The sequence below is a fragment of the Diceros bicornis genome, chromosome 14, assembly GCF_020826845.1.
Source record: "Diceros bicornis minor isolate mBicDic1 chromosome 14, mDicBic1.mat.cur, whole genome shotgun sequence".
In the NCBI taxonomy this organism is placed as follows: Eukaryota; Metazoa; Chordata; class Mammalia; order Perissodactyla; family Rhinocerotidae; genus Diceros; species Diceros bicornis.
The window spans coordinates 40,344,022-40,414,117 of NC_080753.1; the positions used below are offsets into that span (position 1 = coordinate 40,344,022).

Below are 70,096 nucleotides of genomic sequence, written 5' to 3' on the forward strand. Positions count from 1 at the left end.
AGTCGCAGCAATTTAAACTACAAAGCTGATTTAAACTACAAATTATCTCAACTTGAATTTAATCCTGTGTTTTCAAATTCATTTTATGATATTCTCATCAGCCAATTCCAAAAACTGGGGGCTCGTCATCAGACCCTCTTACTCCCCACATGCCACATCAGACACTTCAAAAACTCTATTGCTTCATCTTCTATCTCACAAATTTAATCTTGTTTCATTTTTATTGTAGTGCTCCTTATGTTCAACATCCATTATATATCTCATTTTGATTAGTGTAACAATTTCCTGGTTTGTCTCCTGATTCCAATTTTTATATCTCTGATACACGCACCTTGATATTTCTAGAGTTGTCTTTGAAAATCACAAACTTTTTCTGAGAGTTCACTGCTTATCATTTTTAGTGGATTTTCCTGGTTCCCAACATCAAAGTAAACTGCATGACCCTAACTTTTTAAGCCTAATCAGCCAGAGCCCTCCAGAAACAAGCCTGTGGGCTGAACCAAATCAGATCTACTGACTGGATGCAGCCTGGGCAGGGGTCTGGGGCAACCTTGGAATGCTGCTCTACAACGGTCTTCATGAGATATCTGAGTCCCACTGAGGAATCTGAGGAGACTCTAAGGGAAGCCTGGATCAGTTCAGGATGTGTTGATGTTTCCCAAGAAGGATTAGGAAAAGCTGATTAACTAGGAATTGGGTGCTGTCATGAGACAAGCGCAGTTTATAAACTAGGGATCCCCAGTAATCACTGAGCATAGCAAAGTTGGGGGGGCATCATTGATAAGAAAAGAGTAATCACTCAAACAGAGGGTCATATGGCATTTTACAGCTGCTGGATAACCTTGGGAGAAACAATGTTTGCAGGCAATTTAACAGCCAGCTTTACCTGTGTCTGTTCTCTCGACCTAGTTAACAACAGGACTGACTTGATCTTTATCACTCCAAGCTGATTTTCACTCTTTCTGGCCTGGATAAGAATTTACTCTTTCACCGCTAACTTCTCAAATCTCATTTCTCACCTAGAAATTTATATCAAACTACTGATAATTTTCCCAAAACAAAAGAAACCAGAATGTTTGATTTATATGTTCTATATACTTAGAAAGCCTTTTCTACAAGCCTTCACCCCCCTCTGTATCCTATCATCATTAAGGGCTTGTCTTAGATTTATCTTTGTCTTGAAGGTCTCTGGCAGCATGAACTGCATGAACCCAGGCTTGTATCCAGGTTTGGTACCAGGTAGCCTTAGGACTTGGGGAAAAGTGGTTATTGCCTTGAGCCTCCCTTTCCTCCCTGACAAATGGGGAGACAAATGCCTGCACCAAAGTGTTACAGAAAGCATTACATGATCCTAAATGCCTAGCACTTAGTGAAATAAACTACTAGCCTAATAGAAAGAAAGTCAGTATTAACCAGTATCCTTGAATAAGAATTGATTAAACATTTAGTCAAAGCCCCGGAATCTGTTAAAAATGACTGCACTCAATACACCTCAATGCTCTGATATGCCCTTATCAAAATGTCCTTATCAAATATATTCCCATTTGTTTTTGTTTATTCCTGTCTCGGGTTTCCTATTTTTCCAGCCTTCTCTTCACCTTCCCAAAATTTCAAAGCTCTGCTCAGAATTGGGACCAGTTTCTGTGTCACCTAATAAATCACTTCTCATTCTTTTGGACTGAACATTGTCAGAGGAGGGAGGGATGATGATCCTCCCAGATTATTTTTTGGACATGTTAAAGTAAACTATTTTAAAATACATGCTTTACATTCAGAGGCATGTGTAATGCCCAATGTGGATCTAACACTTACTAGCTTAGGCAAATGAGTGTATCCATCTCAGCTCATTTTCTCAACTAAAAAATGAGATTAGTGCTTTCTACTACATAAGACTACATAATGGCAAAATTAAAGTGGATTGTCTCAGGTTATACTACCTCACAACCCAGCAATTAACAAGTAGGAATTTTCTAAAGAACAACTAGAATTTTAATCTTATTTTGCTGTTAATAGGTGCCCCATCAAGCTGGCATATAGCGAATGAAGTTGACTTGCACATATGGTATAATATAGTGTATTAACATGGGGAGAATTTAAGGATGGATACAGGAAGAAAACCCTCAAATTAAACACATACACTTGGGGAATTTGCAACATAATGGAAAAGACAAAGTTGGATCATAAGCAAAACATAGAAATGCACCAAAATGAGGAGTACAAATTTTATAAAAGCTAATAATGCTGACAGAGTCATAATGCAGGTAAAAATGTAGGCTGAACAAAACAGAGCTGTTCTTAGAAACTTGAAAAACTCACATCTTCTTGATTTCTGGGTAAAAGAAAATGGCAACCTTATATGAGAACCCATCCCAGAGGTCTCTTGTGGTACCAGATCCTGAAGTCAGGGACAAAATACTCAAGCATTCCTACAGTCACATATGCTGAAACTGATCCCTATCATCTTTCTGGCCTCAGAGACATGACTTTGAAAGATTAGAAGAGTCAAGGTCCTCCAGATGGCAGACCCCTCTCATGAACTCTCTCTTAGTTAGATAGAAGCAAGATTTATGCTTCTGAGGGAAATTTTATGTTGCACAAAGAGTAATAAAAGAATTGGTCAGGTGTACTTACTCTGGTACATGCTGTGCAGTCAAGCTCTTTGCTGGTCCTTCTGGCAGATGAGGCCCCCTAAGCTATATTTATACCTTCTGGATTTTTAGACCTCTTATCTAATGTAAACTGTAATCAAGACTTCAATTTTCAAAGTTATCACTCTGTCAGGGAGAAGGAAATTCTATGTAGAATCTCAGTCCCTGAAGTACAACTCTTTTTCTCTCTCCACAGTTACAACAATTGTTTGGCTTAGAAATTATCTCAGTCTTAATTAAGGTTTAATTATATTAATAGGAAGAATGTCAGTGAGAAAATGAACAGCTAGTCAAGTTTCCATATCTAGCATCTCACATTTTTCCAGCGCTCTCTTCACCTTCCCAAAGTTACAAAGCTCCGAGTCAAAATTAGGGCCAACTTTTGAGAGACATAAGTCACTTACCTTTCTTTCGCAAAGCCTTCTTTATGCACAGGAATCTAATAAATAATGACTGGAACTGGAGGTTCTGTTTTCTGAGCACATGTCAACCATAGACCTGAAGAGGTCAAGAGTCACCTTGTTCTACCCACGCACATAGAGATTCAGGGGAAGAAAAATGATTTTCTCTCTACTTTTCTGTGTCCTAAGCTGAGACTCCTGTGATAAAAGACAGATTAAAAAGAGAAAAACAACCAGAAGTTTATCATACCTCATGTATACATGGAAGATACCCATAGAAAAATGAGTAACTCCCGAGGTTGTTCAGAATTCGGGCTATACACCATTTTAATAGGGAAAGGGAATGGCGTGTGTAGGCCTCTTAGGGGAGAGTTAATGATTTTCAGGAAAGATTAGTTAGGAGGTATTATAATGTTTGAGAAAGTTTGTCCTGGTGTGATGTCTATTTCTAGCCTCCTCTCCTATGATAAGAGTCAATTATCACTGGTTGATAAGGGAGGGGATTTATGACAATTGAGTTCCTTTTGGAGGTTCTGTCTTTAGTCAGATTAGGGGAGTTCAGAGAAAGCCTCTCCTTGCATTTGCTGTATTTGAAGTGACTATACCTTAAAACAACCAATATTTCAAAGTGGCATATTTTGGGATGGCATGTCCTCAACCCCGATAGTCATATTTGGGCGGCATGCTCTGCTACCTTCAGGGGGTTAGAGATCTTTTCTGTAAGTGATTGTTTTATTCTTTGTCTATTAAAAAACAATTGGCCTTGAAAACTAGAAGGACCCCCCTCATTTTATTTTATTTTATTTTTTACAGATCACTCCTGTCCTACAAAGCTTCATTAAAACTAAGTTATATCATCTGAAGCAATTTTCTACCCCCAAGAATAAACTTTTCAGTCCCGGATGCAGAGGAACATAAATAAATGGGAGCTTAGGGCTGAGATTTGAGGTAATTACTGACAAAGATTCTTTGATTGACCTAAGTTTTATCAGGCTTCTGAACTTTCTCCTAGGCCCATCTGTGCACTTCCTTGTAAGATTTAGTTTTAGCAAGAACCCTCCTAAGTCAATTTAACCACAATGCCCTACCCTTACTATTTGATCACCCTTCATGTCTGATGAGGTTTCTCATCCTCCATCATCCCCCAAGTGATGTCCAATCACCCTGGCCTGTCTTCATAAGAATCCTGTTAAGTCAGTTAAGCCAGAACTCCTTACCCATAAGGTTTCCTCTTAGCAATTTTTAATCCACTGATCCCCCTACTCTGAAACTTGGCTATAAATTCTCACTTTCCCGCTTCTCCCGCTCCCCACTGTAAAATCCCATTGCAGTGGGCCCTATACCTTTCACAGTGGTTCTGAATAAAGTCTACCTTACCATCTTGAGCTAGTGCTGTTGAATATTTTTTTCTTTAACATTACCTACAGGTGTATCTGGAAACTGGTAAAGATACTTGTGTAATAAATGAAAATAGCCCTTTGAGATAAAGTACTATTTTCAAGCCCCATTATGTTTTTGTTTTTGTTTTAAATAGTTTTATTTATTTATTTTTCTTTGTGAGGAAGATCAGCCCCGAGCTAACATCTATGCTAATCCTCCTCTTTTGGTTGAGGAAGACTGGCTCTGAGCTAACATCTATTGCCAATCCTCCTCCTTTTTTTGTGCCGCAAAGCCCCAGTAGATAGTTGTATGTCATAGTTGCACATCCTTCTAGTTGTTGTATGTGGGACGCGGCCTCAGCATGGCCGGAGAAGTGGTGCGTCTGTGCGTGCCCGGGACCCAAACCTGGGTCACCAGTAGCGGAGCCGGCGCACTTAACCACTAAGCCACCGGGCCAGCCTTCAACCCCCATTCTGAATGAGCTAATCCAGGCACAGATAGATTGCATAAGTTGCCCAATGACACTCCTAAAAGAAAAAGAAAAAAATTAATTTTCTCCGGTGCAAAAATAGAGATTTCCTTCCTTCCCTTTTCTTAGAGCATTTTTTAAAAAAACTTGTCATTGTAAATTTTTTCTCTGCCTGTTTGGAATGTATGTAAATCTTTCAAAAAGCTAAATAAGGCTCTTACCAGTTTTACAACCCGGCGACTTTTCTCTCAAGGACCTGTGAGCCATCTTTCAATATGCAATCCTTAAAGAAGACAGTGCCCCTATCTCCCAGTTTCTCTGGGAGAGTAGGAGCCCAACTTCCATGGAAACTTTACTCCAAGTTACAAAGCTATAGCCTCTCATCAAGATATAAGAAATTTATTTTTTCTTTGGATAAAACCAAATAATTTACAGAGAAAGTCACCCAAATCACCAAGTGAATTTAGGATGAACTGTGTGTGACAAGTGGTGCAGGCAAGTCTTCTTTGAGGGCTAGTTGCTAGTTATTTGTTTTGAGAACATGTATGTAATGGGTTGTATTTGCTTGGCTATATAAAAGGTAAGATTTTTCTTGTTGTTCTTTCAATCTCTTTAGTGGGTTGGCTGTGATGCACATCACATTATGGTTTAATGCTTTTTCAGCAATAAAATTGTTTACTTTCCCTTTGGGTCTTGTAATTTGGCAGGAGATATTGTTTCTAACTATCTTTCCTCAACACAGGCAAATAACAGATAGGTGAATCAAGAATTGAACCCATAAAAATCTAACACTGGGGCATAAGCTCCTGGCTATCAATCTTAGCTCCCTATGCCTATTGTTTCATATGTGTCCCAGGTGAGTCTCTCTTTCATTCTGTCTCTTCTTCTCAACATGACTCCCATCTCTTCCAGCCTCTGCCTCCATCTTTCTCTTTGCATCTCCAGATATGTGTCCCTTAGCCTCTGCTTCTATTGAGAGTAATTGCCATTGGTGGCAGCTTTGGGGTTTAATGTGTTCTCCACTGATTCTTGGCTAAGTCATAATGGATGGGTGACATTTGCTGAATCATTTGGCCTCTTCACTGCTATATTTTCTCTCATGTTATGTAAAATGGCAATGAAAATAAGATCTACCTCAGTGAGTATCTGTGTACATTCAAGACGAGTGTGTACGTCAACATTCAGAAATGATTGCTACTTATGTTTAAGGTAGAAAAAACTTCTTTCCTAGTCTTAAGATGGGGCAGAGTGGCTTGCACAGATGGCCCAAATTTGCATTTCTTGAGGATGGAACTGTACGACTCAGAATTTCTCACTCATCAATAGAGCAGGTCTAGGTAATCACAACTTGGGTGGGTTTCATTGTACAATCGATAAACCTGTGAGAGCATTATACCTCTGTGATATTAACCATTTCTGCAAGTAATTAACAAGTCAAATGTCTCCAATCTATACCTTCTTTTTCTTTGACTAAAACATGTTCAACTAAAACATGTTACTTGAACCGTTTTCTCTATTGCATATTTATTTGTTGCAAATTTAAGACAAACAATATACTACTTAAAAAAGTGAGGTGTGGGGGGCCGGCCCCGTGGCGGCCCAGGTTCTGATCCCGGGCGCACACCGACGCACCACTTGTCAGGCCATGCTGTGGCAGCATCCCACATAAAGCAGAGGAAGATGGGCACGGATGTTAGCTCAGGGCCAGTCTTCCTCAGCGAAAAGAGGAGGATTGGCATGGATATTAGCTCAGGGCTGATCGTACTAACAAAAAAAGTGACATATGTGCTAAGAATTTATCAGTTAATTTTTTTTAAGAGTAAAGATGAGGAAGTTTGTGTTCAAACTCCTTCCTCCCCTCTCCACTCCCGGCCCATGTGGGGATCTCAGGGCAGGGACAGCAGGCTGAAACTTGTATATTTCCTGAAGTGCCAGAGAGAGATTTTGATCAGCACAGAACTCAGAGTTGTACTTCCCAGGATTCTCTGTCCACAGGTTTATCTATGATACATCTTGAGTAGGCATCACTTGTTGGTGATGCCCTGTATAAACCTCCTCTTCATTCTCCCTGACATCTTTTCTCTTTATTGGGACAAATTCTTATTTCTACCCAAGTCCAGTGACTCCTCCCAAATTCTATGTATTAAGGTAAGCAGCTATCAGCTCCAAAATTTGAAGCCTGAGATTTCTTTATAAATATGGGTAGCTGAACACCCAGCAAGCAGCTCCTTGTCCTACCACTCCCGGTGGGCGGTCCAAGCTGGGACCAACATCCTCTTAAAGCAGCTCCCACCAGGAAGAGTTGGCCCTGCACACCAGAGCACCCACAACAGTCACAGTCAGGCCTCGTAGCTAGCTGCACTGGAGGCCCACTCTACCCACCAGTGCGTCTGCAGCTGTCCTGGCCAGGCCTAGCAGCTAGCCATGCCCAGGTGTGCATGCCCTGCACTCCAGTGCTCCTGCAGCGATCACAGCTCAGCTACAACAGGAGGGCACACACAGCCCACACAGGGGGTATCCTTGAAGCATTTGGCTCTCGCAACCAGGGGGGAACCGTGCTACTGGACCCCACAGGACACCTTCTACATAAGGCCACTCCTTCAAGACCAGGAGACACAGCTGATCTACCTAATACATATAAACAAACACAGAGAGTTAGGCAAAATAAGGAGACCAAAGAATATGTTCCAAACAAAAGAACAAGACAAAATCTCAGGAAAAACATGAAGTAAAATGGAGATAAGCAACCAGGTAAATAATTCAAAGTAATGGTCGTAAAGATGCTCACCAAACTCGGAAAGGAATGGAAGAACACAGTGAGAACTTCAACAGAGATAGAAAATATAAAAAAGAATGAATCAGAGTTGAAGAATATAATAACCTAAGTGAAAAATGCACTAGAGGGAAACAACAGCAGATTAGATGATGCAGAAGAATGGATGAGTGATCTGGAAGATAAGGTGGTAAAAATCATCCAATCTGGACAGCAAAAAGAAAAAAGAACTAAAAAAAATGAGGACAGTTTAAGGGACATCTGGGACAACATTAAGTGTACTAACTTACAAATTATCGGGATCCCAGAAGGAGAAGAGAGAGAAAGAAATAGAAAATCTTGAAGATATAGTGGCTGAAAACTTCTCTAACCTTATGAAGGAAACAAATATCTGAGTTCAGGAAGCACAGAAAGTCTCAAACAAGATGAACCCAAAGAGACCCAGAGCAAGATACATTATAATTAAAATGCTATAAGTTAAAGATAAAGAGAGAATCTTAAAAGCAGCAAGAGAAAAACAATTAGTTATGTATGAGGGAAACTCCATAAGATTATCAGTTGACTTTTCAGCAGAAACTTTACAGGACAAAAAGGAGTGGCACGGCATATTCAATGTGCTGCAAGGAAAAAATTTATAATCAAGAATATTCTACCTGGCAAGGTTATCACTCAGAATTGAAGGACGGATAAAGAGTTTCCCAGACAAGTGAAAGCCACTAAACCAACCTTAATAGAAATGTTAAAGGTACTTCTTTAAACGGAAAAGAAAAAGCCATAACCAGAAATACAAAAATTATAAAAGAAAAAATCTCAGTGATAAAGGCAAACATATACTAAAGGTAGTCTATCAACCACTTGTATAATTAGTAGGAAGGTTAAAAGACAAAAATAGTAAAATTATCTATCTCTGCAATAAGTAGTTAAGGGATACACAATATAAAATATGTAAAAAGATGATGTCAAAAACATAAAATGTAGAAGAGGAGTAAAATATAGTGCTTTTAGAATGTACTCAATCTCAAGTGACCATCAACTTAAAATAGACTGCTAAATATATCTTATTATATAAGAACCTCATGGCAACCACAATTGACAGGAAAAAAATAAAAAGAAAGTAGTACAAACATAACACTAAAGAAAGTCATCAAATCACAAGGGAAGAAAACAAGAGAAACAGAAAGAAACAGAGGAACTACAAAAACCACCAGAAAACAATTAACAAAATGGAAGTAAGTACACATGTATCATAATTACTTTAAATGTAAATGGACCAAATGCTACAATCAAAAGACATAGGGTGGCTGAATGGATAAAAAAGACCCATAAGGTAAGACCCATATGTATGCTGCCTACAAGAGACTCACTTCAGATCTAAAGACACAGCTGAAAGTGAAAGGATGAAAAAAGATATTCCATGCAAACTTGGAAAGCTGGATAGCCATATATACATCAGACAAAATAGACTTTAAAATAAGGACTGTAACAAAATACAAAGAAGGGCATTACATAAAGATAAAGGGATCAATCCAACAAGAGGATATAACACTTGCAAATATATATACACCTAACATAAGAGCACCTAGATACATAAAGCAAATATTAACAGATATAATGGGAGAAATTGAGAAGGATACAATAATAGTAGGGGACTTTAACACTTCACTTACATCAATGGATAGATCATCCAGATAGAAAATCAATAAGGAAACAGTGGCCTTAAATGACAAATTAGACTAGATGGACTTAATATATAAATACAGAACACTCCATTCAAAAACAGCAGAATACACATTCTTTTCAAGTGCACATGGAACATTCTCCAGGATAGATCACATGTTAGGCCACAAAACAAGTCTCAGTAAATTTAAGAAGATTGAAATCATATCAAACATCTTTTCCAACCACAAAGGTATGAGACTAGAAATGAACTACAAGAAGGAAACTGGAAAACACACAAACACGTGGAGTCTAAACAACATGCTTCTAAACAAACAGTGAGTCATTGAAGAAATCTCTATTTCATTTATTTCCACTCCGATCTTTATAATTTTTCTTCCTTTTAGTAACTTTGGGTTTGTTTGTTCTTCTTTTTCTAATTCCTTTTGGGGTAAAGTTAGATTGCTTATTTGAGATTTGTCTTGCTTGCTGAGGTAGGCCTGTATCACTATAAACTTCCCTCTTAGAATTGCTTTTGCTGCACCCTATACATTTTGGAATGTTTTCATTTATTTCAAGGCATTTTTTAATATTCTCTTTGATTTCTTCAATGACTCATTGTTTCTCCTTCCCCAGCCTCTGCGGCTGAACTCTGAAAAGCATTGACTTGTCCCTATTTCAGGGACTACATTGAGGAGCCCTACTCTACGTATTAGTGGTCCTAGCATCCCAGGCTGGTGAGAGCTACCCATTGCAGGATAATCAAAATCCATGCTGTGTCCAGGTATTCTTCAAAGCTCTTTTAGAAATGAGTAACCCAGGGCACAGAGAGTATGTACAAGTTGTTTACGGCAACTGATATAGGAGAGGGTAGATTTGGGGCTTCTGCACATGCAACTTAGATTTTGTGCTATTGGTTTCCATTCTATCCTCCTTTTCTCTCTTAGTAGTCAGGACTGCTGTATCTCATGAGCACCATTGCTTATTCATCTGGCTATCTGGCATGGTTTGAACACTTAAAAGCACTTTTCAAGTTAAGTCATGTAAGGACAGCATGTCTGCTTTGATTTTTTATGTCTAAAAAATCAACTCCTAAGTTCTATATTTTTTGTTAAATAATGTAAAGGTGACTCATTTATTGTATTCTTGCTTCCCTTTGCCCCTTTTCCTTGGTTTTTACTGTCTTTATATGCTTCATCAACTTATAGAAAATTTGCAATAATTTCTTCCTTCTTAGTAAGTTATGGTTTTGGACAGCCTGAGGAAAATGTGATGTATGGTTCAAAATATATTTCAAATCATTTTATTTTTCTCGATATCTAATGAAAAAAATAAGAACTATTACTCAGTACTGATCAACATATAACCTTAGCATTCAAAGAATTAGGTGAGAAAAATGAAAGTCAGGTGAAGTTATTGAGACAGGACAGATAGCAAACATTACTAAAGAACTCACAATTTGTCAGGATGCATGACCAAAAACACACGAAGTAATGAAAATGTGCTTTAGAGAAATGATAGTCAATCCCATCTCATTTGTAATGTTTCAAAGAAAAAATGATTTTTTTTCAATAAGTCTTTATGAGAATGTGTATAATACAATCTGAGGACAATGGAATTAGTCTGTTTTCCGAGAATGTGCTTATTATCATGAGCATCATTTCTTTCTATAAAGAGAATCAGCCATTTTCTCTACAGCCTCATGTCTGATTAATACTGTAATCAGAAGTCATTGTTGAAGGCCTTTTGCAAGTGGGGGCTAGTGATGCTATACAAAACATGACTTTACTACAGATCAGAAGGTTTCAGGTCTGATTACAGTGGCTTGAGGCTGCCCATGTCCTTATCTTGCATTTGGATTATATCACTGTCTACACACCAGGCCATAAATAAGAATCACTTGGATTAACTTGTGGAGGAAACATTCTTTGCATGTGCATGGATCTGCTGTCTTAGAATCAGATATATACAGGTAGAAAGGGAGTATGACACTGAAGACCACACACTGGGACGCAGGTCTGGGAGGTCTCTTCTCTGGATGACTGTGGAACGTCTAAAGAGGTGCCCACTGGGACCTTGGAGGCCTAGTCTGCTGTGATGACAGTTAGGTTGCAGATTTCAGCATTGCCTTCTAATGATTAAAGTTAAAAAGGCTTTAATTTATTCTTTTCAAAACACAAATCTCAAATATGAGAAACTACCTCATTGAGTAGAAGGAATTAGATGTTGTTCTAACTTAATGATAAGAGGCCATTTAATTGATAACCCAATGGGTTAAAACTAGATTAAATTAAATTAATCCCGCAAATCACAAAACTTTCACTTTTCTCATAGTCTTCCTCAATAGTACAATGTCTTTCTACACCATCATTTTTCCATACAAAACACTTTTCTTAACTTGTGTTACACAAATACAAGGGGGAAAAATGTGTCCTTTCTTTATAAGACCTCTAGGAGCGACATGTTAATCTATCGACTTTAATCTTTTCACAATGTTGTCTGTACCTTCTTGATGATAGGACAAGTTCTATAGTTAGAACAGAGACCACAGCTTCAGGGAAGTTACATATTTCTTGGGAGACAGATACTAAATAAGCAATTAGAGGATTATTGAATACAATTTTCATACGTGTGAGAAGAACCATATCAGCCTATGAGATCACTAATTTGGGAGATCAGAGTAGGTGGTAAAAAAGTTATGAACTGAACATTCGATTTATATGAATTGGAAAATGGCAGAGAGGTGTATGGATTCAACACATTTTCATCATCATCTGATCCATATGGTTAAATCCCTACTCTTCTGATGTTTTCATTGTGTCTGAGAATACGAAACTGTTCATTAATTCATTTGGCTAAGGAATATATGGACTGCACAAAAGGGAATCATGAGCTTCTATGGCTACATAGTCCTGCAGATTTCTTTTTTGAAGGGATGAATTATAAACAATGAACATGAACTTTCTCAGTTTTGTTAAGAAAATTATTTCTATTTTTATTATTCTTTTTTTGCCCTTCTGTCTTGGTATGAAATAAAACATTTTAAAGGTATACCTATCTATACATTCTTTTTTGACATTGTTGAGCATGATGAGAAAATTAAATTCACAAGAAAGAATTACAGGACATATCTGTCCATATTTATCATCATGAAAAAAATTATGCAAACTACAATGGCATGCCTTAAGTGTTTCCTGTCACCATTAAGTACACTGTTCTCCTTGCATACTTCCTACATAAAGTAGGTGCCAAATAAAATTTTGGATGATGGTTGAGTCTCCATATAACCTGTATATAAACCTTCTAGAAATCCTAGAGACCTATCTAGGCTGATGCATTTGCTGCTCTAATTTGATTGGCATTTTAACGCATATCCCATCAAAGGAGAGAGTAATTGGGATGGGTGTGTCAGAATGTGAGTTAAAAATGTGATCTCGCCTATGCCAATAAAAGGGCAGTATTTGGTCCAGAGCCCTTTACATGTGGCTGGAAGTCTTCAGAGTTGGATCCTGAGAATTGGTCACTGATTTCAGAAGTGAGCTTCAATTTCTAGTTTTTTACCTTGCTAAATAGAAGTCACTTCAAAGAGTAATGTGTGTTGCCTGTGAAGACAGAGATTACGTAGTGCAATAAGTAAATAGTCTAGGTTCAAAGTGATTTTGGAGTTGTCCCACGCAGAACTCTTTTATAGAATGCTTCTGCCTCCTTCACTGGATGCTTTCAGGGGAGAAAAAATGACAGGTTTCAGGGAACTTCTATGGGTATTACAGTCAAGGCAGTTTGTGAGAATACTTTACTATTAATAAGAGGCATTATTAATGAGGACTCCAAAAGATTCTTCCTAAAAAATATATAGATATCTTTGCCATATCACAGAACAATTTAAAGTTTTGTTACATCAAATAATACTTGTTGAAAGCTAATTATGTGTCAGATCTGATGCAAGACATAGGCTACAATAGAAATCAATTTAAATAAAAACACCATTGGTCCTTTTTCCATAAAATTTTCCTTAATGAAAGTGGAATCCTGTGTTCAATTATTAGGAATGAATTACATTTCACTTGAAGACTCCATTTTCTTTTTACCTTTTGGTTCTTTGGTCTAAGCACCAAGCTCCTGTCCTGCCATATATGGGAACCGAATCATCTGAATTGAGTTGTTCATAGTAGTTCCTTATTATTTCTACAATATCTATAGGAACACTAGTGATGTCCTCTCTTTCACTCCTGAATTAGTAAATGATATTTTCTCCTTTTTTTTTTCTTGGTTAGCCTGACTAGAGGCTTATTCATTGTATTGATCTTTTAAAAGAACAAACATTTTAGTTTTATTGATTATTATTTTAGATTTATTGATTAAAGCCCCCACCTTATTAATCATATTAACCATATTAACAGGCTAATGAGAAAAAAATCATCTGATTATATCAATTACTGCAAAAAAAGCATTTGACAAATTTCAAAATCCATTTGTAATTTTAAAAAATCAGAAAAATAGGAATAGAGGGAATTCCTCAGCTTAAAAATTTCATTTACAAAACCTTACAACTAACATCACACTTAATTTTGAAGGACTGAATGTATCCCCCTTAAGATTAGGAACAAGACAAGGATGTGTTGTCTTGGTGAAAAGACTTTCACCACTTTTATTCAACATAGTATTGGAAGAAGTTCTAGCCACTGAAATAAAGCAAGAAAATGAAATAAAAGGCATAGAGATAAAAAAGGAAGAAGTAAAACTGTTCTATTTGCAGATGACATGATCGCCTATGTAAAAAATCCCAATGAATCTACCAAAAAAAAAAAAAAAGACCTCGTGGAACCAACAAGTGAGTTCAGCAAGATCACATCATACAAGAAAAACATACAAAAATCAATTGAACTTGTACTAGCAATGAGCACATGGACACTGAAATAAATAATGAAATGCCATTAAAAAAAAGAAAAAGAAAACAACAAAAAAAGAGAAACACTTAAGTGTAAATCAACAAAATATGTACAGATCTTGTATGCTGAAAACTGCAAAATGCTGATGAAAGAAATCAAAGATCTAAATAAATGGGGAGACGATGTCATGGGTTGGAAGACTCAACATGGTAAAGATGTCAATTTTATAGCAAATGATACATAGATTTAATGTAATTTCTATCAAAACCATAGCAAGATTTTTGTAGATACAGACAAGAGTGTTCTAAAATTAAATGAAAAGTCAAAGGACTCAGAGTAACTAAAACAAGTTTGAAAAAGAAGAATAAAGTGGGAGAAATCACTCTTCCCAGTTTTAAGACTTACTATATAGCTACAGTAATCAAGACTATGTGGTGTTGGTGGAGAGATAAACAAATAGATCAATGCAACAGAATAGACAACCCAGAAATAAACCCACATAAATATATTCAAATGATTTTTGACAACGTAGCAAAAGTAATTCAATAGAAGAAGGATAGCCTTTTAAACAAATGGTGCTGCAGCAATGGATATCTGTGGACAAAAAAAAACTGAACCTGGATCTATGTTTCACGTCTTAGACAAAAATTAACTCAAGATGGATCATAGATTTAAAAATGTGATATTGTGATGTATAATAAGAAATACGTATTTGGTCTTTGTCCCCTTTCCTGACACAGAGCTCCAAAACCATTGGAATTTCCTAAGTGATGAGAGGGGTAAAGGCGTCTTTTGTTATTCATAACAAGCCCCTTTCAACCACACTGGAGTTTATGTCAATCAAGTGATTTGGGGAATGTCCCTAAGGATGGGGCTGGTTGCCAGAGGAACCAACCATATGATTAGAGGTTTAGAACTTTCATTTTCCCCTTCTCCTACCTCCTGACATCTAGGGAAGGGAAAGGGGCTGAAGATTAAATTAATTCACCAATGGCCAAAGATTTAATCAATTATGCCTATGTAATAAAGCCTCCATACAAACCCCAAAAAATGGAGTTTGGAGAGCTTCTGGATTGGTGAACATGTAGAGGTGTGGGAGAGTGGCCCACTCAGAGAGGGCATGGAAGTTCCACACCCCTTCCCGCATACCCCTCATACCTTGCCCTATGCATCTCTGCCATCCGGCTGTTCCTGAGTTTTACCCTTTTATAATAAACTGGTAATCTAGTAAGTAAACTTCTCCTGAGTTCTGTGAGCCACTCTAGCAAATTAATCAAACCCGAGGATGGGGTCATGGGAACCTCTAATTTATAGCTGGTAGGTCAGAAGCCAAGGTAACAATCTGGATTTGCAATTGCCTGCCATCTGAAGTTGGAGGTGGAGGGAAGGGCAGTTTTGTGTGACTCAATCCTTAACCTGTGGAATCTGATGCTATCTCCAAGTAGATAGTGTCAAAATTGAGTTAAATTGCAGGACTCTCAGCTTTGCAGAATTGTTTGGTGTGGGGAAAAACCCACACATTTGGAGTTCAGAAATGTTCTGAATGTGAGTGTATTGTGAGAGTAAGGGATAAACAGTGAGTTTTTCCTTTACAAAAATGTAAAACCTTGAAATATAAAACTTCAAGAAGAAACAAGAGAAAATGTTCAGGACCTAGGGCTTGGTGAGGAGTTCTTAGCCATGACACCAAAACATAATCTGTAAAAGAAAAGAAGTAATAAATTGACTATATCAAAAATAAAAACTTTTGCTCTGTGAAAGACTCTGTGGAGAAGAGGAAAAGACAAGCCTCAGACTGGGAAGAATATCTACAAACCACATATCTAACGAAGGATTGTATCAAGAATATAGAAAGAATACTGAAAACTCAAGAGTGAAAAAACAAACAATCCAATTAGAAAATGTGCAAAAGACATGAAATATTTCACCGAAGAGTATATACAGATGTAATTACATATGAAAAGATATTAAACATCACCAGTTTCCAGAAAATACAAATTAAGATGAAATATCACTATATACATGTAAGAACAGCCAAAATTAAAAATAGTGACAATATAAAATGCTGGTAAGAATGCTGAGAAACTGGATCTTTTGTATATTGCTGGTGGAAATATAAAATGGGACAGCCACTCTGGAAAATAGTTTGGCAATTTGTAAACTAAACATACACTTACCATATGACCCAACAATTGCACTCCTCGGCATTTATCCCAGAGAAATAAAAATTATGTCCACACAAAAACTTCTACACAAATGTTCATAGCAGTCTTATTTGGAATAATGAAAAACTGGAAACAACTATAATGTGCCTCAATAGGTGAATAGTTAAACAAAATGTGGTACATCTATACTATGGAATACTATTCAGCGATAGAAATTAACTATTGATATATGCAACAATTTAGATAGATCTCAAGGGCATTATACTGAGTGAAAAAAATTTCTAAAGGTCATATCCTGTATGATTTTATATATATATATATATATATATATATATATATATAAACTTTGTTTCATAGTTTTGAAGAGCCTGGCATTGCTAGGGTTTAATAATTGCATATATAAAGAAATACAACAAGCAATCCTGCTCCCACTCCAGTCCCAAACTGCCCCATTCCGCCACCAGCTACAAGCAATCACTTTTATCCTGTGTACCCATCTGGAATTTCTTTATGTAAACACAAATATACAAATATAGATTCTCTTCACTCACTTTTAACTCAAGCGGCAAATGGTCGCATGTTCCTTACATAGTTGTCACTATCTTGGATCCCTTCCTATTGATAAGTAGAGTGGCTGAAACTTCTCAGGTTCATCGGCATGCTGTTGACTTGAGAAATTTGAGGCCAAGTCTGCTCCTACACTAGGAGCCCTACAATGGCTGTATCTTCCCTGAAGATGAGTTTGTCTTAACTTTTGTGGGAATGGCACACATGGATCTGAGCCTGGCCAGGGTGGCTGTGGGGCAGCTGAATTCCAGTTCCTTTCCTGGGGTGGGACCTCTAATCTTCCTGATGAGAGACATTATTATGCTAATGTGACATGGTTTTCTCCTAAGTGCCACATCTCTTCATTGACTCCTGCTTTATGTTTTTTCTCTTTTGTTATACAATGTGGTCATGTGACTTCTCTTTCTCAACAACCCATTCCTTGGAGGGCACTGACCATCATGTTCTAACACAATGCCAACACCTGGCATATAAACATCCATAGTGCTTGTTGAATTGAGCTGGGTAGAGTGGGAAGAGCTGGATTATCTTGAATATCAGAGCTTACAACTTTTTTTTTTTATAGCTATGGAGATACGAAAGACTGGGGGAAAGACAAAAAAAGACAGGTTAGAACAGGGACAATTTGTTTGATACTGGTAATTTCCATAAGACACAGTCTCCTCTGTCTAGGCTTGGGCAGTATCTTGTATCAAGTAGCTCTGTCTGGTTTGGATCAGTAAGAGATGTTTCCTTCTCAAGTCAATGTAATTTCTCACAAAAATTTATATAATTAATGCTGTTAAATGTTTTCTATATTATACATTGCAAATAAATTAATATTAAGAACAGTGATTAGATTTGTAGCTTTGTTGTTCAATTTGTTTATCTAAGTGAGAGGTCTTGGGTTCAAGTTCAAGTTCTTGGATTTTCTTTTCTCCCTCCATCCTATGGGGGATCAGAATTGGCCACCCCAAAATATATCTCTTTGCCTTGGCTTGATTATTTTTAACAACAAAGGACCCTGAAAGAAACTTTGGCCTTCTCCCTAACTGCCTAAAAGAATTTAAGATAAAAGACCTGTCCCCAGGATGGGCCATGGCCATAGATAACTCTGGGTAACCGTATACTGGGAGGGTCCTTGCTAAGCCCATTCTTATCAAATTTCTGTTTATCAAACATCTGCTTTTCCATTTCCATGTGAATTTCCTTCCTCCTCTTTGAAGTCCCAAACCACTACCCACAACATCCTCCTTTGTCTTTAGCTAAAGATGGTATTTAAGACGAGGTCCTCCACCATCTTGTTGAATTGCTCAGTTTTCCTGAGTCTCTCCCACGTATACATGTTATTAAGCTTTGTTTGATTTTCTCCTGTTATTCTGTCTCATGTCAATCTAATTTGTAGCCTAGCTAGAAGGACCCAGAGGGTAGAGGATTTGTCTTCCTCCCCTATACTTTGTTCTTTCTTTGTTTTCTTTTGTTTCTTTCCCTTCTCCAGCTCTCCCTGATGCCCACTTTCTTTCCAGAAAAGTTGGACCAGATAGTCAAGTCTTCATTGCCTTCATCAAGTGGTTCCATAATTGAATTATCAGCATTCAGATAATCAATAGCATCTCTAGTGGTCTTTTAAAAGATGAATAAGAATAGCAATAGGTTAGGCCAGTGGGTTTCAAATTGTGTTTGTTTCCTCTATTTGATCCAATCTTATTAAAATATTTTTAAAATTAATACATCTAATGAAAAAACATGTATACTTAATTTAAAAATTAAATAAATTAGAGATTATTAGACCAGTAAATTTATATTATTTGAATTACTTATAGCATAGAGTCATGAAATTAAAAACACTTTGTTTTTTAATTATAAAATTTCTCTGTTGTTTTGTATGAATTCTAAAATTTCTCAAATTTGAATTCTAAAATTTCAAATTTCCAAAGGTTTGTATTATTTTATTTGAATTCTAGAATATCTTCATTGTTTTGTTCTGACCAAAAATATATGCATTGGATAGTCATATACATATAATAATAGAGAAAGATATAATTTATAGATTGAAATGATTTCCAGATTTCTACAAACACATAGGTGCAATATATCCCTGTTAACAATCTGATGAATATAAATTCGAATGTATCAATTGCTATCTACAAATTAAAATTACTTTTATGCATTTTACATTTTGGGCTATCTTGTAAATGGCTTGTATTTATAGCTGGTTCATTAGGTGAGGCCCGATCGGTGTACTGCTGGTGCCAGCCAAGAGTTCAGAGGACTTGTGTGCCCAGAGTTGTAAATGCTCTTTTGGAGAAATATGTTATAACAAATAATGAAAATTAGGTTATAAACAACTTCTTGGGTGAGAACTGAGAAGGTCTATGAGGTGTCGAGGAGACAAAGTTTCTGTTTGGATCTTGTTCTTTTCAATAGTGGAGGAAGAGAAGTAATTATAAGAGGAAAGATGGATGGAGATGTGGAGTTCATATCAAAGCCTCAAAAACAGGGAAAAATGGTTTTTGGTAGCCAGTGAGACGAGCAAATAGGAGAATTTTAGGCACAAAGGGAGAGGAAGAGCCTGAAGAGACAAGCTCTTGTACATTCCCGTAAAATCCAAATCTGGTGGGCCTGGATAATACCTGTGACTGAACATGGTCCAGGAAGGTGTAAGGAGCTGGGCGCATATGCTGGTGTCACTCACTGCTCTCTGAGCATCTTAGGAAATCTGAAGAAGCTTATGGCAAACTTTTGTGTACTGGGAAACTATAAACAATTGTAACAATTCATAATAATGCATTTATGTTATGAAACTATTGCAGCAATTAAAGAAATGCAGGGAATTGATTCATATAACCATTTACATATAGTTGAAAGAGAAAAGCTTGACTCATGATGAACTGTGAATAATGATAACAGCTTGTAAAGCTTTTTATCAGCTCTTTAAGAAAGCTTAGACTGTTGATGGCTTAAAAATTTAATCTCCTTGGTTTTTTTTCCCCCTGATCCAAGACACTCTCTCCTACTTGCCAGCTCCAGGCAAGAAAAATCTCACCAACCCCAACCCCCTTAAATAAAGGATTAACTTGCTGAGTGCTTACAATGTGTAAGTTACTATTTATTTTTAGGATTTTGCAAATAGTCATATTCTAAAGCTATCACTCCTTATTTATTTGTTAGTTGGAGAGCTTCCAAAGAGAAAAACTTCATCATCAAATATTTAGATTCTCTGAAATTTAGAGTGTACACAAAACATTGCTAAAATGAACTCATTTTTGGCCAGTGGCAATCCCTTTTAGATGACTCCTCTGCCGTTTTGACATGACCTCAGTGGTCTTGAACAGTTTCCTTCTTTCAGGTACAGTAAGGTACCCCAGCTCATCTTGTAGGCTTCCTGCCCTATGTCTGGAATTAGCCATTTTTCCAGATAAAATCTAATTGCTTTCATGGAAAACAGTAGTTAAGAACCATAATCTGGGCACTAGGGTGTTCCTTGCTATTGGGATGTCTGTTCTTCTAGTCCTTCATAGTGGACCGAGGTAGAATATATATGGATTATTTTAGGAAGATGAAAATATGTCATGAGTGCATACGAATATATCCAATTGAAATGAAAGTTTATGGAGATTTTCTTTAACATCTTTATTTTATATCTGCATATCTTTTCTCTTATACTGAGAATCTAGGTTCCTAATTACATTAGCATAATTGCTTCTTTGCTTTATCATATATATCAAAATAATAGCACTAACATTATCGGTTTAGGAAACCTTTATCATTCTTTTTATGGTAAGACTATATCCCATTAGGAATGCCTTATCAAAATGTTATGCTTAAGTCACTTGAAATAACTCTCTGTGTTGTTATGCCAGCAATTAATATAAAATTAGGATCATTTGTTTCTTTTTATTTTTTTACTTTTAGATATTGTATTGGTTTTACTTTTTAATTTTTTTATGTAAAATATTTATACAATTTTAAAGCCAAAACTCTAAAACAAAGTATATTTGGAACTTTTAAATCTCTATCTCTTCTCCATGTTCTTACCCTTCCCCCTTCCTCTATAGACATTTTGAAAATAATTTTGATTTGTCTTTTCTTTTATTTGTAACTGTAAGCAAATACATAAGGATATTCAAATTTTCTCATTATTCTTTTGAATAAAAACCAACACATTCTCATTAATTTTCTTTTTATGCTTAACAATATATCCTGGAATTAACTTGATAGCAGTATTTAAATTGATAAATTCATGGTCTTTACTTAAATTTCTTTAATATGAGAAATGCTCCACTGTCACAGTAAGGCTCACTAGTGGAAAACACTTTACAATAAACTACAAGGGGTTATCACTAAAAATTCTCTCTGAAAGTAAGATGTCTCAGGGGCTGGCCTAGTGGTGCAACAGTTAAGTGCACGTGCTCCATTTGGCAGCCTCGGGTTTGCAGGTTTGGATCCTGGGCACGGACCCATGCATTGCTTCTCAAGCCATGCTGTGGCAGCATCCCATATAAAGTAGAGGAAGATGGGCATGGATGTTAGCCCAGGGCCAATCTTCCTTGGCAAAAAAGAGGAGGATTGGCAACAGATGTTAGCTCAGGGCTAATCTTCCTCATAAAAAAAGTAAGATGTCTCAGAGGGAATTTCTACAGGTAAAAAATAGGGTCTAGTTTATGTTCATTCATTTTCTTAAATTTACATAACATATATAGTAAATATATAAATCTTATGTGTAGAGTTTGACATATTTCTATATATGTACACACTGATGTAACTGTTGGGAAGGAAGACAATTCCTCTATCCTCTAGGTCTTTCTGGCTGGTCTAACAATTAAATTGACACGAGAGAGAATAACAGGAGAAAATCAAAAAAAGTTTAATAACGTATACATGAGAGAAACCCAAGAAAACTTCCCCCAGAATGGCTGGAGCTGCCACCTTAAATACCATCTTCAGCTAAAGACAAAGGAGGAAGTTGGGGGTAGTGGTTTGGGACTTCAGAGGGGAGAAAGACAATTTATAAGGAGATGGAAATACAAATGCTTGCTAAACAAGTGTTTGCTAGGCCACCTATAGGCAATGTAACCAGAGAGACAGAACTTTGACAAAATCTGGCTGGCTGTTTGTTTATTTATTTTTTATCACTCTTATTTTACAATATACTATAGTTATCTTATGGTATTATCTCCTTCCTGGAACAGGCCTTCTATCTCAAATTCTTTAGGGAGTTTGGGGGAAGGTCAAAGTTTCTTTCAGAGCCTTTTGTTCTTAAAAATAATTAAGGCAAGTTCTATCATTTGAGGTGGCCAATTCTGATCCCCCACATACCCGTCACCTAGACTGAGGCATAGAATATTTCTGTCACCCTAGAATGTTCCCTCATGCTCCATCACAGTTAATACTACCCCAGAGGTAACCACTCTCTGACTTCTTTCACCTTAGATTAGATTCTTCTGTTTTTTTTTTTTTCAGTTTTATACACTTGAGTTTATTTCCTCTCAATAATCCGTTTTTTTTAAACCTTTTTGTTATTGTGGTAACATTGGTTTATAACATTGTATAAATTTCAGGTGTACATCAATATACTTGTATTAGACTCTGTTCTTGAATTTTATGTACTCTGTTAAATCTGGCCTTTTTGGGGTCAATATAACATCTCGGAGATTCTCCCATGTCACTGCATTTAGCATTGGCTCATTCTTTTTATTGCTGTGTGGTATCCTATTGTATGAATATACCACAATTCACTTACTCTTCTCACTATTGGTGAATATTTCAGATACTTTTAATGTTTGGCTCTTATAATTACAGGTACTAGAAATATTGAACATGTCTTGTGGTGAGTATATATATTAATTTCTTTTGGTCATATAATTAGGTGTGGAATTGCCAGTTTATAAATTAGATATATATTTAGCTTTAGTAGACATTGCCAAACAATTTTCCAAAGTGACCAACATATTTAAATTCTTGTGAGCAATATAAAAGAATTTTAATTGTTTCATGTCTTTGCTAACACTTCGTCTTGCTGATTTTTTTAGTTTTGTGCCTTCTGGTGTGTGTGTAGTAATAATTCATTGTGGTTTTAATTTTCAGTTTCTTGATGAGTAATGATGTTGTGCATCTTTTCATATGCTTACTGCACACTGAATATCATTTAGTGGAAGTGGCTGTTAAAATCTTTCCCCATTTTTATTAGGCTGTTTATTTTTCTTTTTGATGTGTAAGAATTTTTATATATTCTAGATTTGAGTTCTCTGTCAGTTATATGTATTGTGCGTATCTTCTGCCAATCTGTGCTATCTATATTCAGTTTCTTAATGTTGACTACAGATGAATAGAAATTCTTAATTTTAACGTTGTCCAAATTATAATTTTTTCTTTTATGGTTAGCATATTTGGCGTTTTGAGTCCTTTAAAAAATATCTTTGCTCTGTAGTCATAAAGATATTCTCTTATATTTTCTTCTAAAAGCTTCATTATTTTACTTATTACTTAAAATCTTCAATCCATCTCAAACTGATTTTTTGTATTATGTGGGTTAGAAGGTCAGGTGCATTTTTCCATGTGGGTATTTCACAGACCCAACATAATTCACTTAAAGACCATCTTTTACCCACTGCACTGAAGTGTTGCCTTTGTTGTAAATCGGATGATTATACACATGTAGTCTGGACTTAGTATCTTGTTTCGTTGGTCAGTTTACCTATTCATGGAACAAAAGTATACTCCTTTATTACCATAGATTTATAATAGGGGTTGCTATCTGGTAGTATATCTGATATCTGCTTATAGTAGGTCCTTTGTATTTTCAACTAAGGTTAGGATAAGCTCACTAATTTACACACACATGCACACACACACACACACACTTTGGGATATTAATCCAAATTGCACTGCACTTTAAGAATAATTTGGGGAGAATCAATACCTTAAACACATTTAGTTTTTCTTTCCATGAACATGGAATTCTTATCCATTTGTTTAGCTCTAATTTATCTATGCAGTGTTTTCTAGTTTTTAGTGGAGAAATAGCATAAGTAATTTGTTTTCTTATATATTTGATTTTTAAATTTTTAGTAAATTTTTTCAATAATTTATTGCTAATATGTAGAAGGCAATTATTTTTATATTGACTTTTGATCTGCTGAACTTGTTAAATTTTATTTATTTTTTACTCTTTCAAGTTTTCCACACACACAATTACATTAATTGTGACTGAAGAATATTTTACTTCTTTCATTCCATTTTCTTTTTCTTACCTTCTTGCAATGGCTAGAATCTCCAGAACAATGCTGAATAGAAATGGTGATAAACATTTGTCTCATTTCTAACCTCCAAGGTAAGTGTTTAACATTTCAGCACTGAATATGATGTTAACTGTAGTTTTTCCATAGTTACCCTTATCAAATTAAGAAATTTCCCTTCTATTATAATTTTCTTGAGAAAGTTTTAATTATATTTTTAATGACTGGACATGGATTTTTGTCAAGTGTGTTTATTATTCTATTGAAATAAATGCATGTGTTATTTTCTTTGTTGTTTTTATGAGATTAATTATATTGCATGATTTATTGAATATTAAACCCTTCTTGCATTTCTGGAATAAATCACAGTACAACATGATATATTATCCTTTTCACATATCACTGGATTGTATTTGCTAATATTTTGTTTACAATTGTTACATCTATGTTCACGAGTAATGTTAGCCTGTGATTTTCCTGTCTTGCAATGTCCTTTTTCAGATTTTTATAGCAAAGTTATGTTAACTCGCTTAAAATGAGTTTGGAGGTGTACCTAGGACTCCACTGACGGCCAAATGTAGTACCAGAACTCCTTTGCTTAACTGTACTTAGACTGGAAGGTGGTCTAGGACACTTCCACCCCACCTTCTTTCTCTATCCTTCACTCAGGATCACACTTGCATCACAATCTGACGGCTCTCAGCCTCCCTGGCTCCCCCTCCATTTTATCTCACAGGTATTTGCCCTGATAACTTCCCTGCACATTTTATTTTATCTTGGTATTTGCTACTTGGAAGACTAGGACTAGTATACTCTTTTTATAATACACTGATAATTTATGCTGGACAGAATTTTTTCCAGGGAAAAATATCACTAAATGATCTACCTTTAGTTAGTAGAGGAATCAATATAGAAGGTAGTTTTTCCAGTTTCTCAGTGAATGTGCCAGTAGTTAGCCACATGGACATTCCTGGTGATCAGCACAAAGGTGCTGAGACTAGCATAACCAGATGCTAGAAATATTTTAATATTGAATATTATGTAATTATTTATCAAGAAGGAACCTATATAGAAGGAGAAAATGAAATCTGTCCAATAGAAGAAAAAGAAACAGGTCATGAGAATGACAACACTTTGAGCAGCTCTGATTTCAGGGCTGGATTTCTTTCTTTGGAAACCTGGAGTTCTGAAGGTAGAGAACACAATTATGATGCTTATACAGATGAGAAGCCGTGTACCCACTGCTCCTGCCCATGAGACTCTGAAAGATGATATCCTGCAGAGCCATGAGACCAAGGAAAAACCACCTAACTATTTGCCTATATGGTAGCATATAACAATATCTAACATATGGACTAGTTTCAGATATGTTCCTGCTATTGACTTGTGATGTAGAAGATCAAGTTAGAGCTTATCAGGAAGTTAAAGATCCAGAAGAGGAGGAGTTAGGGAGGAACTTTCCCTGTAGTTCATGGTTTGAACTTTCTCTATGAGGTGGGTCCTGGGACTGAAGGTGATGGCTTGGACCATGCTGAGGAGACAGGTGGTGCAGATTGAAAGACCGCATGCCACTCTCCCCAGATAAAGCACAGTTTTACAACCAGCACTACCTAGAAAGTTACTGAAATGAAAAGCTGATAATACATCTGAGATTCCTTTGGCACAAAGTGTCATTGCATTAGTAAAAGCCAGGTGATAAGAATAAGATCTATGGGTTTTTTCTGAGCATCCATTACAAATATGTACACATGCCCCACAAACAAAAAGAAGTTCCCTCCAATGCCAGGTCCAGTAACAGAAAGCAAGATCATCCCTTGGATCAAGTTATTCCAAAACATCTTCTAATTTCATGGACAGTACCAGGAAAAATCTTTTGAGAAAGACAAATAAAGATGACATATTTCATACCTGTCGCTCCTCTCTGGTTTGTTTAAGTGAAAAGAACAGCTGGAATATTTCAGTGTAAATGTACATGGTTCTGTTTATGCATTCTTCTCTTCTCAATCCGTGCTTTCTCTGTTTGTCATTTTATTTTTCTGCAACTTCAATTGATTTACAGAAGGGGATGACTCTAAAATCTACATGTCCAGCCTATTATTTCTCTCCTACCTTACACACTATCCACCTGATTCCCCTAACATTACCTTCTGAATGTTCCACATGTCCACATATATGTGACAGTGTTCCCCCTGACAATCTTGCTTTACTTCATATATTTCCTAACACATAGTCAATTCTTACTTTGTAACACTGCATTTCATCTTCCCTCACTTCCAAGAACTAACCAGTTGCACATTGTCATGGAGCTTGTGGGTTCCTCACCCAAATCCCCTTTAGTAGCCTGTGTATCCATCTCTCAACTGCTGTGAGTATTGGTTATAAACAGTTCACAGCTGGCACTTTCTCTGGAGAATGGCTTTTGGCCAAAAGAGAGTAATCTCTTCCAGGAAGATAAGCACTCTCCCTGCTTATTCAGAAAACCTAGGCCAATCACTGACAGACATGGAAGAACAAGCTGTGCCAAGTCTCAACATGTAGGTCACTCTGTTATGCAGATTTATCCTATGGTCTCATATGCTAGAGGTGGCTAACAAAATATGTTAACTAAGACCACATTGTGAGCCTAACTTTTTTTTACCTGTTTATACCTGATTTAACTTCTCCTCTTCTTCAAACTCCCCCAACAAATCATGTAAGCAGAATCCAACTTTCAGGATCTGCTTCTAGGGAATCCAATAAAGACCAACGTCCTATTGATTTTGTCTCCTAACATTCTAATCTCAGAATTTTCTCAATCAAAAATGCTACCCTAATAACTCATATGATGATTAGTATAACATTTTTCTAACTCATCACTTTTCCTCTAGGTTTCTCCCAATTCATCTTGTACCAGAATGAGATTTAAAAAGAGAAATCTGTTTATTTGAATCCACATTTTACAATCCTTCGATGGCTTTACATTTAGTCCGAGCTCATTTGCCCTCTTTTGATCAGTCCAAGCTCATTTGCCTCTTTTGATACGTGTAAAGCTTACCTCTTTGGCCTCCTTGCTTTTGTAAGGACTTATAGTAAATTGTTAAAGTAAATTCAACTTCCCCAACAAATTAAATCATAGTATTTATCTTACCCACAGGAATATGCACCAAGTCCCTATGCCAATCTCTCACCTGCTTCCACCACCCTTCTCATAGCTAACTCTTGTCCACTCATCAGAAACCGGCTACTATGGACTGAATATTTGTGTCCCCCAAAATTCATATGTTGAAACTCTAACCCCCAATATGATGGTATTAGGAGGTGGGGCCTTTGGGAGGTAATTAGGTTTAGATGAGGTCATGAAGGTGGAGCTCTCATGAAGGCATAAGTGCCCTTATAAGAAGAGGAGACCAGAGTTCCCTCCACTCTCCCATGCCCACGAAGAAGGAATCATATGAGCACACAGCAAGATGACGGTACCTGCAAATCAGGAAGTGGGCCCTCATCATATACTGAATCTGCTGGCACTTTGACTTTGGACTTCCCAGCCTCCAGAACTGTGATAAATAAATTTCTGTTTTTTAAACTACCCAGTCCATGGTATTTCGTTATAGCAGCCCGAGCAGATTAAGACATCAGCTTAGACTTCCCTGGCCTAATAAGCACTCAGTAAACTCATTGAACTGTGTTGCCATTGTCTGTTTCTCTCTTTTCTTTCTCTGCTTAACTGTGGAACCCATGTATCTAAGTTACACAGGTAATTTACTCACTCTACAGCTACTGTCTAAGTTACCTGGCTCTGTGCCTACAAAATAATATTCAACAAATAGTATATAAATAAAATAATCAAATTAATCACGGAGTTGTGGTTGTAAAAATACATATTAATGACAGAGGAAGTTAGGGGCCAATTAGGAGGGGTATTTGAAGAGACTATTTTTCTCTATAAATCTAGAAACTGGATGATCTGGAGAACTCAAGTCAACCCATGTTGGATGACACATTCATTAAGGATTTCAATGTCTCCTCAGATAAATAGGTGAATTTAAACCTCAAGGTTGCCATTGAAGCAGCCTTGCTATCAGCTCCAGCAAGACACCTATGCCATCTTTTAAGAGACACAATAAACTCTGACAAAATTATGTTCACTATTTCCCTGCATTGACCTTCTTCCGATTAAGTAGTTGTTATTTGACAGGCACAATACTCTAAGACACCCATAGAAGTTTTTGGAATGAGAATTTTGTCTTTGCTATCCACAAGAGGATGAAAAATGAATTAGGCAGGTGATACGTTTATACCTACTATGGTTGCTGGGAGGGGGTGAGAGGTCACATGTATTTCTAAGAAACCTTTGCAAAGCTTTTACAGCCGGCATTTGAGGATCAACTAAAGGCAGTCTGGCAACATGATGTACTCCTCTCAGAGTTTTTCTGCAAAGCCTTTCTACATGAGGGCCAGCATAACCCTGAAGTTCAGTGAGATAGCTGGCCGGGAGGCCTAGTGATGTTTAAATCTCTGCAGGTACAGGCTTCCCTAATGAGATTATTTTTTAACTCTATAATTAAGGGACATGGGTTCAGTATCAGGAAGGAGAATTGCCAGAAGATTTAAACACTTAATCATAGAATATATAAACCCCAACTTAACTTTTGATTCTGACCTAAAGTCTTCATTTATCACCCTAGTAAGAAATTTTCTAATTGATTTGAGACTTTAAGAATGAGTTAGACTCACATACATCATGAAGGACCTTATGGACCAGCAAAGAAGATATTGCATATACATAATCTTCTCTGCATTTACCAAACAAACATTTTGGAATATTTCACCATGTGATATTTCACTTGTATTAGCTATTGGAAATTAAACAGAAAAGTACACATGGTCCTGCTGTCAAGGGCTACTCACCGGTAGGGGAAGATGGCGTGTGGAAGAGCCATGAAAGATGCATGCAGTTAGTGTATTGGGGATACATAATGTGTGGGAGAGTGTGGTCATTCAGAGGATTAAAATGAGAAAGGGCCTCAGAAAGTGTGTCATTATGGTAGCCCCAAAAGGAAAGTTATGAATTTAAAAAATTTTGTATATCAAAAGTTATGGAGTATGGAGGGTAGAAATGGATGAACAGGAGGAGAAAATGAAATTTAGTAGACAAAGGCATAGAGTTACCAAAAGGATGTACAGGGAAGGGAAACAGCAGGTGGGTCATTTTGACTCCATTGAATAGTGCGTAAATAGTGGATGGCAACCAATATGCTGGGCTTTCTTGAACAAATCTCTAATTGTTTTTAATTTGTTGTTTACACTGCAGAACTAATACATACGTTTTAAAGGATTCTATTGAATGCATTAGCATTCTATACTCCAGACATAATGAATTATTTGTAGTTTAAAACTGCATTATTCTGGTTGATATATCTGTGCATGGTGTTGCCTCTACTTAAAATCCAGCTTTCCCATATATTTCTTTATCAAGGTAACTTGTAAACATCTTTCAAATATCGCTTATGTCATTTTCTTTGTGATGCCGCCCCTAACATCTGCTAGATCTAGTTATTCATCTTCTCTGCTCCCATAGCACCTTAACGCTTAGCGGACCCTACTACAATTGTTGACTCAGTTATCTCACAGCCTATGTGATTGCCTCATGTAAAAGAATCTCAAAATTGAAGTTTGGGTTGAGGCATCAGGGCACAGCAGATGTTTGTTAAGCATCTGTGAATGCCTCTTGGGAAGATCTATTTTTACAATTCTTGGATCCTGGGAGCCTACAATTGAGTTTTTCAGAGTTCATAAGAGTAGAATTTAGAGAAGACTATAAGGAGGGTTTATTGGAAGAGCCATGCTGTGAACACTGTTAAGTGAGGAGTGAAAGATGACGCCTTGTCCTAACCCCAAACCTAGGAGAAGGCCTTCAATCAACCGCTTAGGAAGCGTGATATGTCTGCCCTGTTGTTGTTGCACACAGGGGATAGGTGTCTGACTCAGATTTGCTAGAGTGACCTTCATAGGTCCTTCATAGCAGAGGGGAGGGAAATAACTGGAAATAAATGTGCTCAAGGTGATGGAAGATCAATGCTGGAAATATTTGAGGGCTAGATTCAGTAGTGTGGTAGGAATGTCAGCCAGGTCTCAGTTTGAAAGAAATCTTGCCCATGTTTGTGGTCTAACATGCTGAGTGGAGCCATGGATAAGAGTCGGTGGTGTATATCACAAGTTAGCAGAATCATCGAAGTTTTCAGGAGAGGTTGCCCTGAAGGAGAGGTCCTGCTTGCCTAGAGGGAGTTACAGCTAGAATGTCTCCAAGAACTTACAAAAGTGTCTAAGACAGAATTGACTTTAAGCATCTTGCAGGCTAAGAAAGCCTAAATCAAGTAACAAATGTCCTAGTTCCCTTGCTCCCCATTGACTGTGAAGGAGGAGATGTGAAGAAGAGAAAAAGCAGACACACTCCTAACTCAGCTCAAAGTTTCACACTGTCATCACACCTCTACTCACAGAAGAGAGAAAATTGTGTTTCTGATTTGTGATTTGTGAAGGATTTTTTGTGATCTGAATTGTCCTTACATCGTTTTATTGCCTAATATTGAAAAGAAAAATTAAGAATCTGCCTGAGTTGACATCAAAGTATAAAAGACAATAGGAAACAAAAATAAAGTTTCCTTCATGATTGCAACCATTGGACTTGTGATTTCAATGTACCAATGTTCTCGAGACCTATTTTGCTTTATAAGCCTGAGAACCAAGTGCCCTGCCAGGCATAGAGACAGTGAATGATAAAAGAAGCATTCTGGATGTTGCCATTAGATGAACCTGGCTGTGCATCCCTGTCTGGCATTTAGCAGCTCCATGCTTTGGGGGGCATGTGTTTTCTTCCCTGGACTCTGTTTCTTAATATTTAAAATGGGTATAATATGACCCATATTATGGACTGCTTTTGTGCACTGCATTTTCTATAATGTCTTTCCTTTATATAGTGCTTGATAAATTGTTTAATTGATAACTCATGACAACAATAAAAATAGCACTAGTTAGTAAATAATATAAGATCATGGATTTGTTCAATTTGGTCAGGATCTGGAACATGTTCATAAGGATTATCTTGAGTCACTGCAGTGACTTGATTTTCTTTCCAAACATTTTGCTCTCCATCCCCTCAGTCTTTGTGATCGTCCCCTGGATTAATCCTTTTATCTCTCCCTTCCAGGTTAACTTGTCCATTTCTATCTCCCACTCTGACTGATCTGCTCACTGTCTTGGAGCGTAGCGGTATGAATCTCCCACATGTTGATTCAGTGTCACTGGGTAGCGGAGGCATAATAGCGAAAGGGCCCACAGGCTGGAGCTCAGGAGACCTGGGTTCCAGTCCCCTCTCAGCCATCAACAAGCCGTGTCCTACAAGAATTAGCTTGACAATCAGCCGCTCTGAACTTCAAATCCTGGTTTCTCTAATTTCTATCTACATGTTACTTGACCTTTCTAAGACCCACCATATTTATCTGTAAAATAGGGGTGATGCTTTGTAACGTGCTTGTCTATAGTGAGGATTGAATGAGCTGATGTAGGTAGTATTTGTGTCAGTGCCTGGAAACTACTAAAGAAAAATTTTCTATAAGGCAATTATTAATATTCTTATTATGTGCTCCTTCCACCTGTCCTTTTTTCAATGTTTCAGCAATTCTCTATAAAAGTGTACTGTATTATGTTCTGAAGCTACCGTGTTAGCTTAAAAGAAAAATGCAGAATACGTGTAATAATACTTGGAATTCTAAATCTTAATAAAGAAGGCAAGCGTGCCCTGTCCTGAAAAAATAGAATGACACTAGAAATAACATACATAGCTTAAATAAAGATTTCCACTGCTGGGAGGGAAAAATGTACAAGTGCTGTAGGGAGACTACAGAAAATAAGGGCTTACACACCCAGGGTGAAATGCCCTTGATGTCTGATGTCTCCTATACTTTCCTCACCTGTATTAAAAGGGGCAGGTTTGGGTACAGTGCCTCAAATGTCCTGCTGTACAACAGCTCCCTAGTGGTCCAGAGAGAAGCAGATGTTTCTGGATGGCAGTTGGGAAACGATTAGCTGTCTTCTCCCTGGATGCTGGCACCTTCCTCTTCCACAAGTGACAGAGAAACTCAGACTCACAGACTCTATCACAGCCTGCCCCTGAGCAGCCCTGCCCCAAACAGCCTTCCTTCAAATGCCAAAGGCAGCCTCAATCCACGGTTGTCAGGTATACTCACTTTGGTAGCTCTGTGCAGCATCGCTCTAGGCGGTGCTCTGGCAGAGCAGCACCAGCCAGGCCCTGTTATACTTCCCCGAGTCCCAGCGCTCATGGCTCACTCTCACTGCTGTCAAAATGTCGACATCAGAAGTTTGGGCTTCACCAAAACTTACGGGGTAAAGGGCTCCTTCTGCACAATGTTGATCTCTAGGGCACATCTCTCCCCTGATGCTCCACAATTTGCTGATCCCAGAAACATCCCCATCCCAATTATGGTAAATGTGCAGTAATGAGTAGGAGGCACTGTAATGATGATCAGTTACTAAAGCACAGCTTGCCTTGAGGTCCGTGTTTCCCAGACTTTACTACAGCCTCCTACCATCTCCTCCATACACCACCAAAGCTCAGAAATAATTTGGAAAGAACATTTAAGAATCAGACGTGGTCACTTTCTGGATATTTTAAAACTACACTCTACATTGATAATAAAAGATCATCCAATGTTAGAATCAGGATACTGGCTACCCATGTTAGATAGCGTCTAGTAGAAAGCAGAAGGGGGACTTTGGAATGCCGGTTCCTTGATCTGGGTACTGGTTATATGCGCATGGATCAGTTCGTACAACTCACTGAGATGTTCACTTATGATATCTGCACTTCTCTTATGTTTATTTCTTTTAAAAGTTTACTGCCAAACAATGCCACTGGCTCTGGAAGCTCACATCCTGTAGTCACGGCTCAGATCTAGCTCTGAGTGGGACGTGTGTGGTCCTGACTATCAGAGTTGTTCTGGGTCCCTAATATCATTTACAGAAATGGTTCTTTTCTCATTTATCCATTAAACAATAGAGGAGTTATCAGAGGAAGGAAGCTGATTTTGACATTCACTACTAATCAGCAATGTGGACTTGCTTAAATAATACTTCTCTGGTCTTTACCCAAGCCCTTCCCTTCTGAGTGGCCAATCCAGTCCCTGATGTGAAGGAATGCACTGAAGTGAGTCGTAGTGGTTGAGACCTAAAGTTCCGATAATTTTATTTTTCTAGCCACGAGAGCAGCTGTGCTTCGGTCAGCTGAGTTGGGTAAGTGTTAGTTGAAGGAGGAGGGAAGAGAGGAGGGCTCCTAATCATGCCCAGAGGAACTGACCTGGTAAAGCCTGTGGGGTTTTCTCATCGACTCTTGAATGACGCAGAACCAGTCTCCTCTGCTGTTGCATCTGTGTCTCACTGAACACTCAGTCTCAACCCTCTCCTGCCTGGGGGCTGTTGAGGAGGCAATTTATCTCACTTACATTATTTTTATTCAATTCTTAGAGTCCTTCAGTATAACATTTGCACTCCTTCCAAACTAAAGTGTGTGTGTCTAAGTATAATCACAACAACAATGTCTACTGTTTGCAGGGCCCTTGTATAGGTGTAGAGAAGATGTAGGCATAAGGAATTCCAGGAAGAAAACAACAGATTGCTAAAATTTCTGCTCAGTGCATTTGAGAAGATGGACGCAAAAATGAGTATTTCATGTAAATTATTTGACCTTTATGAAAATGAGAGAAATAAGTTACATGCTGAGGCCAGACGGGTTAAATGACTTCCTCAAGGGCACACAAATAGGACTCTGCACAAGACCCCATGACTTATGTTCATCCAAAGGCATCCTAAATAAGTAAAACAACAAGCCAAAAACGGGTGAACCATATTTACAACTAAACATTCTAAATTAGTATTCAGAATATATATAACAACCTACTAAAATTAAACAAGAAAAAGTTAAAAGGAAAAATTGAAAAAAAAGGAACAGCCATTTCACATAGGGGTAAAATTGAATGCAATATAAAAAGATGAAAGACACTCAATCTCAGTAGTTTTATGAAAATATAAATTAAAACCACACTAAAAACAATATTTTTATCAAATTTAAGGAGACAGAATACCAAGTGTTGGTGAGCATAGGGAGCAATGGGAATTTAGGACCAATAGAGTGTTTTTATTTTATTTTTTTAAAGTTTATTTTTCTCTTTTTTTTTTTTTTAGAGATTTTGTTTATTTATTTTCCCCCCCAAAGCCCCAGTAGATACTTGTTTGTCATAGCTGCACATCCCTCTAGTTGCTGTATGTGGGACACGGCCTCAGCATGGCCAGAGAAGCGGTGTGTCAGGGAGTGCCCAGGATTCGAACCCCGGGCCGCCAGCAGCAGAGCGCGTGCACTTAACCGCTAAGCCACGGGGCTGGCCCCATGGCCAATAGAGTGTTAATCAGAACATCTGTGGAAGTAGTTTGGAATTATTAACCAATAGGTTGGAATAACTCATATCCTATGACTCAGCAATTAAATGATCATTTATATACCTTACTCTTACTAAATACTGTACTACACTATTACTGTCTACCTTAAAATATTAGTTTTCATAGTCTGGTCTTGGGTCCAGAATCATCAGCATCACTTAGGAACTTGTTAAAAATAGAAATTCCACATCCCTTCTCAGACCTACTGAATTAAAAACTCTGTGAGTATGTTCAGTAATTCATGTTTTAACAGGGCATCCAGGCAATTCTGATACACAACTTTGAGAACCACTGCCCTAGAGTACCCTTGCACATTTGTGCAGGAGATAAGGAAGTTAATAGAGTTTTAGAGCAAAAGAACAATAACAAAAAAGAAGTAGAAATAACTTAAATTTAAGTTAATAAGAGAATGAGTAAAGACATTGTGATACAGTTGCACAGTGGAAGATTTTACAGCATTAAAAATAATGAATTGCATCTACAACCACAATAAGAACACATCAAGTAGCAGAAAATTATACGAGTTGTGGCACAATTTTAGTAGAGTTTTAAACAAGCAAAACTAAAATATATACTGTTTTGGAGCATATGCATATGTGATAAACTAAAATAAAGCAGGGAAATGTTAATTTTTTACTTCCTTATTTATTTCTAAATTAATTGTATTTTTCAGATAATATGGTTTCTTCTTAATATACATATATTCTTTAACTTTAGTATGTGAGTTATATATGTTTTAAATTATTAATTATGTTGTTCTATGTGTTTTTACTGATTTCTGGTAGGATTTACCTATCAGTAAATGAAAAAAGATATGTTAAAGTTTTATGATGGTGGATACGTAAATTTCTCCCTATAGTTCTATCATTTTTTGTTTTTATGTATTTTGAGGCTATTTTAATAAGTGTATACAGTTGAATAATTATTTTATTATATGATTTGGAACTTTTATCATTATATAGAAACCCTCTCTGGTCACAATAATATTTTTTTGTCTTGACTATTTTGTCTTGTATTAATATAGGTTTTCCAACATCTTACTATTTAATATTAGTCAAGATATCTTATTCCATAATTTTACTGTCAACTTAATCTGTCATCATGTGTTGGATAGGTCTCTTGAAAAGGTAAAATAGCAATATTTAGAATCTGGTGTCATATAATACAGTATTCACAGGCATCAAAAAATAATAGTCTGATCTATGGCCCCTGGAATTACATTTCCTGAGTTTGAGGCCTACTTCCACTGATTGCTACCTCTGAAACCTTGGGAAAGTGATTTACTTTCTTGGTGCTTTCTCACCAGAAAATTGATGATAGTAAATTTAAATTATTTAATATTTAGGAAGCACTATATAAATGCTTGATACTTGAAAAAGTAAACCCTGTCTGGACTGAAAGAGTAAAAATCAGCTTGTACTGAAAAAGAAAAAAAGCAACACTGTCATTTATCAGTCTGGGAAAACACATACAGATAAGGCAGACTGAGAAATTAACAGGAAGGATCACTTCTCCCAATGTCACAGAGCAGCTGTAAAGCACCATAAAATGCCCACTCTTTGAATGATTACTACTTTCATACCAATGATACTGCAAAACTGTTTTGATATATCCATTTGTTACTGGGGATACCCAATTGCTGAAGCACCTTGGACTCATGACTGTACTCAATTCTTACTTAATGCTTGTCTCTCCTAATTACTAATCCCATCCCAGAAACAGTAACCAATTCAGGATTGATCCCTGCTTCCCATAGACCCTGCTCAGAATCCCTTAGCAGAAACCCAAACCTTACAGAAGATGCTTCCCACTTCTCACTTATAGAAAGACCATTCCATGGTTCCTCTGGAATGTCCTCCCTCCACTTCTAAACCAATAAATTTGATCTCATCAGACTACAGACTTGTTTCTAGAAATCTGGTGGTTCTTGAGTAAAGCTGTTTAGGCATTAACATGTTATAGTATTTACTGATAAACTTGGACTTATTTTCAACATCTCTTTGATTTGCATTTTTCCAATATTTTTGTTTATTATTTCTTCTTTATTGTCTTTTTTGATTAGATTTTTGGTTTTGCTGATTTTCTCCCTTATTATACTTCTCTTCTCCTCTACTCCTCTGTATGTTATCATTTTTTTTCAATTCTTTGTATGCTTATTATTGAAATTTTATTACATATAGTTAACTTTACAGTGCCTAAAGTTAATCTGCTTCATGACCTCCTGTAAGCATTACGATATTTTAAAGCACTTTAAATCTAATTACTTCCATCTGTTAAACTATTCTTATCCAGTATTTTAGTTCCGAACTTTTCAATCCCCAAAAGTAGACATTATTTATCATCATCATCATCATCTTATACTGTCAATATTTGCTTATGTTTATCTGCTTACCAATTTATTTGCTTTCTTTTGTTCTCTTGCAGCTTAACTCTTGAGTTATTTTTTTTATTCCTCTAAGGTGAACTTAAAGATTCTTTAGTAAAGCTTTGTTAGTGGCGATATTACTCTGTTTTACTTCATCTCAAATAATTTTTATTTTATCCTCATTCTTGAAAGATAAATTTACTTTGCATAATCCTCTAGGTTGACAGTGTTTTCTCTCAACAGTTTCAAGATACACGTTCTGACCTTGGACTTTCACTTTTTACTGTTGAGAAATCTGTCAATCGAATGTCATTTCTTTAGCAATCTTTTTTCTCTCTGGCTGCTTTAAAAATCTTCTTTTAGTCTTTTATGTTTTTAATTGCATTACAAGGTGTCTGATAAGGTTACTTTCTATTTAATCTGCTAGGAATATCTTGTGCCTTCTGTATCTGTGGGGTCACATCTTCTCTTAGTTCTTGGAAATTATCGACCATTATCTTTGTAAATGTTGCCTCTTTGTATCTTCCATGTTCTAAGTTTTTAAAAAATATTTTCCATCTTTTTAAATGTCTGTGCTACTTTCTGGATAATATCTTCAGATTTATCTCTTTTTTTATTTTTAATGACTAGACTTTATTTTTAGAGCAGTTTTAGGTTTACAAAAAATTGATTAGAAAGTACAGGAAATTCCCATATACTCCTCGTGCTCCATCACTGCTACAGGTTCCCTTCTTATTGACATCTTGCATTAGTATGGTATGTTTGCTACAATTGTTGGGCCATTATTGTTAACTAAAGTACATAGTTTACTTTAGGGTTTACTCTTTGTGTTGTACACTTTGTGAGTCTTAACAAATATATAATGACATATATCCTACATTACAGTATCATACAGAATAGTTTCAGTGTCTTAAAAATTCTCTGTACATCACCTATTCATCTTTCTCTTCCTCCTGCCACTCCAGCGCCTGGCAACCACTCGTCTTTTTACTGTCTCCATACTTTTTCCTTTTCCAGAATGTCATTTTGTTATACTTATACACTACGAAGCATTTTCTGATTGGTTTCTTTCACTTAGCAATTTGCATTTAAATTTCCTCCATGTCTTTTCACGACTTCACATCTCACTTCTTTTTATCACTGAATAATATTCCATTGTATGGAGGTACCACAGTTTGCTTATCCATTTGACTATTGAAGAACATTTTGATTGTTTCCAAGTTTTGGCAGTTATGAGTAAAGCTGCTGTAAATACTGGTGTCCCGGCTTTTGTGTGAACATACGTTTTCAACACATTTGAGTAAATACCAAGGAATGCAATTGCTGGAGTATTCTTAGTTTTGTAAGAAACTGCCAAACTGTCTTCCAAAGTGGCTATACCATGTTGAATTTCCACCAGCAATGATTAAGAGTTCCTGTTGTTCCACATCCTTGCCAGCACTTGATGTTGTCAGTGTTCTGGGTTTTCACCATTGGAACAAGTGTATAAATGCATCTCATTGTTGTTTTAATTTGTGTTTCCATTTGACATATAATATTGAGCGTTGTTTCATATGTTTATTTGCCAATTTCATAAATTTGATACATACATACATATATATATATATATATATCTGTCAAATGTATAGGTTTGATTGCAGTATTTCCTTATTATTCATTTGGCGACCAAATGACCTGTAGTGATATCCCATTTCATTCTTGATATTGGTAACTTGTGTTTCCCCTCCTTTTCCTTTATCGTCTTATTAGAGTGTCAATTTTATTAGTCATTTCAAAACCCAGCTTTTTGTTTTATTGGTTTTCTTTTTTCGGTTTCATTCATTCTTGCTCTTGTCTTTATTACCTCTTTCCTTCTGTTCTCTTTGGATTTATTTTGGTCCTGTTTTCTAGTTTCTCTTAAAATGGGGATTTAGATTAAAAATTTTAGATTTTCTCTTCTTTCAAATATAAGCCCTTACTGCTATAAATTTCACTCTCAGTACTGCTTTAGTTGAGTTCCATAAGCTTTAATATGTTGTATATTCATTTTCATTCAGTCCAATGTAATTTTTCACTGCCCTTGATACTTCCCCATTTGACTCATGGATTATGTAGAAATATAAAAATGTATAGCATTAAGTGCATATATAAGAAAAGAAGAAAAACCAGAAGAAATACTCAAAGCTTCCCTCAAAGGAAACTAAAGAAAGAGCAGCAAATTAAACCCCAAAAATGCAGAAGGAAAGAAGTCACAAAGATAAGCAGATATCAGTGAAATTTCAAATATAACAACAATGGATAAAATCAATAAAACTAAAAGTTTGTTGTTTGAAATGATCAATAAAATGAACAAGCCTCTAGTCAGGCTAACCAAGAAAAAAAAGGAGGAAATATCATTTACTAAATCAGGAATGAAAGAGAGGACATCAATACTGTTCCCGTAGATATTATAGGGATAATAAGGAAATACTACTAAAAGCTCTATTGAGATGATTTGATGTCCATACACTGCAGGATAGAAGCTTGTTGTTTAGACCAAAGGACTAAAAGATAAAAAGAAAATCAGAGTCTTCAAGTGAAATGCACTTTATACCTAATGAGGGCAGAAATGATTCCACTTTCATTAAAGAAAATTATGTGGAAAAAGCACCAATTATGCTTTTAATTAAATTGATTTCTGTTGTAGCCCACATCTTCCACCAGATCTAATATATAATTACCTTTCAACAAGTATTATTTGACATAACAATACTTTAAATGGTTCTGTGATGTGAAGATATCTATTTTTTCTTTTAAGGGGAGATTCTTTGGGAGTCCTCATTAATAATGTCCTTTATTAATAATAAAACATCCTTAGAGTTGGACTGCCTTGACTTTAATTCCAGACACAGAAGTTCCCTGAAATCTCATTTTTTCTCCCTTAAAAATTTCCAGTGAAGGCAGCAGAAGCATTCTATGAAAGAGATGTGTGTGAGACAACTCCAAAATCACTTTGAACCTAGACTATTTATTTATTTTGCTGTGCAATCTCCCTCCTCACAGCCAGCACGCATTGCTCTTTGAAGTAACTTCTATTGAGCTAGGCAAAGAACTAGAAATTGAATCTCACCTCTGAAATCAAGGACCTATTCTCGCGCATCTGACTCTGAAGACTCCGAGCCACATCTGAAGGGCTCTGGACCACATACTGTCCTTTTATTGTCATAGGCAAGATCACACTTTTAACTCACATTCTGACACAGTCATCTCAACTACTCTCTCCTTTGATGAAATACGCATTAAAAAGCCAATCAACTTAAGGCAGCAAATTCGTGAGCTTATATAGATCTCTAAGACTTTTAGAAGGTACATATGCAGGTTATACGGATATTCAATCACCATCCAAAATTTTACTTGGCACCGACTTTATGTAGGAAATATGCTAGGAGAAACAGTGTACTTAATGGTGACAGGAAACACTCAAGGCATGTGATGGTAGTTTGCATAAATTTTTTCATGATGATAAATATAGGTAGATGTGTCCTGTAATTCTTTCTTATGGATTTAACTTTTCATCATAATCAAAAATATCAAAAAGGAATATATAGATATGTACACCTTTAAAAATGTTTTATTTCATACCAACACAGAAGGGTAAAATAAAAATAACAAAAATATAAATATTCTTAGAAGAAAACAGGAAAAATGTTTCTTGACATGGGTCTAGCAATAAATTTTTGGATATGACACCTAAAGCACATGCACCAAAAGCAAAAATAAGCCAGTGGGATTACATCAAACTAAAAAGCTTCTGAATAGCAAAAAAAGAAAAAAAAACCAAAAAAAAACCAATCAACTAAATGAAAAGGCAACCTACAGAATGGGAGAAAATATTTGCAAACTCAACTCATACAACTCAATAGCAAAATGTAATAATAATAATCCAATTAAAATGGACAAAGGATATGAATACTGTAGATATTTTTCCAAAGGAGATATTCAAATGTCCAACAGGTATATGAAAATGTTCTGAACATCACTAATCATTAGGGAGATGCAAATCAAAACCACAATGAGATTTCACTTTACATCTTTTAGAATGGCTATCATCCAAAAGACAAAAGATAACAAATGTTATCTAGGGTGTGGAGAAAAGGGAATCCTTGTGCACTGTTGGTGGGAATGTAAACTGGGACAGCCACTATGGAAAATAGTATGGATGTTCCCCCAAAAGTTAAAAATAAAAATGCCATGTGATCCAGAAATTCCAGTTCTGGATATATATCTGAAAGGAAATTAAATCACTGTCCTGAAGAAATATCTGCACCCCCATGTTCATTGCGGCTTTATTCACAATAGTCAAGACACGGAAACAGCCTAAGTGACCACTGATGGATGAATGGATAAAGAAACCATGGTATATGTATACAATGGAATACAATTCATCCATAAAAAAGAAGGAAATCCTGCCATTTGCAACAACATGGATGGACCTTGAGGGCATTATGCTAAATGAAATGTCAGACAGAGAAAGATAAATACTGTATGACTTCACTTATATGTGGAATCCAGAAAAAGCAAACTCATTGACAGAGATCAGATTGTGGTTGCCAATGGTAGGAGGAAGGGAGTGGAATTGGGCGAAGGTGGTCAAACGGTATAAACTTCCAGGTATAAGATAAGTAAGTTCTGGGGATGTAATGTACAACATGAGGACTACAGTTAACAATACTATGTTGCAAATTTGAAAGTTGCTAAGAAAGTAGATCTTAAAAGTTCTCATCACAAGAAAAAATATATATAACTATGTGAGGTAACGGATGTTAATTAAGCTTATTGTAGTAATCATTTAAAAATATTTACATATATCAAATCATTATGTGGAACGCCTTAAACTTATACTGTGTTATATTTCAATATATCTCAATAAAACTATATCTCAATAAAACTGGGAAAAAAATCATTAAGAAGGCAATGCTGAAATCTGCAACCCAACTGTCATCACAGCAGAGTATGCCTGCAAGATTTCAGTGGGTACCTCTTTAGACATTCCACAGTTATCCAGAGAAGAGAGCTCCCAGGATTGTGTCCCAGTGTTTGGTCCTCAGTGTCACATTCCCTTTCTCCTTGTATGTATCAGATTCTAAAACAGCATATCCATGCACATGCAAAGAATGTTTCCTCTACAAGTTAATCCAAGTGATTCCTATCTATGGCCTGGTGTGTAGACAGTGATATAACCCAAATGCAAGGTAAGGACATAGGCAGCCTCAAGCCACTATAATCAGACCTGAAACCTTCTTATCTGTAGCAAAGTCAGGTTTTGTATAGCATCACTAGCCCCCATTTGCAGATGACCCTCAATAGCGATTTCTGATTACAGTACTAATCGTACATGATGCTGTGGAAAAAATAGCTGATTCTCTTCATAGAAAGAAATGATGCTGATGACAGCAGGCACATTCTCAGAAAGCAGACTGATTCCCTTGTCCTCAGATTGTATTATACACATTCTCATAAAGACTTGACATTTAAAATAAAAATAACTTTTCCTTTGAAACATTACAAATGAGGTGAAATTGACTATCATATCTCTAAAGCACATTTTCATTACTTTACATGTTTTTGGTCATACATCTTGACAAATTGAGGGTTCTTTATTGATGTTTGCTATCTGTCCTCTCTGTATAACTTCATCTGACTTCCATTTTCCTCATATAATTCTTTAGTTACTGATGTTGTATGTTGATCAGTACTGAGTAATCCTTTATTTCACTTAGATATCAAGGAAAAAATATATTTTGAATCATATATCACATTTTCCTCACACTGTTCAAAGTCATAACTTACTAAGAAGGAAGAAATCATTGCAAATTTGTGTAAGTTAATGAAGCAGATAAAGACACTAAAAACCAAGAAAAAAGGCAAAAAGAGGCAAGAATCAAATAAATGAGCCACTTTAAAATTATTTCACAAAGAATGTAGAACCTCAGAGTTGATTTGTAATAAAATATCAAAGCAGACCTGTCATCCTAATGTGAATTAACTTGAAAAGTGCTATTAAGTGCACAAAATATGCAAGACAGCCATGTGAATATGCAATGGTGCTCATGAGATACAGCAGTCCTGTCCACTAAGAGGGAAAAGGAGGATAGAATGGAAACCAACAGCACAAAATCTGAGTCCCGTGTGCAGAAGCCCCAAATCTGCCCTCTGCTACATCAGTTGCCATAAGCAACTTGTGTATGCTCTCTGTGCCTTGGGTTACTCATTGGTAAAAGAGCTTCGAAGAACACCTGACACACAGCATGGATTTTGATTATCCTACAATGGGTAGCTGCCACCAGCTTGAGATGTCAGGATAAGACTTAGATGAAGGCCTAACTCTTCCCTAACTTTCTTTCCATCTCTTTTACCTACCTCTTGAAAAATGTGTCCCTCAGAGTGCCTCCAGTCTCATGATATACTTCTTCATGTGGTCTGAACACAGAATATCATTGACACCAAGTCCTCAGAGGTTGAGCCTGAGAATATCCAACCCAAGAACTCTTCCGCAAAGGTTCTGGGTTACATCCTGAGGCAGCAATTCATAAATGTGGTGGCCTCTGTGGAAGATGCAAGAAGAGGAATTAAAATCTACCTTTAAACTGTGGGCCTCTAGGATCTGAATCAACTTCCTGCCAAGCAAATCTAATATTTACAATTATCAAGTTTTATAATCCATGATTTATTTTTGCAATTCTTATCCCAAGCCTTCCTCAACAGAAAAACAAATTTGGATAGTTTTCTCAACTTTATAAACGCCTAGTAATGTCAGAGGAAATTGGGAGTGTATGATCCAGCAGTTTCATATAATATGCTTTTTTTTTTGGACAGAGATCACGTGTCTCCTTGAGATGGCTGTGGCCAAATTGCAATATCTAGAGCTTCCTTGGCACAGATCTCCATGGGTTGTATGTTCTCCACCTCTCTTGGAATCCCAGGGCAGAAGAGTAGACACAAAGGCTTCACAGTAGCTGCATATGTGAAGGTGAATAGATAGAAACTGTCAGAGGCATTGAAATGTAAAATGGCTTTCAGATTACAGTCCAGAACAGTTCCCACTTTCTGCAAGTTTGGTTCACATAGAGAACAAGCTCAGTTTCTGTACTGGCAGCGACTTCTTGCATCCTCCCCTGAGGCTCATAATTCAGGATGAATGCATAAAGAAGATGTGATATATAAATATCTCACTGTGTATATATATATATATATATATATATACACAATTGAATACTACTCAGCCATAAAAAGATGAAATCTTGCTATTTGGGACAGCATGGGTAAAGCTTGAGTCTATTATGCTAAGTGAAATAAGTCAGACAGAGAAAAACAAATACCATATGATTTCACTCAAATGTAGAAGGAAAAACAACAACAGCAACAAAGAAATACATAGATACAGAGAACAGATTGATGGTTAACAGAGGGAAAGGGGTGGGAGGAGGGTGAAAAGGGTAAAGGGGGACATTTGTACTGTGACAGATGGAAACTACACTTTTCGTGGTGAAGATGATGTAGTCTGTATAGAAGTCAAAATATAATGGTGTACGCCTGAAATTTATATAATGTTATAAACAAATGCTACTTCAATTAAAAAAAGAAACACAAGAAACCCAGATCTGATGATACTATGAAAGGACCTTGATGATATGCAGACACTCTGTAAACACCCACAACTCATTCTGTTGTTCCTCCCACTTCTATCTCCCTACAGAAAGAGTCAGAGGTGAAACAGGAAGACCCCAAGACACAAGCAGCAGGGATGATGTCTCATTGTTCTCTGGTGGTCTGATCTGGATTTATTACATACTGAAGCATGCACATTTACAAGGATCCATGTTGGACATTCAATCAAATGATTTCTGATTGAATTAGTACTATTTGCAGAACATTTTCCAATTCTCCCATGTCATTCTGACTCAGTGAACCAGAGTGAACCTTGTTAGTTAATCAAATAGCTAAAAGACCCAATTATCGTGGGAAACGTACCTGTCTCTGTCTTGTCCAAAATCCTATTATTTAGTTATAAGTTGTCAATATTGCCAGTCTAAAATAGGAGTGGCCTGTGACAGATGTGAGTTTAATGATCTTAGCTGCATCAAGATTAAATTGCAACTGGACTTCTAAAAATGAATGGTGCCAGATTTGCTTCTATAGAGAAAAATGTAGTGAGGTTGCGGTGCATTTCAATGCATCGTCTGAGGACGCAATATATACAATACAACAGCCTTGTCCTCTATTTTTCCTACATCTTTATTCATAATTCACGTAGCCCTTTTAAGCAGAAAAGCCCCAGCCTTTCCAATGATTCCATCTCCCTCTTGACAAAAATAAGGGAAATTGCAGCTTCAACTTCAAGGAGTTGGGATGGAGTACTCACCATAGAATCTCAGCATAGAGTGGCACATGCTCAGCACAGGTATCATCACTTTGATCTCAGCCACCAGCTTCCCTAGGGCCATGTTGTTCTGGAATCTTTTAATCTGAGAGGTGTAAAGACACTGGAAACATGTGAAAAGGCAATCTTGGTCCTCCAGCTCCAAATGCCTGAGGCAGGTGAAGCAGAAGTGTTTGCAGAATGTCAAACAGGGATCTTCAAAATAGTTCACGCAAATGAGATGCATTGATTATTTTCTGAGTTTTCTACATGGTCACTGTTGAGGGTTGGGGGGATAGAAAGATGTGCAATTTTGATAAATCATGTAGATTTTTTATTTCATAGGAGCTGACATTCATACATTAATATTTATAAAGAACGCCTCTCATGTGCATAATCATGTAATTGTATTCCAAGAAAGAGAAGAAATGGAGAGAGACAGAGACAGAAAAATCAATACTTTTAATAGGATATATCTAATAATTCTCCAAAACTGTTCAAAGATTTCAAGTATAATTTTTTAAAAATAGCAAGAAATATGTTAGGGCACATGTGTACGGTGATGGATGGTAATAAGTCTTTGGGTGGTAAACATGATGTAGTCTACAAAGAAATCATATACACCTGAAATTTATAAAGGTTATAAACCAACGTTACCTCAATTAAAAAAAATCTCATGCCGCACGCAAACTCATAGAAGCAGACAAACACACACATTTAAACATGCATATAGCATGTCACGTTAAGTCTATATTTTAATTTCAAGCACATGTTCAAAAAGATATGAAAAGGAATTTGTAGAGCAGTCTCAAACATAATCAAAGAATAACAAATCCAAATATCCATCAATAGTGGGAGGACAAACCATGGAATTTATGCAGCAAATAAAATGAATGAAGTAACTCTACATGAGGCAACATGAATCAATCTCACAAATAAGCATTTGAGCAAAGACTTCATATTCACTGTGATCCTCATATTAGAATTCTAGAGGTACTCATTTGAACAACAGGCAAACTAATTCATGGTGATAGAAGTCAGGAGAGTAGTTGAGTTTGGGGATGAAGTAGGGATGGTATGTAGGGGTGGGTGGTACCAATGATTTCTGGCAAAATATAATGTTTTAAACTTTCTTAGAATAAGGTAGTCTTCGGAGTTATTGACATTTTTCCACGACTTATCTTTCAGTACAGTTATGATCAGTGCATGTTCTCTATGTAAGCTACATGTAAATCATCAAGAATATAAAAATCTCTTTCAATAGTTAATTTAATGCCTTGCAGCTTCCCAAGCACAGGGACTGTGCCTGTCCTATTTGCTTCAATGTTAGCAAGCCTAGCCAAAAGAGAATTCCCAAAATAAGTACTGATTGAATAAATAATCTAGACTTCACTGTCTCCTCCTTGTGCACATTTAATTAATTAATTAATTTATTTATTTATTTTTGTTTATTATGGTAACATTGGTTTATAACATTGTATACATTTCAGGTGTACGTCATTATACGTCTATTTCTCCATGGATTACATCATGTTCTCAAGTTCACCACCCAAATACTAATTACAATCCATAACCACACACATGTGCCTAATTATCCCCTTCGCCATCCTCCCTCCCTCCTTCCCCTCTGGTAACCACCAATCCAATCTCTGTCTCTGTGTGTTTGTTGTTGTTATTATCTACTACTTAATGAGTGAGATCATTCGGTATTTGACCTTCTCTCTCTGGCTTATTTAACTTTGCATAATACTCTTAATGTCCATCCATGTTGTCACAAATGGCTGGATTTCATCGTTTCTTATAGCTGAGTAGTATTCCATTGTGTATATATACCACATCATCTTTATCCCTTTGTCCCTTGATGGGCACTTAGGTTGCTTCCAAGTCTTGGCTATTGCAAATAATGCTGCAATGAACATGGCAGTGCATATATCTTTTCAAGTTAGTGTTTTTGTTTTCTTCAGATAAATACCCAGAAGTGGAATTGTTGGCTCATACAGTTGTTCTATTTTTAATTTTTTGAGGCACTTCCATACTGTTTTCCATAGTGGCTGCACCAATTTACATTCCCACTAACAATGCACAAGGGTTCCCTTTTCTCCATATCCTTGCTAGCACCTGTTATTTCTTGTCCTTTTGATAATAGCCATTCCAACAGGTGTGAGGTGATATCTCATTGTGGTTTTGATTTACATTTACCTGATAATTAGAGTTGATGTACTTGTTGGTCATCTGTATGTCTTCTTTGGAAGAATTTTTCATGTACCTGTTGGTCATCTATATGTCTTCTTTGGAAGAATATCTGTTCAGATCCTCTGTCCATTTTTTAATCGGATTGTTCATTTTTTGGTATTGAGTTTTATGAGTTCTCTTTTTAAAAAAATATTTTATCAAGGTCGTATTGGCTGTGTGAGTTCTTTTGTCTGTTTTGGACATTAACCTCTTATCATATATATGATTTGTGAATATTTGCTCCCATTAAGTAGGTTGCCTTTTCATTTTGTTGGTTTCCTTTCTCTGAAGAAGCTTTTTGGTTTGATGTAGTCCTGTTTGTTGATATTTGCTTTTGTTGCCTTTGTTTTTGGTGTCCAATCCAGACTGATGTCAAGGAGCTTACTGCCTGTGTTTTCTTCCAGGAGTTTTATAGTTTCAGGTCTTCCATTCAAGCTTTAATCCATTTTGAGTTAATTTTTATGTACGGTATAAGATAGTGGTCCAGTTTCACCCTTTTATGTGCAACTGTCCAGTTTTCCCAACACCATTTATTCAAGAGACTGTCCTTTCCCCATTGTATATTCTTGGCTACTTTATTGTAAATTAATTGACAATATATGCATGGATTTATTTCTGGGCTCTCTATTCTGTTCTATTGATCTATGTGCCTGTTTTTTATGCTAATACCATACTGTTTTGATTACTATAGCTTTGTAATATAGTTTGAAATTAAGGAGCATGATGCTTCCAGCTTCACTCTTCTTTCTCAAGATTGCTTTGGCTATTTGGGGTCTTTGATGGCCAATTGTGTTTTTAATTTAAAGTGATTTCTACTGTACCTCCTGTTTCCTATCGGGCTTGACACATAATTGGTTTTCAACAAGTATAATTGGGCTTAACAAAATTTTAATCGTTCTGTGATGTGGCACAAATATGGACTTTTTTAGGAGCGTTTTCTTGGAGTTCTCATTAATTATGCCTCTAAAATATCCTCATGGTTGGACTCCCTTGAGTCCAACTCCAGCCACATTGGTTCTTTGAAATCAGTGTTATTTTTTTTTCCTAAAAATATCCGGTGAAGAGATGTGTGTAACACAAACCCAATCCCACCTTGAAGCTAGACTATTTACTATAGCGCTGTGTGCCTCCTTCCCCACAGCCCACACACTCCTCTTTGAAGGATAAGCTATGGTCAATGGTAGCTAGGTAAAGAAATAAAAAATTGAAATTGACTTCAAATTGGGGACTTCTTTTTAGGTATCCAACTCTGAAGATTCTCACCTGCATCTCAAAGACTCTGGTCTGGATCTGCCTTTTCATTGGGACAAGCAGGGTCACACCTTTCACCCACCTCCTGAAACACTTATCTTAACTTCTATCTCTTTGATTGGATTTCCACTAAAAAACAATGTAAGGGTGACGTCAGCATCAGAGTGGAGTGGCTTGTTCCCTTTGTCTCTTCCCTCTAAGTTACAACCAGTAGGACATCAATTGACCAACAAAGGACTCCCTTCACAACACACCAGAATGTCTGAGAGGTCCATACATCTGTATATGTGAAGGTGGGTGGACTGGATCTCAAGGAGGCAGTGGAACTAGGAGATCAGCCCCCTCTCCCTCTTCCAATCGTGGCTACTCCAACACTGGCCCTCCCAGCAATGGGAGGCTGCATCCAAAACGTGGATACTCCTGGCTGTGATGGTGGGGCCCTGACCATAGGTTTCAAAAAGTGCACTGGTACCAGAGGCCACAGGCTGCAGGAGCATCAGTGAAACTTGAAGCTCAGCCTCTGTCCCTCCCCCAGCAGTGGTAGATGGTGCCAGCAAACTGAGGCTTGAGAAAATGCAGCTGCACTTGTGGCTTAGCCCCTCCCCCTCCCCTAGAAGTGGTGGGTAGCACCTGTGACCTGAGACTTCAGGAGCCACAGCAGTACCCAAGACACCAGGCCCCCAGTGGTGGCACCCCCATACTGGCACTACCAATAGTGGATGCTGCATACAAAACTGAAGGTCCTTGGCAGTGGCAGAAATATCCAGGAACTCAGTGCCCCCAGCAGCAGTGCTGCCAGCACATCCAGATAACCTGGGAGCAGCAGCACAGGTGGTGCACAAGTTAGCAGTACCAAGCCCGTGAAGAGCCTGCTGAGAGCCAGTGGGCGAAAACAAGACCCAGGTGACCCTGGAAGCAACAGAGGTGCTCATATCCTGGTGACCCCAGTGGCGACTCCCACAACTGCAGCAACAACATAAGCAGCAAGGCACCAGCAACCTTGGAGGCACAAGCAACAGAAGGAGGGCACTGACAACACCTCTAGTAGAGGCAGTGGAGAGTAGAAAGTGTAGACTCTCAAATAAAACCAGAAGCAGCTCAGAATCAAAGTAACCAAAGCCTTACCCATATAAAAAAGGTGTTTACTACCACAAATGTGCTGGCAGAGGAACATCACATCCAGCGCCATGAAGAACTACAGTAACACGATAGAACAGAAAGACAATGACAACTCTCCAGAAACCAAATTTGAAGTCACAGAAGATTGTGATCTAACTGGCAGAGAATTCAAAATAGCAGTCATTAAGAAACTCAAAAAGTTACAAGAAAACTCAGAAAAAGTTCAATGAGCTCAGGAATAAAATTAATGAACAGAAGGAGTATTTCACCAAAGAGATTGAAATGCTAAAAAAACAAACAAACAGAAATTTTGGATATAAAGAACATAATTAATGAAATGAAAAATAAAGTAGAAAGCATTGGAAATAGAGCAGACCATATGGGAGAGAGAATTTGCAAACTTGAAGATAGAAATCTAGAAATGATTCTTGTGGAAGAGGAGAGGGAGCTAAGATTTAAAAAAAAAAAAAATGAAGAGATTCTACAAGAAATACCAGACTCAAATAGGAAAAACAACATAAAGATAATAGGTATTCCGGAAGAGAGAGGGAGAAAGAAGCAGAGAGCTTATTTAAAGAAATAACTGTGGAGAACTTCTTAAACCTGGAGAAGAATCTAGACATACAAGTACATGAAGCTAATAGAACTCCTAATTATCTAAACTCAAAAAGACCTTCTCCAAGGCACATTACATTAAAACTGTGAAAAGTCCATGACAAAGAAATAATACTAAGGGCAGCCAGAGAGAAGAAACAACTTACAAAGGAACCGCAATCAGTCTATCAGCAGATTTCTCAGCAGAAACTCTACAGGCCTGAAGAGAGTGGAATGATTTATTCAAAATATTTAAAGGCAAAAACTATAAGCCAAGAGTATCCTACTGAGGAAAGTTTCTTTCAGATATGAAGTAGAAATAAAGGCTTTCCCAGATAAACAAAATCTGAGGAAGTTCATTGCCACTAGACCTGCCTTACAAGAAACGTTGAAAGGAGCCCTCCTACTTGAAATAAAAAGGCAAAGTTATACAAAGCTTTGAGTAAGGTGATAGACAGACAGAATCAGAAAATTGCAACTCTACATCATGATAGGTTAGTAAACACTTAATTATAACATAAAGGCTAAAGAGAAAGAAAGCATCAAAAATAACTATAAACACTTCAACTTGGTAACAAACTCAAAATACAGAAAAAGATAATTTGTGGCAACAAAAGTATAGAAGGGGAAGAGGAAAAGGACAGAACCTACACAGGCTAATGGAGATAAGATGCTGTCAGTATAAAAAAGCACTATCTCATCTATGAGATCTTTTATATAAACCTCATGGTAACCATAATACAAAAAATCAGAGCAGAGACACACCATAAAAAAGGGGAAATTGAGAAACATATCACAGAAAACCACCAAACTGAAATGGCAGACAGAAATATGAGGAAAAGGAAACAATGCAAATATACAACAACCAGAAAACTAAAGGTAAAATAGAAGTACTAAGCCCTCATACATTAATAATCACTCTAAATGTAAATAGATTGAATTAACCAATCAAAAGACAGAATGGCTAGATAGCTGAAAAAACAAGACCAAACAATATTCTTCTTCCAGGATACCCATCTCAGCTCTAAAGACAAACATAGCTCAGAGTAAAGGGATAGAAGATGATACTCCAAGCAAATGGCAACCAAAAGAAGGTGAGTGTAGCCAAACTTACATTACACAAAATAGACTTCAAGCCAAAAAATATAATAAAAGACAAAGATGCACATTATATAATGATAAAAAAGACATTCCACCAAGAAGACATAACACCTATTAATATATATGCATCTAACCTAGAAGCACAAAAGTATATAAAGCAACTATTAACAGACCTAATGGGAGAATTTGACAGCAATGCAATAGTAGTAGGGGAATTTAACACCCCACTTACATCAATGGATAGGTCATCCAGATAGAAGGTCAACAAAGAGACATTGACCTTAAATGAAACACTACACCAGATAGATTTAATAGATATAAATAGAACATTCCATTGAAAAGCAGCAGAAAACATATTCTTCTGAAGTGCACATGGAACATTCTCAAAGATAAACGATATGTTGGAAAACAAAACAAGCCTCAATAAATTTAAGAAGATTGAAATCATATCAAGCATCTTTTCTGACCACAATGGTATGAAACTAGAAATCAGCTACAAGAAGAATGCTAGAAAAGTCACAAATATGTGGAGACTAAACAATATGCTGCTGAATAACTATTGAATCAGTGAAAAAATCAAAGTAGAAATCAAAAAATACCTGGAGACAAATGAAAATGAAAACATAACATACAAAAACTTATGGAATGCAGCAAAAGTAGTACTAAAAGGGAAGTTTATAGCAATACAGGCCTACCTCAACAAACAAGAAAAATCTCAAACAAACAATCTAACACTAGAAATAAAAGAATCAGAATAAAAAGAACAAACACAGCCCAAAATCAGTAGAAGAAAGAAAATATAAAAAAATCAGAGCAGAAATAAATGAAATAGAGGCAAAAAAAAAAAAACAGAAAAGATCAATGAATCTAAGAGCTGGATCTTTGAAAAGATAAACAAAATTGACAAACCCTTAGCTAAACTCACTAAGAAAAAAAGAGAAAAGGCTCAAATAAATAAAATCAGAAATGAAAGAGGAGAAATTACAATGGATACCACAGAAATACAAAGGATTATAAGAGAATATTATGAGAAGCTGTATGCCAACAAATTGGATAACCTTGAAGAAACAGATAAATTTTTGGAACCATACAATCTCCCAAAATTGAATCAAGAAGAAATAGAGAATCTGCATAGACCAATCACAAGTAAAGAGATTCAAAAAGTAATCAAAATCCTTCCAAAAACAAAAGTCCAGGACCAGATGGCTACTTTGGTGAATTCTACCAAACATTCGCAGATTTAATACTTATCCTTCTCAAACTCTTCCAAAAAATTGAAGAGGAAAGGAGACTTCCCAACTCATTTTATCAGGTCAACATTACTGTGACACCAAAACCAGAGAAGGACAACATAAAAAAGGAAAATTACAGGCCAATATCACTGATGAACAAAATACTAGCCAATTGGTTACAACGATACATTAAAAGGATCATATGCCATGATCAAGTGTGATTTATTCCAGGGATGCAGGGATGGTTCAACATCCACAAATAAATCAATGTGATACCACATTAATAAAATGAAAATAGAATCACATGATCATCTCAATAGATGCAGAAAAAGCATTTGACAAGACTTGTCATCCATTTATGATTAAAACTCTGAATAAAATGGGTATAGGAGGAAAGTGCCTCAACATAATAAAGGCAATATACGGCAAACCACCAGCCAAAAACATGCTCAACAGCGAAAAAATGAAAGCTATTCCTCTAAGAACAGGAACAAGACAAGGATGCCCACTCTCACCACTCCTATTCAACATAGTATTAGAAGCCCTAACTAGATAGAGCAAGTAGGCAAGAAAAGGAAATAAAAGGGATCCAAGTTGGAAAGGAAGAAGTAAAACTGTCACTATATGTGAATGACATGATTCTACATAATGAAAACCTTAAAGAATCCACCAAAAACTATTAGAAATAGTTAATGAATACAGCAAAGTCACAGGGTACAAAATCAACATACAAAAATCAGTTGCCATTTCTACACACTAACGATGAACTAACAGAAAGACAAATCAAGAATATGATCCCATTTACAATTGCAACAAAAAGAATAAAATACCTAGGAATAAATTTAACCAAGGAGGTGAAAGACTTATACACTGAAAACTATAAGACATTATTGAAAGAAATTGAAGATGACACAAAAAAATGGAAAGATATTCCATGTTCATGGACTGGAAGAATAAACATAATTAAAATGTCCATATTACCTAAAGCAATCTACAGATTCAATGCAGTTGCAATCAGAATCCCAATGACATTTTTCATGGAAATAGAACCAAGGATCCTAAAATTTATCTGGAGCAATGAAAGACTCTGAATAATGAAAGCAATCCTGAGAAAAAAGAATAAAGCTGGAGGTATCACATGTCCTCATTTCAAAATATATGACAAAGCTATATCAATCAAAACAGTATGGTACTGGCAGAAAAACAGACACACAGATCAACTAAACAGAATTAAGAGCCCAGAAATAAACCCACACATCTATGGACAGCTAATTTTTGACAAAGGAGCCAAGAAAATACAATGGAGAAAGGAAAGTCTCTTCAAAAAATAGTGTTGGGAAAACTGGAAAACCACGTGTAAAAGAATGAAAGTAGACCATTATCTTATACCATACACAAAAATTAACTCAAAATTGATTAAAGACTTGAATGTAAGACCTGAAACCATAAAACTCCTAGAAGAAAACTTAGGCAGTACATTCTTCAACATCAGTCTTAGCAGTATCTTTTTGAATACCATCTCCTCTGTAAGGGAAACAAAAGAAAAAATAAACAAATGGGTCTACATTAAACTACAAAGCTTCTCAAAGCAAAGGAAACCATCAAAAAAATGAAAAGACAACACAGCAGCTGGGAGAAAATATTTGCAAATTATATATCCCATAATGAGTTAATTTCCAAACTACATAAAGAACTCATAAAAATCAACAACAAGAAAAATACAACATGATCAAAAAATAGGCAAAGGATATGAACAGACATTTTCCAAAAGAAGATTTTCAGATGGGCAGCAGGCATATGAAAAGATGTTCAACAACACTAATTATTAGAGAAATGCAAATCAAAATTACAGTGAGATATCACTCACACCCGTCAGAATGGCTATTATTAAAAAGCCAAGAAACAACAAGTGTTGGAAAGGATGTGGAGAAAAGGGAACCCTCATACACTGCTGGTGAGAATGCAAACTGGTAAAACCAATATGGAAAACAGTATGGGGATTTCTCAAAAAAATAAAAAATAGAAATACCATATGATCCAGCTACTCCACTTCTGGGTATTTATCCAAAGAACATGAAAACACTTATTTGAAAATATATATGCACCCCTATGTTCACTGCAGCATGATTCACAATAGCCAAGACTTGGAAGCAACCTAAGTGCCCATCAATGGATGAATGGATAAAGAAGATGTGATATGTATATATAATAGAATACTACTCAGACATAAAAAAAGATGAAATTGTGCCATTTGTGACAACATGGATGTTACCTTGAGGGTATTATGCTAAGTGAATAAAGTCAGACAGAGAAAGACAAAACTGCATGATTTCACTCATATGTGGAAGACAAACAAACACATAGATATGGAGAACAGATTGGTGGTTACCAGAGGGGAAGGAGGTGAAGGGAGGGCGAAAGGGGTAAAGGCTCACATACGTATGGTGATGGATGGAAACTAGACTTTTGGTGGTGACCATGAAGCGGCGTATACAAAAGCTGAAAATAATGATGTACACATGAAATTTACACAAACTTATAAATCAATGTGACCTCAATAAAATTTTAATAAATAAATAAAAATATAATAAAGAAATATACTTGTTCAATTGGAGTGATGTGTGTGTGTGTGCATTCATGTGTGGGCGTGTGTGTGTAAAATAGACATGGAGGGAAATAGTGATTGAAAAGGCTGGACACATGGAGATATGCTGGGAAAAACATTGTAGAGGCTTAAGAACCTTTGAAAAACTTTCAGGCAGTTGGCTTACATAATCAAAGTAAAATTTTAGGAAAGGGTTTTAATTTTGAATGCTGAAGAGGTTGGAAATGGGTAAACTGGAACTAGAGAGAAAGGAAAAGAAGTTATAAAGATATTAAAGGATTGAGGCATATTCTGTTAGCTCCAGAGACTAGCAGTAGCATGAGTGTTTCTGTATCTCCAGTGACCAGTACACTGCCTGACACAGAATAATCTTCCATAAACATCATAGAATGGATGAAGGGATAGATGAATGAGAAGAAAGCGAAAGATTCTGGAGAGATTGTGCAGGAAAGATCTACAGTATTTGTCAAGACAGGGTGTAGAGATTATAGGGAGAAAAAGGAGTCAAAGGCACTTAAAAGTCTTAAACCCAGGTGGCAGACACAGAAGAGATTTGGAATTAATGTCTGATGAAGGGAAGAATAATCTACTCATTTATTAGTATTTGTTATATGAATGAATGACTGAATGAACTGGTATGGCGAAGAACAAACGAGACTATGCTCTAGGTTAATGAAAAAACCCACATTTTCAATTTAGAAAAAATCAGCTCTCCATACCTGGTTTTGCTCTGTACCATCATGTGACCTGAGAAAAATGTTTCAGTTCCTCTGAGCTTCAGTTTCATCTGTAAAATGGGAAAAAATGATATTTAGGTTAGCTGAAAAGCAAAATCAAACAACTTGCATAAAATTAATAAACTCTTAGACAATTTCTAGCACATTGTGCTCAAAGAATTCTTGTATGTGGACTATTTTTTGCCCTTCAGGAAACTGCTCTCAAGATGTGATGAGAAAATTTAATGAAGGTCTTTTGCCACCTGCTGATTTATTTGTTCATTTAGTTTGCAGTAACAGACTTCTTGAAACACAAAAAGAGAACTGGAGGAATAGAATGTATTCATTGCAAATAAGATATGATTTTCCAGGCACAACGGTTTTGTCCAAGGATCCAAGTAGAATATTTGCATCTGGGTGTTTTTCATTCCTTTTCAATCATTCTTAGGCTGTATTCCAGGTACCCAATTGTTGTTATCCTTCTCGCACCAGATCAGAGAGACAGCAAATCGAAAGAGAATGTCCCAGGAACCACTGTGGTGCTTTCTCCAGCCTGCAGATGCCTCCTTTCATCCAGCCTTTAAGGGAAAGCAGCAGCAAAGTCTGATGTAACAAAGAGGAAGCTCTGGACAAGCTAGCCTTCAGAAATCCATCTGTGGAGGTCATTTTGGTAACATGCAACTAAGAAATGAAACAGCACATCATCTTCTTTCCACTCTCTAAGAGAAAATCAAGGAGGCAAAGGTGAAATCCTACAACCCATAAACAGATATGTCACCATTTTGTCACTGGTCCCACAAAAAATAAAGTGTCTTTAAGGATACTTTATCCAGGAAGGGTTAATGTACAGTCTACATTGTCACCATACTGGATGTGACTGTCTCCTTTTCCTTCCTCCAACTTCCAAGATCACAGAATGTAAAGATTTTTGGTCTACATAGTGTAAGAATTCTCACAAGCCTCATTAGTCAAATCCTCAAGCCCTCCGCATCCTGGCATTCTCTTGAAGAAGCAGAAGGTAGAGGGACCATTTTAAGGCTTCACTGTTGGAGAACAGAAAGAAACTGGAAATTAAGGATCCATGCAGAAGAAAATAGTCAAAAGAAAATGAATGCAAAAGGAAGCAGACTTTGAATTCTGTTCTATTTTTCACACAACGTTCAAATGGTTATCAGCTGTGACTGGGTTATAAGCAGAGTACAAAACATCCGTGGTCCTTACACCTTTGTTTGTTATTCATCAATTATAAAACAGAAAATTCTGTTTGGGAAAAATAGAAACTATACATTATAAATAAACTGCCATTCATCAGTAAAAATCAAAACATTGGCTAAGGCACAAAGAGAGAAAAATGAATTGATAGATGCAGAGGTCAATATTTTGCAAGTGTGATAGATCAGTTTATTGAATTATTAATTTGTACTTGATTGTCTATTCCCTAGCCTTACCTACTACATGCATTGCAAGTTAGAAACCATATTTTATGGCTTAATCTGAGACACTGAGGATACAGTGAGGTCAAAACAGTGATTGAACCTGAAGAAGCTTAAATTCTAGGGAAGAGATAGAAAATTGAAAAAGAAAAACTTTCTAAGACATTTTCTAAACCACATAGTGTTTATGAGGAAGACGAAATAAGTTGATGTGGTAAATACTGAGTACGTGGCTTTAGCTATGGAGGTGGTCTCAGTAGGAAAGTGATATTTGATTTGGGGACTGAATGCCAAGAAGCAGACACCCTAGTAAGTCTGAGTCAAGATTAGAAGAGATATTATTCAGGAGGTGGCTCCTGAAGGAAGGGCCTCTGGAGACAGGTGGCAAACTTGCTCACACACAGCCCAGTTACCATATATCCACAGCAGAGCAAAAATGTAAGAAATTTTCCACCTCATTTGAAGACCATGGACCACATTCCTAAGCAAATGTTGGGTTTGCTGAAGGAGCATCCATTCACAGAGTCTCCAAGAGCATCTTCCATGGGACTCTTTTTTTGTGTCTGAAGGAGTTTTGGCTCAGGTTGAAGGACAGGAACGTCTTTAAATGATGAGCAAAATGCAAGGACTGTTCCACACACAGCGTGGCAGAATCAGGACACTCTTTCTATTCTCCTTATGTTTTCGGGACTCATCGGGTTCTGAGTGCTAATGAGGATGAAACATATTTCCAACATTAGTTGCTGGGATATTTTCCATATTTTATTCAGACTTCAGCTACCTCTGCAAAGAGGAAAATTCTATTTTGGGTTCTATGTATGGAAAATAAACATCACCTGTTTTTTTTCATAATTTTTGAGGCACCTCTGAAGGTTTTCATCGCGAGTGCCATTACAGGTACTGTGATGGTTGAGTCTCAGCAGATAGATAAAGAATCTCCTTAAGGAAGAACTACAAAAAGATCCTACTCCTGTTCTTCTTCCAGGAATTTTCTCTAAGAATTGCCATGGTTTCACAGTTTCTTATTTTCTGACAGTCTGGGTGTTAATGATCTCCTCCCAGATGCACGCTACTCAGAGACCTCGGACCCTCAAATACTCTTGCACATCTTGTCTCTCTGCATGTCCCTCACCAGCCTTCTCTGTTTATTCCCAGGGTAATCAACCCCAGAAATCTCACCTGGAAATTAGTGGGGAGGCCTTCTTTTTACCAGGATTTTTGTGTCCGGAAACCAGGGTGGGTGGTCCACCCTCTCACTAGCCAAAAACTGAATCTAGAGATGAAAATACCCAGCACAGCTCAGTATAGATGATGTTCACTCTCTCCACAGGATTTTTCAGGTTTCCCTTCCTTGACCATAGCCCAATGACAGGGAATATTGGTCAAAGACTGGACTGAGCTGACTTGTTTGTGACAAGAAAAGAACCAGAAATGTACAAATTGCCATTTTTTTAAAGGGGTCCAATATTTCCTGAGGTTATTTTCAAGAGAGAAGCTCTGAGGATTGCAGGTGCCTCTGAAGAAGAGACAAAGGAGCAAAACAGGAGAAAACAGGTGTCTTTTCCACTAGCTCTGAGTGCAAAGAAGGTGTTCTAACATTTCCTACTTCCCATGCTTAACCCTCTTTTTGACCTGTGGGACATGTCCTTCTAGACATGTGCCCTGAACAATTGTATGGGTCTAACCCTGTACCACAGAGTTACTTCACCGCCATTGAAGAGGATCTGCTGAGCGCAGAGCATCTCAAACATGACCTCAGCAAAAGCACAGTGAAAAACTATTGTTTCTGTCATGGAATGTGGGGAGAGGAAGACCAATAGTACGTGACCAAGCTAAGAATCTAGCTCTGAAACAGTTTTAATATCTTGAATTGCGAGAAGGCAAGTGAAGTTCCCAGCTGGCTGGGGTATCCAGTTGGAATTTTGGGACTCTCCCACAGGTCGTGTATCTCACCATAAAAACAAGATTGCAGTTGTTACCTGATTTTGGAAATATGGCCACCTAGGAGGAGGAGGAGTGGCAGCCTCTGTGGGCCTCACATCTGCACCATTATACCCTCCTGATGTGGCTCAGTTCACTGGGTAGTACTTGATCCCTCCTCCAGTCTTTAAGAGAAAGGTAGCATTGACATAGGAAGACACTAGGATACTGGGAGAAGAAAAATATATGGAGAGAAGGAGGAAGAATTTTTAAGAGACCATTGGAAACTGGAAAACACAGCTTTTACTCAGCATTTAATTTTAAAGAATTTAAGGAATGGTCAGGAAAGATCAAGAACAAAAGCATTGATGCTCTGGGAGTCAAAATACCTTCTCATTCTAATTATCTGTCTGAAATATTGAGATTTTGAGTCAGAAATAATGGGAAAGGCTTTTCTCCATCAAGAAAGACACATTAAATTTTGTTCCTTCCTTTCTTTTTTGAGACCAATAGACAACAACTCTGGAGCATAGGTCTTTCAAATTGTGGATATGAAACCAAGTTGTTTCTCCCTATCACAGACATTCTGATCAGATTCACTGCTTAACCATTTTGATCTCCTGAGCACTCACCTGTGTGCTTAGACTCTGCTGTATGCTCAGATTATGCTCTTGCACAGCAGAGCTTCCTGCTTTTTCCAGAGAACACTCAATTTTTCAAGCTTGTTTAGGGTTTTTTTCTTACCCAGGGACTATGTGAAAACTTAGAGGGAGGCTATTTTTTCCTGGAAGAGAACCCTGGTAGATTCTAACCTCATCTGTAAATCAATTCTTCATGCTTCTAATCAGCATCTATGATAGAAACTCAGTGTGAGGGGCCGGTATTACACAGGGAGAAGGCAACCAAAGTAGTAGCTGATGCTTACTACTCACTTCCTATTACTCTGACTCTGCTCCACATGGAGAATCACTCACTTCACATTTTCCATATGAAGAAACATATGAAGTATTTATCAGGTACCGCTATTCATCAAACTAAGCCCATCTGCCTCATGTGCAAAAAGTTCTCATAACCCTTAGTTGCCTTGATAGGTAAAAATTACTCTAGTAACAGTGTTAGAAAACCCTTGGGCACAAGGACCTCATCAAGTGAGAAGAAAGGAGAGACTACTAGGTATCTTCAAAGTGACGACTTTCCTGACCCTTACCCTGAAAGCTCAACGTGTCACATCCACACTACAGACCCCCTTTATTGCCAAATGATTACCCCACAGTAAACATTATCACCTAGCTCATCATGTGTTTTTCTTATTTGATTCTTGTCTGTTTCTCTCACTCTTTTCAACTTGGATGTAGCTCCATGAGGAAGGGAATTTTTGTGTTTTAATTACTCTTGAATTACTGCACCCACAAGAGTCTATAGTAAGATGTGTGCTCAAGAAACATTTGTTGGATGATTAAAAGAATCAATGATTTTACACTTCCTCTCCGCCTTAACTGTGGTTTTGCAAAGTTGGAAGAGAAATTACTCCTGATTTTTCATCTGATGGAGAGGAAGAGCAAAAATATAGTATAGCTTGTAGTTTCTTACTAATGTAAATTTCTTCACCACTCATTTTACTCAATGCGCTGGGAAGCCCAACAAAGTACAAACCTGATCACACAATCTTCAGCAAATATTGGATGAGTCTTTGAATCTTTATCTGGCACATTTGCTAATTTTACTCTCTGTTTCTTTTTTTAGTGTACTTGACCTGTCCTTTCTCTTTAGCAAGATAACATTATGCCAGGCCGCTGTGAAAACACAGAAAAAAAAAAACAACAACAAAAACTTCTGCCCTCTCTGAGGCTTGAACTCAGGACCTTCAGATTATGAGACTGACGCGCTGCCAACTGCGCTAAGAGGGCAGCCTCCAACACTGTTTTGTATTTAAAGGAAAATATGAAATATTATTTTCCAAGCACCCATGCTTTATCAATTCCCAACTTTTAAAGAATACAATCAATACTACTTGAAAATCACTCCACAGAAATCAGTGCTGCAACTGAAGAATTTCACACTCAAGTGCAGTGTAGTCCACACCTTTTTGGTATTCACTCAAAGATAGGACCATCTGGGCTGTGGGACTGGGGACATAGTGCCTGTTTTTTTGCTTTTGTGTTCTAATGATGTGGTTTTCTTCTGCCCTCAGAGATCTTAGTCATATTACAGCTTCCATGTTCTCCTTTGTGAAAAGAAACATAGGAAGTGCCCAGTTACATGTATTAGTTCACCGATTGACTGACCGAATAAATGAATGAATGAGTGATTAAATAGTCCTCACATTTGTCTACAATTCATATTTTTGTCTTACTATCTATCTCTACTTACATCGACAGGATTGGAGACTTTTTCCCCGCTCAAACCGAAAACTGAACTTAATAAAGGTTGTCTGGTATTTTTTAGCCTGATGTGCCATTAATTATAGTAAGAGATTTGTCAAGATTATCTCATATAGTCCAATTGAATTTTGGCAGCAAAATTATGTATCATCATCTGCACTTTCCAGTATACTGGAGGCTCAGAGATGTTAAGTAATGTTCCTAGGGTCTCAGAGCTGCTAGGTGGCAAAGCCTTAATTGAGAAGCAGTTTTTTGGATTCCAAAACATGAGCTCTTTCGTAGCTCCAGCTCATGATTTGTCTGCCTGTTCTTCTCCACAGTAGCCCACTTGGCCAAATACCAAATATCTAATTCCCAACCTCCTCTGTGCCAGACTTTTGGGCTTAGACTTCTAAGTCAACCTTGACTCATTCTCCTTCTTCCAACACCACACCCATTACTTGCCAAATACTGAACAGTATTCTTGTGCAATTCTTTTGAATCTATCACTTCCTTTCTCTTCATTCAGTACATATTCATTGGAGAGCTGCTCTGTGCCAGGCACTGTAGTAGGTTCAGGTGATTCAGAAGGAATCTGATGGCCCCAGACTTCAAGAGATGGAAGGGACCATCCACTTCCAGTTTCCCTGGCATTTACAGCAAAATACCTCTTTCTAAAATATCAGTTTCATTCATGTCACTCTTTTGTACTCTGACCATACTTGATTTCTTAGTTTTGATATGATTTTGCTTTCTCTCACTCTAGCCCTTCTTTCTACCTACATTGTGAGTTTGCTCTATAACATCAATTAAATCCATGGGTGGATGGTGTTGTTTAGTTCTTCAATGTGTTTTCCCATTTGTTATCCACTAGATCTATCAATTAGTGAGAGAGGAGTGGTAATATCTACACGTGTTATTGTTGATTTTTCTGTTCAAATTTATCAGTTTTTAAAAATGTGTTTGGAAGCTCTATGTCCAGAGGCACACATATTTAGGACAGTTATTTCTTTGGCGAGCTGACGCCTTATAATTATGTAACATCTCACATTATACGTGGAAATTTTCTTTGCTTTGTAATCAACTTTATCTGGTATTAATATATCCACTTCAGCTTTTTTTGATTAATGCTTGTGTGGTGTATCTTTTAGTATACTTCATTTTCAGTTTTACATATAACTTTTAATCTTGTATATAACTTTTAATCTCACATATAACTGTATTAGAAGTGAGCTTCTTACAGTTAGCATATTTATTTTTCATACATTTTGACAATATTTAATGATTAATTGATGTGTTTAGATTATTTCCATATAATATTATTATTGATGAGTTTGCATATACATTTACTAATTATTATTTGTTAAAGATTTGTTCCCTTTGTTTTTCATTCTTTTTTGTTTCTCTTCCTACCTTCTTTTTGCTTATTTAAACATTGATTGTAGGTAGTCTAGTGATTTCTATAAACATACTTAACATTTCACAGTATACTTATGTATACGTATGATTCTGTGACTTAGAATCATAAATCACCACTCATGTTAAATATAGAAACTTCCCTTTCATTTAGTCTCTTTACCATAACCCTTTTATGTTATGTATATAATATTCTAGATACAATGAAAACTATATCAAAGTTATAATTTTCACTTTCAATCATCAAACATACTTTAAAGAGATCAGGAGAAGAATAGTAGTCTATCATATATACCCACATAGTTCCTACTTCTGCTACTGTTTCTTCATTCCTAGTATTCTAAGTTTCCTTCTGGTATCATTTTTCTTGTCTCAATAGCAGACTTACTAACCGTTTTCTAGCACTTCTGCTAGCAATGGATTCTCTGTTTACCTTCAAATGAGAATGTATTTCTTCCACATTTATGTCTGAAGGATATTTTTGCTACACTTGGCATTGCGTGTTAACAAGTCTTCTCTTTCAGCGTTTACTAAATGTTATGTCATTTCTTTATGGGCTCCATGGTTTCTGATGAGAAATCCACAACTGTTCAGATTGTAGTTTCCCTTTCGTTTTCCTCTGTCTGTTTTCAAGAATTATTTTTCTCCTTTTGTTTCCAGCAATTTAATTGTGATATATCTGAGTGTGGATTTTTTTGGGGGTTTATCCTGCTTGAAGATTGCTGAACTTCTTGAATCTGGTTTATGTCTTTGGCCAAATTTAGAAAGTTTTGAGCCATTAATAATTCATTTTTTTTTCTTTTTCACGGGCCTCTTTCTCCTCTTCTTTTGGGTCTCCAATGATGAGAATACACGACCTTTGTTATTTTTCTATTTGTCCCTGAGGCTCTGTCTGTATTTCAAGACACACTTTTCTCTATGTTACTTAGATTAAATAGTTAGTATTGTTCTATCTTCAAATGTACTGACTTTTTCTCAGTCATCTCTTGCTATTGAGACAATCCAGTGTTGTTGTTTATAATTTGCTTGATAACTCATTAATACATTTTTCAGTTCTCAAGTTTCAATTTGGATTTGTATCTTTCCATTGTCTGCTAAGACTTTCTAGCATTCCATTCATTTTCAAGAGATCTTGCTTCTAATTATTGGAGTATTTAATAATCGTTGTTTTACAGTATTTGTCGATGATCACAACATCTGTGTCATCTCAGTACTGGTATCTGATGATTCTGTTTTCCAAGTGAATTAAGATTTTCTTTGTTCTTCATAAGTTGAATAATTTTGGATTATAACCCGGCCATTTTTGTTTATGTTATAAGACTTTGTGTCTCATTCATATCTTATGGAGACTATTGCAATTTTTGTTTTTGCAGGCACTTGACTGCCTTGTGTGCAAGTTCCGAGTACCAGCCAGCCTTCTATCTGTTGTAGTCTCAAAGTCCATTCCATTTTCAAAGCCTTTACCTTACTATTTGGAGATCTCTAGAGTGTGAGCAACCCAGCGGCCAGTGTGGACTTGGACAGTGGGCTATCACTTACTTCAGTTTTCAAAGACTATGGTATGTCGTTTAGGATCAAAGCCACTTCTTCCCAATTTGCAGGTGCGTCCAGGAGTTCACAAACAATCTTATGTGTTTACTTTTCACAGTGCTTTCCAATATTTTCTCGTTATCTGGGACTCGGCGTTTCAGTCTACTGCAACTGGCAAGAAAGCTGGGGCGTTATTCTCCCGGCTATGTCCTGTGTTCTCAGGATTGTACCACATTTAGGGACAAGCTGCAGGAAAAACGGAGAAGAAGAGCAATTGGGTATGTTCCTTGGGATCATAACTTCTCTAAAGAGACAGAAAACAAATTATAAATTGAGAGTGGACGTATATACATGAGTACGCCAGTAAGAGGTCATATTTGTCCATAGGTCATAAACGAGAGAAACGTCCAAATACCTACTGCGTTCAAAGTATCTAACACTTTGTCGTTCATTTCAATAGGTCGGCAGATTTGAGGTTGTCACCTGCAGATCCGAAGCGGAAGTTCTAAAAGCTGGAGAATGTGGGCATCGATCCCACCACCTCTCACATGCTAAGCGAGCGCTCTACCACCTGAGGTAATTCCCCACTGGTCCCGTTTCGTTTCTCCCTACTGTCATCTTAGCCTTTTTTTTTTTCTTTCTTTCTCCTCCAGTTTTTCAGTGAACTAGTCTCCATTTTTTGATTCACTCTTCAGGGCGACCCAAACTACAGGAAATGTCCAGGCTATTAACGAGAAACAAAGACTCCACCAGGGGCGCATCTTCGGAAAAATGACCCGGAGAAAGAGCGCGGTGGCTACCTATTCCTCTGCGAGGGAAAGGAGAAAGTCGCCATGGGAAAACTGTAGCGCCTTCACCATTTCCCATTTCAAATTTTCTGGAATATAAGAGAACACGACCCACTTAGGAGGACTCACCCAGAAGGGGTTGGCTAATGTAGCACAGCAATCTCCGAATGATTAACTGTTTCTGAAAAAATAAAACCAAAAAACAACGATACAAGTGAGATTGTCGCGAGTTCCTTTTCGGTGGGACTTCCTAGAAGAGGGCGGTGTGGTGATTTCTCCTGGATTCTGGAAGGCTTAAAAAGGACTCCTTGTTTCCATTCAGTTTCGAACCTAGCACCTCTCGCCTGTTAAGCGAGCGTGATGACCACCACACTGCAGAAACTCACGTCTTGAGCTGTCTTTGGAGATCAGCACTCCATTCTTGCAAAGGAGCGTCATGTAGTGATTACATAATCACACCATGTCAGAGAACAGGCAAAAATACAAAATATTACAGGCAAGAGCCACAAGAAATAAGAGGCGAGACCACATCAGAGTAAAGGAATACAAAATGGACATTGAGGGGTGCAGATGAGAAGTGAACATAGAATGCAGTGAACACAGGATGTAGGAATTCCTGTGTTAAGACATATACCTGTTCAATTGGAGTGATGTATGTGTTTGTGTGCGGCGAGTGTGTGTGTGCGTGTGTGTAAACTAGACCTTGAGGAAAATAGTAATTGAAAAGCCTGGACACTTGAAGATATATTGGAGAGAATATTGTGGAAGGTTAAGACCCTTTGAAAAAATTCCAGGAAAATGGCTTATAATAAAAGTAAAATATTAGGAAAGAATTTTAATTTTGAATGCCAAAGAGATCTGAAATAGGTAAACTAGAATTGAAGAGAAAGGAAAAGAAGTTATAAAGATGTGAAAGGATTGAGGTGTAATCTGTTAGCTTCTGAGAATAGTAGTAGCATGAGTCATTCTGCATCTCCAGTGCCCAGTACATAGGCTGGCACAGGATACATCTTCCATAAACATAGAATGGATAAAGGAATAGATAAATGAGAAGAAAGAGAAAGATTCTGGAGAGGTTGTCAAGAAAGATCTACAGTATTTGTCAAGAGACTGAGTGTAGAGGTTTGAGGGAGAAAAAAGAGTCAAAGGCACTTAGAAGTCTAGATCCAGAGTGGCAGACACAGAAGAGGTTTTGAATTAAGGGATGAAGGGAAGAATAAATCCGCTCATTTATAAGTATGAATGAATGAATGAATGAATGAATAAATAAATAAATAAACTGGCATGGAGAAAAACAGGTGGTGATGACTATGCACTAGATTAAAGGATAACACATGTTTTTAATTTAGAAAAAAAAATCGGCTTTCCATATTTGGTTTTGCAACTTACAGCCTTGTGACCTGAGAAAAATGGTTCATTTCCTCTGAGCTTCGATGTCATCAGTAAAATGGGATAAATGATATTTAGGTTAGCCACAAAGCTAAATCAAACAACTTACTTAAGATTATTAACTCTTAGTACAATTTCTAGCACATGGTGCTGAAAGAGTCCTTCTAAGTGGAGTATAGTTTGCCTTTCAGGAAACTGCTCTCATGAAGTGAGAAGAAAATTTAGTGAAGGTCTTTTGTCTCCTGCTGATTTCCTCATTTAGTTTGTAGTAACAGGCTTCTTGAAACACAAAAAGAAAACTGGAGGAATGGAATATATTCATTGCATTAAGATATTATTTTCCAAGCAAAATGGCTTTGCCCAAGGCTTCAAGAAGAGTATTTGTATCTTGGCTCTTTTTTCCTTCCTTTTTAATCTTTCTTAGGCCGTATTCCATATCCCCAGTTGTTGTCATCCTCTCTTGGGCTCAGAGGGATGACAAATGGAAAGAGAGACTCTCCCAGGAACCACTGTGGTGCTTTTTCCAGCCTACAGATGCCTCCTTTCATCCAGCCTTTATGAGGAAGCAGCAGCACAGTCTGATCTGCAGAGACCAAGCTTTGGACAAGCAAACCTTCAGAAATCCATCTCTGGGGGTCATTTTGGTAACATAATTGGTAAATAAGAAATGAAACAACACATCATCTTCCTTCCACTCCTTAAGAGAAAATCAAGGAGGCAAAGTTGGAATCCTACAACCCATAATCAGATATCCCCATGGTGTCACTTGGCCCACAAAGAACAAAGTGTTTTCAAGGAGACTTTATCCAGAAAGGATTAATGCACTGTCGACACTGTCAGCATTGTGGATGTGACTATCGTCTCCTCTTCCTCCCTCTAGCTTCCAAGCTCACAGAATGTAAAGATTTCTGCACCACCTAGTTTAAAAATCCTCACAAGCCACATTAGTCATTCCTCCAGGCCTCTGCATCCTGGTATCCTCTAGAACAAGCAGAAGATAGAGAGCCCAGGAAAGAAACTGGAAATTAAGGATCTGTGCAGAAGAAAATGGTTACAAGAAAATGCATGCAAAAGGAACCACGCTTTGAATTCTGTTCTAATTTTCACCCAAGGTTCAAATGGTTATCACCCATGACGGGGTTATAAGGGGAGTCCTAAACATCTGTGATCCTTATACCTTTATTTGTTATTCATCAATCATAAAATAGAAAATTCTGTTTGGGAAAAATAGAAATTTTACATTATAAATAAATTGCCCTTCATCAGCAAATTTCAAAATATTGGATAAGGCACAAAGAAAGAGAAAAATGGATGGCAGATACAGAGAGTCATATTTTTCAAGTATGACTGGTTGGTTTACTGAATTGTTAATTTGTATTTGATTGTCTATTCCCTAGCCTTACCTATTACCTGCATTTCAAGTTAGAAACCATGTTTTATGGCTTGACCTGAGGTGCTGAGGATGCAGTGAGGTCAAAACAGTGATTTGAGCTTAAAGAGTCTCATATTCTAGAGAAGAGATAGAAAATTTGAAAAGAAGAACATCGGACACTTTCTAAAGCGCATAGTGTTTATGAGGAACATGGAATAAGTTGATGTGATAGATACTGAGTATATGGCTTTAGCTAGGGAGGTGGCCTCTGTGGCAAAGTGACATTTTATTTGGGGACTAAGTGCCAAGAATTAGACACCTTACTAAGTCTGAGTCAAGATTAGAAGAGATATTATTAAGGAGCTGGCAGAAAGGGCCTCTGGAGACAGCTGGAAAACTAGCTCACAAAGCCCGGTTACCAGTTATGCACAGCAGAGCAAAAATGTAAGAAATTTTTCATCTCCTTTGGAGACTATGCACCACTGCCCTAGGCAAATGCTGGGTTTGCTGAAGGACCACCCAGTCACAGAGTCTCCAAGAGCATCATTCGTAGGACTGTTTGTGTCTGAAGGAGCTTTAGCTCAGATTGAAGAAGAGGCTGGTCTTTCAGTGAAGAGCGAAATACAAGGACTGTTCCACAGCTCAGCATGGTGGAATCATGACCCTCTTTTTCTTCCCTTCATGCTTTTGGGCTTCATCAGGTTCTGATCACAAACCAGGATGAAATACAAGTCCAACATGACCTGCTGGGATTTTTTCCAAAATTGAGTCAAATTTTAGCTGCCTCTGCAAAGAGGAAAAATTCTGTCTTGGGTTCTATGTGTGGAAATTAAATACCACCTGGTTGTTTCATAATTTTGCAGGCACTGCTGAAGGTTTTGATATGCCCTGTCACTACAGGCATTGTGCAGATAAGAATCTCCTTAAGGAAGAACCTCACAAATATCTTACTTTTATTCTTCTTTCGTGAGTTTTCTCTAAGAGTTTCCTTAGTTTTGTAATATTATTTTTTTGGAGAGTCTGGGACTTTATGATCTCCTTCCAGACTCATGCATCTGTGAGATGTCAGACTCACAAATTGTCTTGTACCTCTTCTCTCTCTAGGTGTCCCTCACCAGCCTTCCTTATTTATTCCCATGCTAAATGACCCCAGAAGTCTCAGTTACAAAGTAGTGGAGAGGGCTTTTTTTTCACCAGGGTCTCTCTCTGTTCAGAAAACAAGGGTGGGTGGTCCTCCCTCCCAGTAGACCAAAACTGTGAATCTTGAGATGAAAATGCCCAGCACAGCCCACTGGAGATAATGCTTACTCTCTCCACAGCATTTTTCAGCTCTTCCTTTCTTGTCTATAGCCCATAGACAGGGAGTATTGGTCAAAGACTGAGCCTAAGCTGACTTGTGTGTGAAATCAGAAAAGAACCAGAAATGTATAAATGGCCATTTTTTAAAAAAGTCCAATATTTCCTGTAGTTGTGTTCAGGAGAGAAGCTCTGAGGATTGCAGGTGCCTCTGAAGAAGAGATGAAGGTGCAAAACTGGAGAAAACAGGTGTCTTTTCCACTAGCTCTGAGTGCAAAGAAGACGTCCTAACATTTGACCTAATTCCCATGCTCTAACCCTCTTTTTCACCTGTGGTCATTCTAGAC

General features: G+C 37.0%; 1 non-coding gene and 1 pseudogene across 1 annotated transcript; both read right to left on the reverse strand.

Moving 5' to 3' along the window:
* Positions 1-25,098: 25,098 nt before the first annotated feature.
* On the reverse strand, positions 25,099-26,003 carry LOC131413494 (putative vomeronasal receptor-like protein 4; annotated as a pseudogene).
* A 35,429-nt stretch (positions 26,004-61,432) lies between these two features.
* On the reverse strand, positions 61,433-61,505 carry TRNAM-CAU (transfer RNA methionine (anticodon CAU)). The gene has a single exon. It is a non-coding gene; the product is annotated as a tRNA-Met (tRNA).
* Between the last annotated feature and the right edge of the window lie 8,591 nt (positions 61,506-70,096).